A 72,089-nucleotide genomic window follows, 5' to 3' on the forward strand; every position below is an offset into this window, starting at 1 on the left:
CCCCTGCAACACAGCACCTAGTGCAGCCAAACCGGTCGCGCTACCCTAAAACCGCCTCTGCCCAGTGGGTCCTGCCACCCGAGGCAGCTGCCTCACCTTGTCTCATGATAGGGCCGGCCCTGCAGGCATGCAATACAGGTGCAGAGGCAGGGTGAGTGGGGAGCAGTGTGCCCCACAGAAAAATGTCATTTGGGGCTGCTGTGAATCGCAGTCCAAAACATTTGGAGGGCACCAGATGCGTGTGGAAATATATGTAGAAAAATGGCAAGGACAATGCAGGTGCCACAGACTGCAGCAGTATTTCAGAGACCAATGCTCCGCTGGCTGAATTCTGGCAAAGGAATCCTTTGTGATACCATCAGAGGACTCCCATTCAGTCTCTAAGTGAACGGGACTTTCTTTTGGAGATTGTGGGATGGTTCCGGTTGCAAGTGTGAAAGAACAGCATGTGCCGATCTTTGTCGGCGGGACATTAAAGAGCTTCTCACCTCAAAGGTCCATGGGGCTTGCTTGTTTTAACAGGAAGAATAGGGACAAAAAAACAGGGTGTTTTTTATTTTTATTTAATCATCCAGAATCCTGCCCTTGGCAATAGATGGAAAAGGAATGAATGGTTTTTGGAGAAAACCTAACCTTTAACCATTCAGGAGAGGCCCCAGCAGTTAAAGGGGCAGAAAGTTCGAGAAAGGATGGATTCACCAGCCTGGTTCAGTTTTTCTGAATTTTTCGTTACTCCAGTCTTGAGCTCAGCTTGCCACAATTCCAGAGTTTGCAACAACAACAACAACAACAACAACAACAACAACAACAACAACAACAACAACAAACTCCTGGGCAAATCTGCCAGCATTTCGGTGTGCTGTTCTCCTAACATACAATTTTTGCATGTGATTTGAATCCAAACCCTCCCTGGCAAGGCTTAACAGAGTGCTAGGACCACCCACTCAGTCCGGAAGCAGCAGCAGCACCACCACATGGAGGGTCTGGCTAGGGGGCGCAATACTTGCCTTAGGAGCACAATACTTTCCTTGCCCTGGGCGCTGCATTCCCACACTGTTGGTGATCACACAACGCCAGGGCTTCACATTGCACACTCAATGTTTTACCTCACTTCAGTGTTCAAATAAATGAGCAGCAATCTTTCACACAGAAGTTTATTGACATCTAAGCAGACAGCAGCTCTGCCAATATGCCAATTGTGGTCAGAGGCCACCATCTGATTGCAGCCCATCTTGTCCAGAACGGCAAGGAAAGTGGTCGATTCGACATCCTCATTATGGTCTGCCACGCTCTCTCAGTGGCATTCAGCTGGAATTTCTCAAAACTGATAGAGCAATCGTAGTCTGCAGAGTTAACTGCAGAGTTAAAACGGACCCTGGGAGTCATGTAAACAACTATATAACTTTTTGTAGACATCTGAAGGGAGCCCTGTTTTGGGAAGCTTTTAATGCTTGGGTTTTCCACCCCCCCCTTTCCCCCCTCTGTATTTTTGTTGGAAGGCGTCCAAAGTGGCTGGGGCATAAGATATTTTTGTTATCACATACCCTCCAGCAGTTCTCTGATGAAAATAGGGAAGGAAAAGTGAGACATTCCGGCATCAAATCAGAAACTGGGATGGCTTCTGTAAATCTGGGACTGTCCCTGGAAAATAGGGACACTTGGAGGTTCAGGTAATTATCTGGATGCACATCAAGAAGAGTTTGGATTTGATATCCCGCTTTATCACTACCTGACAGAGTCTCAAAGTGGCTAACATTCTCCTTTCCCTTCCTCCCCCACAACAAACACTCTGTGAGGTGAGTGGGGCTGAGAGACTTCAGAGAAGTGTGACTGGCCCAAGGTCACCCAGCAGCTGCATGTGGAGGAGCGGGGAAGCGAACCCGGTTCCCCAGATTACGAGTCCACCGCTCTTAACCACTACAACCACACTGGCTCTCAAGAAATCCTTGTCGGAAAGAAGAACTGGCCTCTCGTCCGATGCCAGTGAGTGCTCCTGTTCTAGAAAGCCTGAGGGATACATGTGGCCCTCGGCCTCATTTCATGTACCCTTAGTCTAATTTTAGGTAGGGGGGAGGATGGGAGAAAATGGAATGGCAGGGGAAGGGGAAGGGGATGGCAGAAAGAGTGGTCCCACCCACCACTGGCTGTGGCCCCTCCCATTGCTGGCTTGTGGTTGGGGAAGCTCAGCTCCAGGGGCCAAATGTGGCCCTCTCCATCTGGCCCTTTCCCTGCAGGCAGCACACCTTTCCGTGCCACACACTTCACACAGCCTGCTTTGCATTTTCCTGCAGTGTTTTCCCGGGCAGGAATGCAAACTTGTACTCTGATAACGCAGAGAGGGGTGTTTTGAGTGTGTAGCCTAGTAAATCTTTCGCTATCTCCAGTTTCGCCTCTGGCCCCCAGGAGATCACTCAGTATGGAATGTGGCCCTCGATGGAAAGAGGCATATCATTGCAGCCTGTACTTCTTACTTCAGATATTGCTGCACTATACAGTATTCCCATTACCAGGCATGATAAACCGAGATGAGTGTTTCAGGATGCAGCAAATTCGACCTCATATTTTCCTCTTGATCTTATGGATATTGCTCTGCAATTAATAGGTATCTTAGGTTTAGGGCAGCACCCCCCCACCTCTACTAATATATACCTTTGATTTTTGTCCCGTCAAGTTATTTCAGCTCATTACGGTGGGTGGAACTTTGTGGCTTATAAAAGGTGAAATCAGTGCTTCATCAAATTGTCTAGTTAAGAGAAACGACAAAGGGTATGTCTGATTTTTTTTTTTTTTTAAAAAAAAGCTCTTTGAAGTCCTGGCATTTTGTGATCTTTGAACGCTTTAGGGAAACAGTAGCTTTGTGCAGGAGAAGAGAAGGAACAAAAAAAGATCATTATTATCAGAAAGTTGAAAAATTCTCAGGAAAAAACAGCAATGAACTGTATCAAGCTACTTAACCAGGGATGTTGTTAAGGGGTGGCCCAGTGCAGAATTGTGTGTGTAAAACCCCAGATCATTTGCACCGGGGGAATCTCCAGCCCCTTCCCCCTTTTTTGTTTAACCCCTGTCACTTGCACAGCAGCTTAATCCTTTGAAAGCCAGCCTAAATTTGCCTCTGTATGTATAATTTAGCACACACAAACTGTATACAAATTCATGTCCTCAGTCTATGGCCTGAGATTTTTAAGGATCTAGCGGTATCCTAGCACTGAAGTCTATTTAAGCGAAGAAAGGTCAGGCACTGCATTGATTTAGCACGGAAACGGTGGCGGCACAAGATTTTTGCTGCCTGATGCGGAGGTCAAACATTGACATGCACACACCCAGTGCTTCTGATGCAAACACTTTGAAGAGTTTTGTTGACACCAGTTTCTGCCTTTTATCTATTTCCGTTCCTGATCCACAAGTTTAAAGACCAATGCTGGAGGAGACAATAGACCATGATTTCTTTTCTCACATTCCCGGCAGAGGATGTAGCCTCCCACACCCCACATTTCCTCTGAAACGTCTAAGCTAGCCTGCTGCCCCCAGGTAGAGGACACTCCTTGCCCTGTGACCAGCATTGAAGTAAGACTCCACTGCCACTCCCTTTGGTTTCTGCATGGGGAATGGGCAGGGATGCCCTTTTGTCCTTGGCCTCAGGCATCAGAAAATATTGGGTTGCCTCTTCCTCCTCCTCGCTGGCCTCCTCATGGGGCAGATGTTGGAGCCCTGTTTGCTCCAGTCAACTGAGTCTTAGGCAAGAGACTTGGTGGGTGAACAATGCACATTTTTGAATCATAATTGTTATAAACACTGATTTATAATCCCACGGCCATGTCATTTTGAAAAGCAGATTCAAGATGCAATTTAGCAGCGTTACCCATGTGCTGATGGAATTAAAGTTCACATTTATTCTTAAGATAACCTTTTCTAAGAAACCAGAACCTTTTCTTTTGGGAATAATAGGATTTGAGATACCCAAACAATATAAAAACTTATTGATTGATTGATTGATTGATTGAGAAGCAAAGCCTGATCTTTCTTTTTCAAATATATATTTTTATTGAAGATTTATTGGTTTACAAAGGTATCTGCAATGTCTCTTTTTTCAAGTTACGTTTTCTACAGGTCAGTTTCATTTGTTGAGACATTAGTGTTACATTAGGGACGTGGGTGGTGCTGTGGGTTAAACCACAGAGCCTAGGATTTGCCAATCAGAAGGCCGGCAGTTTGAATCCCTGCGACGGGGTGAGCGTCTGTTGCTCGGTCCCTGCTCCTGCCAACCTAGCAGTTCGAAAGCACGTCAAAGTGCAAGTAGGTAAATAGGTACCGCCCTGGCGGGAAGATAAACGGCGTTTCCGTGCGCTGCTCTAGTTCGCCAGAAGCGGCTTAGTCATGCTGGCTGTAGGCCGGCTCCCTCGGCCAATAAAGCGAGATGAGCACCGCAACCCCAGAGTCGGCCACGACTGGACCTAATGGTCAGGGGTCCCTTTACTTTTACCTTTAGTGCTACATTAGGAGGAAAAGGGGGGAAGAGGTGGAGGGGGGAATGGTGAGTGGGGTGGGGGTGGGGTGACAATGCTTCTTAGTGTATGTGTGGGGTTTTGTGTCAGCGTCACCTGTGTGGATTCTCTTTACTATTCACTTGTGTTCCTTTGGTGGTGAGAGACAAGAAATATTTTATGTATGCATCCATGGCAGTCCAAATTATTTTAGCCCAAAGATGGAAAAGATAACACCCCAGCCAAAGAAGAATGGCAGCAAAAACTGCTGGAATACGCAGAAATGGCAGAACTTACCAGAATAAGTGGGTGGCGCTGTGGGTTAAAGCCTCAGTGCCTAGGACTTGCCGATCGCATGGTTGGCGGTTCGAATCCCCGCGGCGGGGTGCACTCCCGTCGTTCGGTCCCAGCGCCTGCCAACCTAGCAGTTCAAAAGCACCTTCGGGTGCAAGTAGATAAATAGGGACCGCTTACCAGCGGGAAGGTAAACGGCGTTCCGTGCGCTGCGCTGGGTTGCCAGACGCAGCTTGTCGCGCTGGCCACGTGACCCGGAAGTGTCTGCAGACAGCGCTGGCTCCCGGCCTATAGAGTGAGATGAGCGCACAACCCTAGAGTCTGGCAAGACTGGCCCGTATGGGCAGGGGTACCTTTACCTTTACCTTTACCAGAATAATAAGAAATCAAGATGACAAGATTTTTTAATTTAGAGTGGAAATTGTTTATTGAATATTTTAAAAATGAATTTAAACAGATCAAATCATTAGCAGGATTAATGTAAAGACGTGCAGTGATATAAAACTAATTTTGTAATAGTGGATAAATAATAATTAGGTTTAACTTGGAGGTGCAGCAGATATCTTATAGAATCATGGAATCCTAGAGTTGGAAGAGACCACAAGGGCCATCGAGTCCAACCCCCTGCCAAGCAGGAAACACCATCAGAGCACTCCTGACATATGGTTGTCAAGCCTCTGCTTAAAGACCTCCAAAGAAGGAGACTCCACCACACTCCTTGGCAGCAAATTCCACTGTCGAACAGCTCTTACTGTCAGGAAGTTCTTCCTAATGTTTAGGTGGAATCTTCTTTCTTGTAGTTTGGAGCCATTGCTCCGTGTCCGCTTCTCTGGAGCAGCAGAAAACAACCTTTCTCCCTCCTCTATGTGACATCCTTTTATATATTTGAACATGGCTATCATATCACCCCTTAACCTCCTCTTCTCCAGGCTAAACATGCCCAGCTCCCTTAGCCGTTCCTCATAAGGCATCGTTTCCAGGCCTTTGACCATTTATAAACATAAGTAAATACAGAAAGGGAGGGAGGTTGAAATGGGGTATTGAAATTCAGTGCGAAATTATTTTGTTTGATGTGAAATGTAAAATGTAAAATGAAAAATAAATTATAACAAGAAACATAAAATAAGTTGGTATTTCTTTATCCAGTACCAGACATAGCCCAAAGTTTCTCCAGCCTCCAGTTTTTTTGCTTTGGGTTTTGTTTGTACTATTGCCTCATTTGCATCTCAGCGATATTATTTTCTAATTCAGACAGACTTCCTCACCCACCCAATTTCTTAACTGTGATCTTCTGTTGGTTCGATAAGGGGATGTGGAATGCTTTAAAAGAACGAAACAGGAAAACCCCACTTGGCTCTCTCATCCTTCCCTCTTTACCCTTATCTCTGCCAGTTTCCATCCCTCTGAGTTCTACCTCCTCTTACTCTGAGCACTTCAGCATTTAATAGCTCTTGATAAAGATGTCAGCCTTGAATGTATTTATATAACTGTTCAGACTCAATCACCTTAAATGGTCATTAGTATTCTATCAGCCTCCATTTCCTGTTGATGTGTCTCTTTGTCTTCAGTTAACAATTATTTCTTTTGCAGGATATAAGAGGATGTTTTCAGCATCAACCCAGATGCTATTAAAACACTTATAAAAGTCAAGTGGGGCTGCCTCCCCCCCCCCTTGCGAGGTTCCTTTGTTTTTTAATGCCTGCAAGGCAGACAAAATCCAGCAGTTTTCTTCTGACATGGAGAAAGGGAAATGCACTGCCTGCTGGATTTCTGCTTTTTCAGGAGAAAAGGGAAACATGTGTAAGGTAATAATAATAATAATAATAATAATAATAATAATAATAATAATAATTTATTTATACCCCACCCATCTGGCTGGGTTTCCCCAGCCACTCTGGGCAGCTTTCAACCAAACACTAAAATACAATAACTTATTAAACATTAAAAGCTTCCCTAAACAGGGCTGCCTTCAGATGTCTTCTAACACTTTGGTAGTTATTTTTCTCTTTGACATCTGGTGGGAGGGCGTTCCACAGGGCGGGTGCCACTACCGAGAAGGCCCTCTGCCTGGTTCCCTGTAACTTGGCTTCTCGTAGTGAGGGAACCGCCAGAAGGCCCTTGGAGCTGGACCTCAGTGTCCAGGTAGAACGATGGAGGTGGAGACGCTCCTTCGTAAGTAACTGCAGAAAGGGACGGAGGTTGAATCATGCAGGCAGAAGATAACCATGTTCTCCTTATACAGGCAAGTACAGGGGTCGGTCTTTCCCAGGCTTGTCTAGAGATGCCAAACATTGAACCTGGAACTTTTTGTGGGCAAAGCACCTGCCCTACCATTGAGCTACGTTCCCACCCTCGAAGCTTAACCATAGGTGCCTGCAGAAGACCTATTGTAGTAATTAATAATAATTTATTATTTATACCCCACCCATCTGGCTGGGTTTCCCCAGCCACTCTGGGCGGCTTCCAACAAAATATTAAAAATACATTAAGCTTTGCTTCAACAAAGCTTACGCAGAAGTCAAACTGTATCTGGTCTTTATTGAGCATTTGTTCCCTCCGCCAAGCAGTTAAATGGCAAAGGGGAATTCATCCTGGTGGGGTCTTTCCATTGGTGATTTGTTCACCCCACGCATTTTCCCACCACATTTCAGAAAGCAAAAACAGGCACGGGTTGTTGCTTTTTAAAAAATGGATTTGTTCATAGAATTGGAGAGGACCCTAGGGTCATCTAGTCCAACCCCCTGCAATGCAGGAATGTCAGCTAAAGCATCCATGAGAGATGGCCACCAAACCTCTGTTGTGCTAGGTTGCCAGAGAACTGCAATTCACTTCAGTTAAACAAACTTAAATCTTCCTTCCTGCAAAATAGTGGCAGTCTGGAAGTACCTTGGGTTAAGTACTTAATTCGTTCCGGAGGTCCGTTCTTAACCTGAAACTGTTCTTATTCTGAGGTACCACTTTAGCTAATGGGGCCTCCCGCTGCCACGCCGCCGGAGCACGATTTCTGTTCTCATCCTGAAGCAAAGTTCTTAACCTGAAGCACTATTTCTGGGTTAGCGGAGTCTGTAGCCTGAAGCGTATGTAACCTGAGGAACCACTGTATTAGAAATAAAGGCTCCATCTTCAGGTGTGCTATGCAAAATGGTCGAAGCTCATCCCCATATGAACTGACCTGGACCCTGCAGTCATCATCTGAGGCCCTTCTTCATGCGCCTCCTTCCACAGGAGGTCCCACAGGTGGCAACACGAGAACAGGCCTTCTCCGCGGTTGCTCAACATTTGTGGAATGCTTTTCTCAGAGAGGCTTGTCTGGTGCCCTCACTACGTAGCTTTGCACACCAGGCGAAAATGTTTCTCTTCCACCAGGTCTTGGGCGGGTTAACATTCTATGGCCTTTTAAATGTGTTGCTGAGAGGGTTTTTTTGTCTTGTCTTTGTCTTTGTGTTATTACACATTTGGTGTCTTCATTTTGTATTTTTATGTTGCGAACCGCCCTGCGATCTCTGGACGGAAGGCGGGATACAAATTTAAATGATACAAATTTATATTTTGACAACAATCTCCCAGCCCTAGGGGGATTGAACCTGCAACCTTTTGCATGATGAGCACATTCTCGTCCACTGAGTTATAGCCTTTCACAAGTTTCCTTGCATGAAAAAAAAACCTGTCTTCTTTCATAGTGTGGAATTTTGCAACCGCCGTTCAGGGGGTGTTGGGGTGGTTTTTTGGTTGTGTGCCAACAGTACTGCTTCCCTTGAAAGGGACTTGCACTTTGTTTATAATCACAGACTAAGGCTGTGTGCAGTGCCAGATTTACGTATAAGCTAAACAAGCTATAGCTTAGGGCCCCACTCTCTTGGGGGCCCCAAAAAAATTTAAAGGGGGAAAAACTGGATGTACATTTCCAAAATATAAGATAAAAAACAAATAAAATAAAAGCTACATACAGCAACAGTGTTTTGTTTTGTGTAGGCTCCTATGATGTAGGTAATGAGCCCCGCCTGCTAGCCTGCTCCCTAAAATATATTGCTCATTTCTATATCAATTACTTTGATAAAATACATATTTTGTTATGTGCAAATGGCTTTAGATACCTATTAGGCCTATAAATGACCACATAGCATATATTCAATACAAAAAACAGTGACAATTGGTTGTTGACAAAGGACAGCTGGACATATAAAGGGCCACATTCCTTTCAGTAGCTTAGGGCCTCATCAAACCTAAATCCGGCCCTGGCTGTGTGCACTCAACATTATATTCTACATGCAATGCAAATTGAGGTCTTGTTTCTCCTACCTAGTCCACACACAACCCAGACCCATGGCATCTTTTATGAAGAGCGTTTTCTCCAACCCATTTCCTTCCAAAAATAAAAGCTCAGTGCAGACTGATCCTGCGTTACCACACAGTGTGTCCATCTGAAAGTAAATGGAGGTGGAAAGTAAATGGAGCATTGTAATGTTGTGGGTGGGCATACACCAAGATCACAATCACCACTCCCTTATTCATGGGTGGTAAGCAAAAGGTGTTGTTGTTGTTGTTGTTGTTGTTGTTTAGTCGTTTAGTCGTGTCTGACTCTTCATGACCCCATGGACCAGAGCATGCCAGGCACTCCTGTCTTCCACTGCCTCCCGCAGTTCGGTCAAACTCATGCTGGTAGTTTCGAGAACACTGTCCAACCATCTCGTCCTCTGTTCTCCCCTTCTCCTTGTGCCCTCCATCTTTCCCAACATCAGGGTCTTTTCCAGGGAGTCTTCTCTTCCCATGAGGTGGCCAAAGTATTGGAGCCTCAGCTTCAGGATCTGTCCTTCCAGTGAGCACTCAGGGCTGATTTCCTTCAGAATGGAGAGGTTTGATCTTCTTGCAGTCCATGGGACTCTCAAGAGTCTCCTCCAGCACCATAATTCAAAAGCAGCCTTCTTTATGGTCCAAAGCGAAAGGTATGGGTAAGCAAATCAAGGGGTGGGTTTTCAAATATCTATCAGGTTATCATATCCATCTTGGCAGATGGCAGGATTTGGAATTAAACTAGCTTGAAAACAGCAGGTGAGGGATGAGCATGCACAGCCCTGAGAAAAAACTAATTATCTGCATTGTAAACTGATGCAGCCCAGAGGCTACAATTCTGTACTTACCTTGTTGTCCTTTAGTCGTGTCCGACTCTTCGTGACCCCATGGACCAGAGCACGCCAGGCACTTCTGTCTTCCACTGTACTTACCTACTTGAGAGCAATCCCCCCACTAAACTCCATGGGACTTACTTCTGAGTAGACATGCCTAGAGCCAGTGTGGTGTAGTGGTTAAGAGTCTCGTAATCTGGGGAACCGGGTTCGCGTCTCCGCTCCTCCACATGCAGCTGCTGGGTGACCTTGGGCCAGTCACACTTCTTTGAAGTCTCTCAGCCCCACTCACCCCACAGAGTGTTTGTTGTGGGGGAGGAAGGGAAAGGAGAATGTTAGCCGCTTTGAGACTCCTTAAAGGGAGTGAAAGGCGGGATATCAAATCCAAACTCTTCTTCTTCTTCATGCTGACAATATCTGGGCTGTGAGAAATTTTTTTGTTGGGGGTTAGTGGTGAAAAGGGACTTGCATATGTTGAGATCAGCCACGAAGGTCTTGGCTAGTGATTGATTTTCCTATAGAGAACCAGCTGATTCCTCCAGGAACCATTATCCTTTTGAGACGTTCCTGGGGCTCCCTCTGGCGGCCACTTCAACTTGACTTTTGTGCAGCCCAGGCGAACTGTCCCATGAAGGGCGCATCCACCTATTTAAAGAAATAAACACTGCATTTATTTAACGGGGAATACGTTGCTTCTCTGGCAGCTTCCCGTTGACATCTGGACCCAATTCAAAACGCTGGTTGTTGAGGACACGAGGAAATTCACAGAGCAAAGAGTGCAGGGAGGGGAGCACACCCACCAAATCCCAATTCCACTGTCCATATCCTTTAAGAACATAAGAAGAGACCTGCTGGATCAGGCCAATGGCATGATCCCTCTGACGGTGGAGGCAGAACGCGGCCCAGCAGGTGAGAGAACATTCTTGGTGAGACAGCTTTGCTTTCCAGGATCCCTCATAGAATCGAAGAATTGGAAGGGACCGTGAGGGCCATCTTGAGAGTCCCATGGACTGCAAGAAGATCAAACCTATCCATTCTTAAGGAAGTCAGCCCTGAGTGCTCACTGGAAGGACAGATCCTGAAGCTGAGGCTCCAATACTCTGGCCACCTCATGAGAAGAGAAGACTCCCTGGAAAAGACCCTGATGTTGGAAAAGATGGAGGGCACAAGGAGAAGGGGATGACAGAGGATGAGATGGTTGGACAGTGTTCTCGAAGCTACCAGCATGAGTTTGACCAAACTGCGGGAGGCAGTGGAAGACAGGAGTGCCTGGCGTGCTCTGGTCCATGGGGTCACGAAGAGTCGGACACGACTAAACGACTAAACAACAACAACAATGAGGGCCATCTAGTCCAACAATCCTGCAATTCAGGAATCTTTTGCCCAACGTGGGGCTCGAACCCACAACCCTGAGATGAAGAGTCTCATGCTACACCGGCTGATCCATCTCAGTTGGGACGGCCTCCCCATGGTCTGTCCTCCTGAGGGCTCCATGTGTTGGTAGAAGGGAAGCAAGGTGTTCCACAACACTGTTCACACAAACGTGCTTTAGCAGTTTCTAAAGCTCTGAAGACCCAGCATATTGCTTAGAGAGGGTTATCTCTTATTATTTATTAGTTCAGTGGTGTCTCATGATACAAGGGTGCAATTGTGTGCAAACGTATTCAAATGTGGACCCTGCTGAGTTCAGTGGCACTTACTCCTAGGTAATAATAATATAATAATAATTTATTATTTATACCTCGCAAATCTGGCTGAGTTTCCCCAGCCACTCTGGGCGGCTCCCAATCAAATGTTAAAAACAGTACAGCATTAAATATTAAAAACTTCCCTGTGTGTCGATTGAAATCTTAAGATTTGTTTTTATCTACAAATGCTTTTTAGTTCTTCACTTTTGCTGCTTTCATCAAGAGTATAGTATTATTTTCATTGTTTTGTTCCCAGAAAACTGGTTTCATCTAAGGGTTTGGTTCTGAATTTGCTTATATTCTATTGGACTATTTTAAATCACTCAGATATTTGGAGAAAACATCTAATGAACCCCACCAAAAAACATAGCACCCCCCCCCCCAATATGTGTTGACTGACCTGCCTTCCAAAATGTGATGAGCTGGGTAGCAAACAGATTCTGGGAATATTATTTATTAATTCGTTCACAACCTTTCATCAGTTTTGATCCCAGGGCAACTTATAACTCAAGCATTTAATTAAACGAAAATTAGGCCACTGGTTTGAAACAAGCTTAAATCAAAACCATATAACCAGAGCAGCAGAAAGCACCTAGCCATCTGCTTTTGTCAAATCAACATTCTTCTAATGGATGAAGAGATAAGATTTTCAACAGATGCTGAAAACCCACAATCACACAACTTGCACCTCGGGGCGGGGGGGGGGAGCAATAGGCTTACCTCCTGTTGAAAAAAATTAGCAGACGGACATTTTACATTTATTTATTTATTACATTTATATACAGTACCACCTTTTCCACCAAGGAGTCCAAGTGCAGGATTCTTCCCTCCCCATTTTATCTGCACAACAACCCTCCGAGGTAGGTTATGCAGAGAGACAGTGACCTTACGCATGCCTCCTCAAAGTCCAGTCGAACCCAATAATGGGTTGCAGCCTCAGAAATCCTGGAAAATCATAGAGTTGTAGAGTTTTAAGGTACTCCAAGGATCATCTAGTCCAACCCCTTCAATGCAGGAATCCTGCCCACAGTGATCCCTGGGTGGGCTTCTTGAACCACCAACCTTCTGGCTGACAGCCAGACACAATGACCCACTGCGCCACAGAAATAAGCACAATTGAATTTAGTGGGTTTTACTTCCGAGTTAGACATAATACAGTGGTACCTCGGGTTACAAACTTAATTCGTTCTGGAGGTCCGTTCTTAACCGGAAACCATTCTTAACCTGAGGCGCGCTTTCGGTAATGGGGCCTCCCGCTGCCACCACACCACAATTTCTGTTCTCATCCTGGGGCAAAGTTTGTAACCCGAGGTACTACTTCTGAGATAGCGGAGTTTGTAACCCGAAGCGTTTGTAACCCGAGGTGTTTGTAACCCGAGGTACCACTGTATAGGATTGCATTGTAAGCCAGCAAGGTTTTTACAGAATGTGTAGCAGTACTGATTTCCTGTTTGAAGGGAGTGAAGGCTCTGATAACAGAGAAATAGCAAAGGCCAATTGCACACAGGTATGCTTAAATAGACAGGACGTGGGTGGCGCTGTGGGTTAAACCACAGAGCCTAGGGCTTGCTGATCAGAAGGTCGGTGGTTCGAATCCCCACGACGGGGTGAGCTCCCATTGCTCGGTCCCTGCTCCTGCCAACCTAGCAGTTCGAAAGCACGTCAAAGTGCAAGTAGATAAATAGGTACCACTCCGGCGGGAAGGTAAACGGCGTTTCCATGTGCTGCTCTGGTTCGCCAGAAGCGGCTTAGTCATGCTGGCCACATGACTGTACGCCGGCTCCCTCAGCCAGTAAAGCGAGATGAGCGCCGCAACCCCAGAGTCGGCCACGACTGGACGTAATGGTCAGGGGTCCCTTTACCTTTTATGCTTAAGTAAGTGGCACTGACAGATGCAGATAAGAGTAGGAGAAAATACAGTAGGAGAAGATACAGAGCAACCTCTTTAGAGGCAAACTGACTCTTTTCAACACAGGAGTGGGCTGCCCGTCTTAGAAGCATCCAAAGTTCAAAAGAGCAAGTCCTTGATGGACCAACTTTTCCATCAGGCAAATTGGACCATGATGACTTTAGCATTAAAGACCTAGGAATGGCCCAGTGAGGTTGCTAGACTTTGGGGCACAGGCCCCTGACACAATTTGCCAATGCACAAATTTATATAGCTGCCTCTGGACAAATTAAGGTGGCAGGTTCCTGGGATCTTCACCAGCACTGCAATTTGTAGGTAAAGTAAAGACAGGAACAAAGTCGTTCTAAGAAGGGATGGAGACGTGCAGGAAATCAAGGGCTCAGCCCCAGAGACCTGATCCACCCCATAAGCACGTCGGACCCATTCTGCTCACAGCAGGTGTTGCAAAGGGAGACCCCCCTAGTGACAGGCAGTGGAGGGGTATTTCAAATCTTGTATGTGGGACAGGAAGAAGCAATGCCCAAATATTCCATCTCCTACCCATAAGAATGGAATTCGGCTTCCAGGGAGTGGAACCAGGCATTTGACTCAGAGTAGCCCTGCAGGCTGTGACTTGCTGGACTTTGGCCCGTCCACGTCAATCAGTTATCCAGTGGAGATAAACCATATGTAGATAACCAGATTTTAAGCAACAAAGTTTCACAAGTGTTTTCTGGTTGACCAAATTCCCTGGGTGGCTTATCTTCCCCTTTTAGACATCTTCCAACATTTATTTGCACCATCAGGAACAGGCTGGTCTTTTCGTTCTCATTCACCAGGTGGACATGAGTTCTTCTTGGCTGAGCCATCAACAACCGACTGAGAACCAAGACTTACACTTGCTCTTCCGATCTGCTGGGGTCCAGTCTCCTAACAGGCACCACCTGTGTGGATTTGCAGCACCCGGCGCAGATGTATTTCAAGAAACACAGGTAAGCACTTCCGGAGATGATGACTGTGACGATGATGATAACGGTGGCACTGAACGCGGGCGATACCGTGTCCTCCAGTACAGAGTGGAGCCCCGCAGTGGCAGAGAAGGTCGGCAGTTCTGTGTTCTCCCCTAAGAATGGAAGAGAAATGCGAGACAGGGTTCGGTCATTCTCTTTAGAGTACACTAGGAGTAGAAAACACGCTGGGAATATTGAATTCAAAGAAGTTGTATTCCCAACCCTTTGCGGACAACAGGACAGGCAGGTGAGGATCAGGATGGTGCTAAGTCCCATAGTTGTCAACAACTATATGAAACACATAAAGAAGACAGCAAGAAAGGATTTAGTTATACTAGATCTAGGTTTCAAACGGAAGTGATTGAAGGGAAAGTGAAACTACTGAAGGCCGCATACAGCATACTATTAGAATGGGAGATGAAAGATGAAGAGGTAAAATCAGTTATGATTAAATGAGCACAAGATGTAGGCCACAACATTATGATGGAAGATTGGGTTAAATTATGGAAAACTGACTTAAATTTTACAGATTGTTCCCTATTGAAGGAGAATTACATGAAGGTGATGTACAGATGGTACACAACACCACTGCAGTTAGGGAAAATGTACAAAACTAGTTCAAATATATGTTGGAAGTGCAAGGAAAAGGAGGGGACATTTTATCATATGTGGTGGGATTCTAAGGTAATTTTAAAAATTTGGGAAATGATATACAACGAATTGAAGAAAATGTTCCATTTAACATTTGTTAAAAAACCCGAGGCATTTTTGTTGGGGATTGTAGGGAAAGACCTGCCAAAAAAGTTGAAAAACATCTTCATGTATGCAACAATGACTGCGAGAGTTCTGGTAGCACAAGGATGGAAGACTGAAGAAACCCCAACTAAAGAATCATGGCTAGAAATATTGATGGACTATGCAGAACTGGCAAGACTGACATATAAGCTACGGGACAAGGATAACTGTGACTTTAAGGATGAATGGGAACCCTTTACAAAGTATCTGAAGATGCAACAAAGTGAACTGGACTCCTTGGCAAGTTTTGAATAAACATTCACAAACTTTTTATTGATAATAATCAGCTAAATCGTTTGAGGATCTATGTAACTTTGTAACATGCAGAAAATAGCATTCTTAGAGAAACCAAAGACTGGAACTGAGGGAAGTCGAGGGGTGGGGTTGGGTTGGTTTTGTGTGGGAGGGAGGAAAAATGGGGGGGGGGGACAACCAAGGATGATATGTTTTTGGATAATATGTCTTGTTATAATTTTGAATTAAAAAAAAAAAAGGACGGTGCCAAGACCTTAATGCAAGATTGGGGAACCTCCACATGTTTCTGGACTACAACTACCATCATCCCTGGTCACTGGCCATGCTGGCTGGGGTTGGTGATGCTGTAACTTCTGGCCACATGTTCCCCATTCCTTTGTTAAGGCTTAACAGGAGGATGAGGAACCAGAAGTTGTTTGACAACCAGCATGTGGATGATGGGAGTTGTAGTCCAACAACATCGGGGTGGGGGCACAGGTTTCAAGTCCTTTCCTTAACAGGGTTGCTTAATAAGCAGCCTGTGTTGGGAGGAAATTAAAGCAGAAGTCAGAACAGAATTCCTCTATTGAGATAGCAAAGCCAGCTGCTCCCAGCGTTGTAATAAAGTTCAGGAAGGTGTGGTATTGACACCTACTGCTCATTTCTAATATATTGGGTGAGACGAATTTAATACACTAGGCGAGAAGAATCATGGGCTGGCTGATATTTGCCAGCGATGGATGAGCTAGAGAGTCGGCAGCTTTCAGAGTGACCTTAAGAGGTTTATAATTATCGGTAAGCAAACAGAAAAACAGAAACAAAAGGCAGAGAACATAGGTACAGAAGCAGAGCAGGTGAAATTAATCAGTAAATTGTGACAAATGAGCTCTGTGTGGACAATGTTTCACTGTAGATAAAACATGCCATCCTCTAAACTCCTCTCTGAATACTATGGTGAACCTCTAAGGTGTTTGTTCTATGTTAGCCTGTTGCCTGAAAAGTAATTTTATTATTCATTCAATTTCCAACTCATCCTTCCTCTGAGACGAGCCCAGGGTGGCAGAGTAATAAAATATTGCAGTTAAGTCTCTCCAAGCCCTGCGCGGAGATCTCTGGGATTGAACCTGGGACCTTGTGCATGTATGCAAAGCAGACTCCCTAGCTACGGCGCTTCTCCTAAATGCACATAAAGGAAACGTACGTGTTCTGTAGCTCCACACCAGTGCACACTAATTTATGGCCTCAAAATGTCACCTTCAGAGGGGCACGCTCGGCCTGCTTTCCCTTGCAGATGAAGAATTAAATGCTAGTGGGTCTGCTCTCCCCTCCATCTCTCTCCTGACCTGTATTCACACGGCATTGCTCACGCACAACTTCACCTTGAAAGTTCTGTTCCTACTTTGTGTCACTGAAAATGAAAATGACAAGGTGATGAACGCGAACGCCAAGCAGAAGTGGGATGAGGAGAACCAGCAAAATGAAGAAGAGTCACCGCACAATGGAAATGAGCAAGCGTTATTTTTAGAGTGGAATCTGCTCTCAGCAAAACAAAGTGGAAATAACTAACTAACTAACTAACTAACTAACTAACTAACTAACTAACTAACTAACTATTATTTATATCCTGCCCATCTGGCTGGGTTTCCCCAGCCACTCTGGGCAGCTCCCAACAGAATTAAAAGCACGATAAAACATCAACCATTAAAAACCTCCCTAAACAGTGTTGCCTTCAGATGTCTTCTAAAAGTCAGGTAGTTGTTTATTTCCTTGGCATCTGATGGGAGGGCGTTCTACAGGGAGGGTGCCACTACCGAGAAGACCCTCTTTCTGGTTCCCTGTAACCTCACTTGTTGCAGTGAGGGAACCACCAGAAGGCCCTCGGAGCTGGACCTCAGTGTCCAGCCTGAATTATGGGGGTGGAGACTCTCCTTCAGGTATACAGGACTGAGGCCATTTAGGGCTTTAAAGGTCAGCACCAACACTTTGAATTGTGCTCAGAAACATACTGGGAGCCAATGTAGGTCTTTCAGGACCAGTGTTATGTGGTCTTGACGGCCGCTCCCAGTCACCAGTCTAGCTGCCGCTTTCTGGATTAGCTGTAGTTTCCAGAAATGGAGAATGCGGATCAGAGATGGGGACCTTTTGGGTTCAAAGGCCATATGTGCCCCCCCCCCAGCTTCTTTATCTGGCCCCTGGGACCCTCAGCACGCTAGAGCCATTACCAATTCTGCTTCATACCCACCTTGAACACTTCTGCCTTGCTGGAAGGTCCCTTTGAACTCTGATCATGTTGGGTGGAAGATAGAGAGAGGTGGTGTGTAGGCACAAAGAAACTAGCCTATGAAACAAAGGCATAGTTGCTTTGCCCATTTTTGCCTCTGGTTCCGCCTGCTTTTGCCTCTGTCCCTGCCTGCCACTGGCAGGTGGCCCCTGGAAGACTTCCCAGAATGGAATGTGGCCCTTGGGCTGAAGAATCGTGGAACTGGAAGGGACCAGTCATCTGGTCCAACCAGCTGCAATGCAGGAATCTTTGGACCAACGTGGGGCTCAAACCCACAACCCTGAGATGAAGAGTCTTACGCTCTACCAACGGAGCTGTGGTTCAATGCCCGCAGCAAAGAGGGCTGCTATGCAAGGTGTTGGGGGTCCTGACCTGGAGCAAAAAAATGCCAGGCAGCATGAGGATGCAAGGGGCTTAATGCGGCCATACACGGTTCTCCTCTTCCCTCATTTTATCCCCACAACAACCCTGTGAGGTAGGTTAGGTTGAGAGGCTGTGACTGGCCCAAGGTCACCCAGTAAGCAGGGATTTGAACTCTGGTCTCCTAGGTCCTAATCCAATGCTTTAACCGCACGGCCTCTCAAAGCCAACTCAGAGAAGGAAAACGAACGTGGGCACATTCTGCAACACACCATTGATGCAATAGTAGCGTGTTAGTGGCAGATTTGTAATGGACCTTCCCACACACCTCTTTCCGCTTTATGGGCTGTTCTGCATTGCTCCCCCCCTCCTGCCCGTTTCACTGCATTACTGCTACTTTGAGGGGCCTGTTCTTGCATTACGGTGCAACGAAAGCACAACCAAAAATAAGGCAGAATGTTTGTGGTACAGTGGTACCTCTGGATGCAAACGGGATCCGTTCCGGAGCCCCGTTCGCATCCAGAAGCGAACACAACCTGCGTCCGTGGATCGCAATTTGCCGCTTCTGCACATGACGTCATTTTGACCGTCTGCGCATGTGTGAGCGGTGAAACACGGAAGTAACGCACTGTGTTACTTCTTGGTCACCACAGAACGCAACCCGAAAATACTTATCCCAAAGCTACTTCAACCTGAGGTATGACGGTATATAAAAAGTTACAGGATTTCAGCAGGGAGTAGTGGGGCATCCACTGACTGAAGACAATGCAGTATGCGCTGCCCCCCCAAAATATTTGCTGGTTTGTGTAGAGTTGGAAGGGACCCCCCGATGGCCTTAGAGTCCAACCCTGAGAGCAAAAGTCTCATGCTCTGCCAACTGAGAACTACTGTTGCATTTTTTTAGTCCAAGTTCCTGTTGTATCTACCATAATTCTGTTCCACACTCCACTGACCCCAACTCCCAAGGCTGATAAGCAGTCAGTGCACGAGCACCCCTGAAAGACCAGCCTTTCAAACCATTTTTTCCCTCACCTCTGCAGTTCACTCACAGCTTGGCTGCTACCACAGTGGAGCTATGCTCCTTTTCCTTCTAAATTTTTCAATGCTGAAACTGCCACTGTTTGCTTAAATTGCTGTACTGGTGTCAGTCATCTGGATCCATCCCTGAGGACTATGTCATTACCCATGAGGAGGAAGTAGCAGAAAACCAAATGCCTCCAAACCAATGCTTACTGAATTTCTAGGAGCAATCCCTAGGGGTGCCAACTCAGGGTTGAAGCAACACACACACACACACACACACACACACACACACACTGTATTTTTCCGTCTATAAGACACCCCCATGTATAAGATGCCCCCTGTTTTTGGGGACTCCAGTTTAAGAAAATGCGGGGAGATACTATCCATGTATAAGACAAGCCCAGATTTTGAATATTATTTTAGAGTAAAAAAAAGCATAGTCTTATACATGGAAAAGTATGGTGTGTGTGTGTGTATAAATATATCTCCTGGTACCTATTAAACTTACAAAATTATTAGTCCATCTGCCAGCAATTCTTTAGCTGCAATTCCTGCACTGGAGGTGGTTGGATTGTATGATCCTTTGAGTTCCTTCCAACTCTACAATTCTGTTGACATCAGACAGGCACCTTAGCTATACTGCCTACTGAAAACTTTTCGAGACCCACGGTTTAGTTACACATCTTTTCAAATTTGTTTTAAAACGTTTTATGGGCTTTATGTCAATGTTTTTAACTGGCTGTTATGTTTTAGTCGTGCTTTATATATCATCGAGCCCGTACAATGCTTGGAGGTTGTTGTTGTTTAAGCGATTAATAATTTTATTTAAAAAAGTAAATCAATCTGCTTCATCACGCGTCCTCTCACCAGCTGACCAGAACTTATTCACCAGGGCAGGACTCGAACCAATGGCTTCAAGTTACGAGAAAGGGGATTCTGACTAAACATCAGGAAGTACTGTTAGATAGTGGAAAGGTTGCGGACCTCCTTGGAGGTTTTTAAGCAGAGGATGGGTGGCCACCTGTCAAGGATGTTTTACGAGGGTCGCTCATTAAAGATTTCCCCTGACCTACTTCCGGTTATCTTAGCAGGATGAAATTGCACATGTATAATGATACATCTCTCCATAGGTAACGTGGTAATTTGTAGCTCTGAACTCCTAACGATTTCTCTGTTACGGGTGCTAACATGGAGCAACATCTGATAATGGAACCAGTTAAATGCAGAGTTATTTCTGACGGAAAAGCTTTTTCCAGACAATGAAATGCTGATTTCTAAGGTCAAGTTGTTGCTTCTGATGCAACCTGCTGACTTCTACAGACGAGGTCTCCACAGCTGCATAAAACATTGGGAGAAGTGTTTGATTCTTGCTGGTAGCTATGTAGAGAATTGATGCTTTTGAATTATGGTGCTGGAGGAGACTCTTAAGAGTCCCATGGACTGCAAGAAGATCAAACCTCTCTATTCTGAAGAAAATCAGCCCTGAGTGCTCACTGGAAGGACAGATCCTGAAGCTGAGGCTCCAATACTCTGGCCACCTCATGAGAAGAGAAGACTCCCTGGAAAAGACCCTAACGTTGGGAAAGATGGAGGGAACGAGGAGAAGGGGACGACAGAGGACAAGATGGTTGGAAAGTGTTCTCGAAGCTACCAGCATGAGTTTGACCAAGCTGCAGGAGGCAGTGGAAGACAGGAGTGCCTGGCGTGCTCTGGTCCATGGGGTCACGACTAAACAACTAAACAACAATAACAACAACATGTAGAGAAAGAAGTAACTGTGCCCAGTTTCGTTTGTCCCAGTCCGCAGGAAGTATGTCAGAGGAAATCTTTAATGAATGCCCCTTGTAGCTGAGATTCCTGAATTGCACGGGGTTGGACTAGATGACCCTTGGTCCCCTTCCAACTCTACAATCCTATGATTCTCTGATTCTGACCACAGTTACACATCCAGAAGCTGAGCAGCTGGGCTTAGAGATGAGATGGGCATCGGGTCCCCCATTGCACAGATCTTGCCTTCCAGATGTGTCTCTGCCCGGGAGAAACTTCTTTCTTCCTTGTAGGACAAAGTGACAACCAGCAACTAGTAAAATAAATTATTGCCATCTTACTGATGAATAATGCAATGCTGATTTTTAAAGGCCCTTATTTTGACTGGAGGGGAAAGGGAAACTACTTCAAATACAGTTTTCTGAAGAGGACCCATCTGTGCCAGACTGACACCTCCTGAGTGGAATCAAAGAACGTTGTTTCGTGGCTTGCTCTTAAAATAAACGTTGTCTTTGGAACACATCTTTGTTTAAGAGTCAAGAGGGAAAAGAAAAAAAGGGAGGAACCTGTGCACATCAGCGGTTCACCTAGACACCTAGGTAAAATAATAATAATAATCCTCTGCTACAGGCAGTTTTCTATGTTCAGTATTAAAAGCAGAATAAAATTAAAATGTCAGGAGGGAAGGGAGGGGAAATGTAACCAGTGAAGCATTTTTGCCAGCCAGCAAGGTTTTGTTTTGTTTTTAAATTTCATTTTTTCTTTTTACAATTATTTTAATGAAAAGGAAAGGAAAAAAACCTTTATACAATGGCTCTACAATGCCAAATCCTCCTAAACGCCCCGACCCCACTTTCCGCGGTGACTTATTTTGTATTTTTTGCCACTGCATATCTGATGCAAACCTATTTACTAATTTCCCTTTCGTATCCCCGTTAAAGCCAGCAAGGGGTGTTTTTTGTCTCTGTGTTGTTGTTTTTAAATGGCATTCAGCCAGCCAGCAAGGTTTCGAATGCCATTTTTAAAAAGCCTTTTTAAAAACCCGTCAACTGTGAAAAACCTAACAAACCAAAGCGATTAGAAGCTTTCATTCCCGTTATGTGCTTCTACCCTAAAAGCTATCTAATGGCTTGCTTATTGAGGTGTGCTACGTGAATTTTATTTATTTAGTTAGTTTTTAATTTAATCAGGGTGTGCTACACGCATTTAATTGGGGGGGGTGTTTTTTTATATATATAAAAAAGATATATATTGTTCCTGTTTCTCCATTTGGAGCTTGCTTAAGCTACTCTCCCCATACATTGCAGCTCTCCGAAGCTTTTCAATTGTGTCATCTAGTTGCTGGGTGAAGATTCAGTATAAGCAGCATCTCATCATCAGGTGTAACCCCCCCCCAAAAAAATACTGCAATTGAGTTCTATCCCAGCTAATGCAAGAATGATAACACTGCAATTTCATACAACGTACGCTAATGCCTGCCCAAATCTGCCATGTTAAATTGCAGAATGGTGTCATTATCCCAGCCGTTATAAGCGGTTTTGGCAGAATATATTATTTATATATACACACAGCGGCCGCCACCAGTCTTTTTTAGGCCTGTGGGCACATGAGCCCAGCCTTGGCTGGGGAGGGTGGGGTATAAATAAAAGTTTATTATTATTGTTGTTGTTGTCTCTTCTCCACCCCGCACCCATGAGGGACAGAGTGTGTGCATGCATTTCACTTTTCTGAGGGATATGGGCAAAAGTGAGATCCAATAGAATGAATCTGAGCCTTGAAAACATCATAGAGCTGAAAGAGGAAGTGGGAAAGAGCGTCACTCTTCCAACTTCCTCCTTAAGCTCTTAAATCCATTTTAATGGAGAAAAAGAAAGCAAGCTCACCACTTCACAACCAACGGGAAGCAGGAGGTTGAGAGGGCTCAGGGTTTTTGAGGGAACCACAGATAGACTTAATGATAATAATAATTTTATTATTTATACCCCGTTCATCTGGCTGGGTTGCCCCAGTCATTCTGGGTGGCTAAAATGTTTTGTGGCCTCTTTTAATGAAAACCAGATTGCTGTATTTCAGAGTGTGTCAGGAACAAACGCAAACTAGTAACTGTTAGGATATTTCCGTTCCACCTTAAAAGGGGAGCAGGTTGTTGTGTCACAGCCTCCGTATTTCCTGTTCACAGGATGCTTCTCTTTTGTTATATAGCTGTTGTTCTCTCTCTGTGCCTGAGACATCGAAGCAGGCAGTCATGTTTTTTCTTTGTTCTGACCAACGCTGAATAAAGTTGTAAATATGCTGTCCTGAGTGCATCTTTCGTTGTGCAAACTCTGCTGATAGAGCGTGCACGAGCTCCGGAATGTGGCAAGCTATTTCTGAGGCTTGTGTCGCTAATTGACTGATACTGCGTTTCTACGAGAGATCGATGGATCGTCCGGAGACGGCGTGGGAGCATGATGGCCTCTGTCTCCCTCGCAGTATCCCAACAATAACAACCAGAACTAATGCTGCAATGCAAACCTGCCCATAAAGACAAACCATTTGGGTTTTGACATATATCCAGAATGGACCAATGGTGGGAGTTGGGAGCAGCCTCACCAATGGAAATATGGGTAAAGAGGGTTTTAGACGCACTGAACTGAAGGAACATGAATACCTCAGTGGCAGAGAATCTGATTTGCACACAGAAAGTCCCAGGTTCAACCCCTGGGGTGGGGTATTATTATTATTATTATTATTATTATTATTATTATTATTATTATTATCATCATCATCATCATTATCATTATTGCTGCTGCTGCTACTCAGTATAAGGAAGCCCTATGTTCTTATGAATTGAGACGTACTTCTGAGTAAATTAATACCATATTGCATGCCTGTCTGTGTGGCTTCTCTGAAAGGTGTTATCCTAGTCCCACTACCATAAATACCCTGACCACAGGTGGGCTTAAAAAAACAACTCCAGAAAACATGAGACCAGGCCTTGGGCAACCTAGTCAGATGGGCAGGGTACAAATAATAACATTATTACTATTATTATTGCATTCAAGATTTTATATTATTGCACATCTTGGAGCAGTGCAAGATTCCAAGGGTTCCAAGTGCTTATTCCGGGTTCATGTTTCCTTTGCAATGAGGCAGCAAATACTGTGGTGTATTTATGATATATGGGATGCGGGTGGCGCTGTGGGTTAAACCAGAGAGCCTAGGATTTGCCGATCAGAAGGTCGGCGGTTCAAATCCCCGCAACGGGGTGAGCTCCCATTGTTCAATCCCAGCTCCTGCCCACCTAGCAGTTCGAAAGCACGTCAAAGTGCAAGTAGATAAATAGGTACCACTCCAGCAGGAAGGTAAACGGTGTTTCCATGTGCTGCTCTGGTTCGCCAGAAGCGGCTTAGTCATGCTAGCCACATGACCCGGAAGCTGTACGCTGGCTCGCTTGGCCAATAAAGCGAGATGAGCGCCGCAACGACTGCACCTAATGGTCATGGGTCCCTTTACCCTTTACCTTATTTATGATATCATAGAATCATAGAATCATAGAATCATAGAGTTGGAAGAGACCACAAGGGCCATCGAGTCCAACCCCCTGCCAAGCAGGAAACACCATCAAAGCACTCCTGACATATGGTTGCCAAGCCTCTGCTTAAGGACCTCCAAAGAAGGAGACTCCACCACACTCCTTGGCAGCAAATTCCACTGTTGAACAGCTCTTACTGTCAGGAAGTTCTTCCTAATGTTTAGGTGGAATCTTCTTTCTTGTAGTTTGGAACCATTGCTCCGTGTCCGCTTCTCTGGAGCAGCAGAAAACAACCTTTCTCCCTCCTCTATGTGACATCCTTTTATATATTTGAACATGGCTATCATATCACCCCTTAACCTCCTCTTCTCCAGGCTAAACATGCCCAGCTCCCTTAGCCGTTCCTCATAAGGCATCATTTCCAGGCCTTTGACCATTTTGGTTGCCCTCCTCTGGACAAGTTCCAGTTTGTCAGTGTCCTTCTTGAACTGTGGTGCCCAGAACTGGACACAGTACTCCAGGTGAGGTCTGACCAAAGCAGAATACAGTGGCACTATTACTTCCCTTGATCTAGATGCTATACTCCTATTGATGCAGCCCAGAATTGCATTGGCTTTTTTAGCTGCCGCGTCACACTGTTGGCTCATGTCAAGTTTGTGGTCAACCAAGACTCCTAGATCCTTTTCACATGTACTGCTCTCAAGCCAGGTGTTACCCATCTCGTATTTGTGCCTCTCATTTTTTTTGCCCAAGTTCAATACTTTACATTTCTCCCTGTTAAAATTCATCTTGTTTGTTTGGGCCCAGTTCTCTAATCTATCAAGGTCGTTTTGAAGTGTGATCCTGTCCTCTGGGGTGTTAGCCACCCCTCCCAGTTTGGTGTCATCTGCAAATTTGATCAGGATGCCCTTGAGTCCATCATCCAAGTTGTTGATAAAGATGTTGAATAAGACCGGGCCCAAGACAGAACCCTGTGGCACCCCACTAGTCACTCTTCTCCAGGATGAAGAGGAATCATTGATGAGCACCCTTTGGGTTCGGTCAGTCAGCCAGTTACAAATCCACTGAGTGGTAGCATAGTCAAGTCCGCATTTTACCAGCTTCTTTACAAGAATATCATGGGGCACCTTGTCAAATGCCTTGCTGAAATCAAGGTAGGCTACATCCACTGCGTTCCCTTCATCTACCAGGCTTGTAATTCTGTCAAAAAACGAGATCAGATTAGTCTGGCATGACTTATTTTTCAGAAATCCATGCTGACTATTGGTGATCACAGCATTCCTTTCTAGGTGCTCACAGACTGTTTGCTTAATGATCTGCTCCAGAATCTTCCCTGGTATTGATGTCAGACTGACTGGGCGGTAATTATTTGGGTCCTCTCTTTTCCCCTTTTTGAAAATAGGGACAACATTTGCGCTCCTCCAGTCTGCCGGGACTTCGCCTGTTCTCCAGGAATTCTCAAAGATGACTGCCAGTGGTTCTGAGATCACATCTGCCAGTTCTTTTAATACTCTTGGATGCAGTTCATCTGGCCCTGGAGACTTGAATACATCTAAACTAGCCAAGTATTCTTGTACTATCTCCTTAGTTATTCTGGGCTGTGTTTCCTCTGCTGAATCATTTGCTCCAAATTCTTCAGGTCGGGCATAGTTTTCTTTATCGGAGAAGACTGAGGCAAAGAAGGCATTGAGGAGTTCAGCCCTTTCTGTGTCCCCTGTTTGCATGTCACCATCTTCTCCTCTGAGTGACCCCACTGTTTCTTTGTTCTTCCTTTTGCTACGAACATACCCATAAAAGCCTTTTTTGTTGCTTTTAACCTCCCTAGCAAGCCTGAGTTTATTCTGTGCTTTAGCTTTTCTGACTTTGTGTCTACACGTGCTGGCTATTTGTTTGAATTCCTCTTTGGTGGTTTCCCCCCTTTTCCATTTTTTGTACACATCCTTTTTTAATCTTAACTCAGTTAAAAGTTCTTTAGATAGCCACCCTGGCTTCTTTAGGCACCTTCCATGTTTCCGTCTCATTGGTATTGCCTGAAGTTGTGCTTTTACTATCTCCCTCTTAAGAAACTCCCAGCCATCATGAACTCCCTTTCCTTTTAGTATTACTGTCCATGGGATCTCACCCAGCACTTCCCTAAGTTTTATGAAGTTGGCTTTCTTAAAGTCAAGAAATTGAGTCCTAGTATGCTTGGCTGCTCCTTTTCGCTGTATAGTAAACTTCAGAAGAGCATGATCACTCGCGCCTAATGATCCTTCCACTTCTACCCCACTAACCAGGTCATCAACATTGGTTAGGACCAGATCTAAAATGGCTGTTCCTCTTGTTGCTTCTCCCACTTTCTGGACAATGAAGTTGTCTGCAAGGCCAGTGAGGAATCTGTTTGACCTTATGCTCTTGGCTGAGTTTGACATCCAGCAAATATCCAGGTGAAGTCCCCCATTACTACTATCTCCCTTCCTTTTGCATGCTTGGTCATCTGTTCCAGGAAGGCATCATCTATGTCCTCCATTTGGCTTGGGGATCTATAGTAAACTCCCACAATGAGGTCACTGTTATTCTTCTCTCCCTTAATTTTGACCCAAATGCTCTCACTTTGGCTTTGAGGTTCTAAATCTTGGATCTCTTCACAGGTATACACATCCCTGACATATAACACCACTCCTCCTCCTTTCTTGTCTGGTCTGTTTCTCTGAAATAGATTGTATCCCTCCATTATTACATTCCAGTCGTGGGACTTATCCCACCAGGTTTCAGTGATGCCTATTATGTCATATTTAGTTTGCTGTACCAAGAGCTCAAGCTCATCTTGTTTATTTCCCATGCTTTGCGCATTAGTGTACAGACATTGAAGTCCATTAATCCTTCCCCCTTGTCTCTTATTTAAGGATTTTTTCCTCCCACCACTAGGTCTGCGTGCTGTTTGCTCCATTTGGTCTATGACATTTGGATGATCATCTTCATCAATTGATAGACTCCTACCTTCAGGAGCACTGAATATACAGCTTATTTACACATATATACAACCCGAGCCTATGTAGGGCTTCACAGGTTAACACCCCAAAGAGGATCTTGCTTCTTCCATAGCCATAGTCTTGGATTCCACCAGAAATCAGGCATGGCTCTGTCTCTCTGGCTTCCCAGCTTGCCGCTCTGCCTCCAACTTCTACTTCTAGCTCACCTTGTTTTCCTAAATACGAGTGAGTCACTGTCTGGCACAGAGCCACTTCCTTAGTTACCTTCACGGTCCATAACTTAAAGAGCCATTAATATGGAAAAAGAGTCCTCAAATGATTCTTGCATAAGGTGTCGGAGAATAAGATGTGAAGTGATGGAGAGGGAGAGGCGAATGCATCTCAGAGGATGATTACATGATTGTAATAAGTGCGAAGGAGGGAGGGGAGGCCACGCAATAGAAAATGACCAGGGCAACAGGGTCAGGCAGCCTTTTCTTCCGCCAATTACATAGGAGAGCACTGTATTTTAAAACCACCTACACAGAAGGGAGCCAGGGAAACAAGCCACCAGCCTGCAAATAAAGTGTCTGAAGGTCTGAAAAGTATATGTATGAATGCATCGGGAAGGAAGGAGAGAAAAAAGAAAGAAAAATAGCAGCTATTTCAAACTTATTCCTGCTTTAAAAACGAGGTGTATAAAGCAAAACTGAAGTTGAAAGTGGACCGGAAAAGTAATCGTATATCATTCTGACTCAAAGCCAAAAGAAGAATGCATTAAGCACAGTAGGAGAACGGACTCGCTGAATCCAGCAAAATGGTCTAATTCTGCACAGCTGCTCACCAGCAGCCAGCTAAAGCAGTCACTGCTGGAGACTCAGATGTCTGGAGGCAGAAATCCAGAATTTATGTGCCCACCAATACCAGGCATCGCCGTCATTTAAAAAAACAAATTACAGTGGTACCTCGGGTTACATACGCTTCAGGTTACAGCCTCTGCTAACACAGAAATAGTGCTTCAGGTTAAGAACTCTGCTTCAGGATGAGAACAGAAATCATGCTCCGGCGGCACAGGAGGCCCCATTAGCTAAAGTGGTGCTTCAGGTTAACAACAGTTTCAGGTTAAGTACAGACCTCTGGAATGAATTAAGTACTTAACCCGATGTACCTCTGTAATGAGGTTGTTCCCAACCTAAAAAAATATATAACAAAACCTAATGCTGTTTGTTACAGTCTCACAGATTAACAAAATACTATCTCTGGTGCAAATTCAGAGCGACAAATGAGGGAAAGAATGAAGAGCTAGCAAATCAAAGCTTTTCCGTAGATTATCAAATAACAGCTGACACATTATAAGTTTATGCAGAATTTTTGAATTCAAAAATGTTATAAAAATGACCCCTGACTCCATATATTAGTTCTCTGGCTGACTAGATTTCATTAAGGGCACGGCACCCATGATCAGCAAATGACCAGTTTGGCAACAAACAATCCATTATTAGTGGAACATTCTTTTTCCAGGTGTAAGTTGTAGAAGTTCTCACGGCAGTGAGGAGGTGCATTTTTTTAAAAAAAATCCTTTCCTAATCTGCTAACAGAACTATTGCGACTCAGATGGTGCAGTCAACATGGTGCTAACACACAGGTGTAGTCAAACCAGCACTACTACTGCTAGTACTGGCAGGCTTGTGCCTTGGAGATTTCCCTGTTGCCTGAACTTTGCCCTTCCTGGTATGCAGCAATGACTCAGCTTTCAGGGGGTCAGGTGAGCCCACCACCCAATATGCTTTTGGAAGCCACTCATTATCTAGTTCATGTTGTTGTTGTTGTTTAGTCGTGTCCGACTCTTCGTGACCCCATGGACCAGAGCACGCCAGGCACTTCTGTCTTCCACTGCCTCCCGCAGTTTGGTCAAACTCATGCTGGTAGCTTCGAGAACACTGTCCAAACATCTCATCTTCTGTCGTCCCCTTCTCCTTGTACCCTCCATCTTTCCCAACATCAGGGTTTTTTCCAGGGAGTCTTCTCTTCTCATGAGGTGGCCTCAGCTTCACGATCTGTCCTTCCAGTGAGCACTCAGGGCTGATTTCCTTAAGAATGGAGAGGTTTGGTCTTCTTGCAGTCCTTATTACTCTCAAGGGTATTATCTAGTTCAGTGCTGGCCAAACTCAGCCCTCCAGCTGTTTTGGGACTACATTTCCCATAATCTCTGACCACTGATCCTGTTAGCTAGGGATGATGGGAGTTGTAGTCCCAAAACAGCTGGAGGACTGAGTTTAGCCACCACTGACCTAGTTGATGGCTAGTCTATTGATGGCTACCAGCCATGATGGCTATTCTTTGACTCCACAGTTGGAGCTAGCAAGGCTTCTGAGACCACAGGAGGGGAGTGTGTTATTGTGCTTGGGGTCCAGGAGTGCTGGACTACAGATGGGTCATTGGCCTGATCCAACAGGCTCTTCTTATGTTCTTAGCCTAGGAACACAAAGGTTTAAGAGGCAGGCACGCAAAGACAAGAGATTTTCGACGGAAAGGGGTATGCAGAGCAGGCCGTGCCAGAGGATTGAGTCAGGCAGGGCAGGTTGAGAAGACCTGGTTGTAGAGTCAGGAAAAAGGGGTTCGGCTACCGTTCTACCAGGCTGCAGCAGAGAGAAAGGTCCCACTTCACCAGCTTATGGGATCTGGCAGCCACCATTTGGAACCTCCCCTCCCAGAACCACCTGCAGCTGGTCACAATGAATGCATTTTACCTCTTCACTCCTTGTTCCTTTTCCTTCTCCAATCCATCTACTAGCTCACAAGCAATTCATGAAAAATGCAAGTTGTCTCGAGTGCTTTTGCAGAGCAATGTGAACAATCAGAGTAGGAGATATTGATTGGTACTGGAGTGATCGGGCGGATGAGTGTTTGCAAGTACTGTTAGAAGAATTGGGTGAGTGACATTGAAATAACAAGTGTTGTGTGATCTGTGCAGAACTGGGTAAGGCAGAACTGGGAGTGTGATGTGTATGTCTTAGTGGGGTGATTGTTGTATTTAGTGAATCAGGATGTGCCTTCGCAGGAGAGAAACTGAAGACGGAGGGTTCTCTGGCTCTAAAGATATTTCACAAATATGCTGCTGTGCTTTTGTTGTGGTAGTTTTATTGCATTGCATTGTGTCATGCTGTAGTTTCTCAGTTCCATTGTTTGTTATATATACCAAGAATCATAGAATTGTAGAGTTGGAAGGGATCTCGAGGGTCATCTAGTCCAACCCCCTCAATGCACGAATCTTAACTAAAGCATCCATGACAGATGGCATTCCAACCTCTGCTTAAAAACTTCCAAGGAAGGAGAGCCCACAACCTCCCAAGGGAGTCCATTCCACGGTTGAACAGCTGTTACTGTCAGAAAGTTTTTCCCAGTGTTTAGTCAGAATCTACTTTCTTGTAACTTGAAGCCATTGGTTTGACTCCTACCCTCCGGGGCAGGAGAAAACAAGCTTGTTCTATCTTCCATGTGACAGTCCTTGATATATTGGAAGGTGGCTATCATAGCTCTTCTCAGTCTAACATACATACAATTTGTGTTCATTATCCTTCAAACCGCTTAAAGGTAAAGGGACCCCTGACCATTAGGTCCAGTCGTGGCCGACTCTGGGGTTGTGGCGCTCATCTCGCTTTATGTGGCCGAGGGAGCCAGCATACAGCTTCCGGGTCATGTGGCCAGCATAACTAAGCTGCTTCTGGCGAACCAGAGCAACACACGGAAACGCCGTTTACCTTCCTGCTGGAACGGTACCTATTTATCTACTTGCACTTTGATGTGCTTTCGAACTGCTAGGTTGGCAGGAGCAGGGACTGAGCAACAGGAGCTCACCCCGTCGCAGGGATTTGAACCGTCGACCTTCTGATCGGCAAGTCCTAGGCTCTGTGGTTTAACCCACAGCGCCACCTGCGTCCCATTTCAAACCGCTTAGAGACTGTATATAAATATATGAAATAAAAATATCAATCTCTGAAAGTGGTAAGTAAATAAGTATTGCAAGCTTCCTTCTTTGACTTCCAGACAGGTTGACAGTGAAGTGAGGACAGGCTACATGCACTGTTTTCAGCTTGGCTGCAACAAGACTAGGCGTGGTCTAAACCACTGAGCCTCTTGGGCTTGCCGATCAGAAGGTTGGCGGTTCGAATTCCCGCGACGGGGTGAGCTCCCGTTGCTCGGTCCCAGCTCCTGCCTACCTAGCAGTTCGAAAGCACGCCAAAAAGTGCAGGTAGATAAATAGGTACCGCTCTGGCGGGAAGGTAAACGGTGTTTCCATGTGCTGCTCTGGTTTCACCAGAAGTGGCTCAGTCATGCTGGCCACATGACTCGGAAAAACTGTCTGCGGACAAACACTGGCTCCCTCGGCCTGTAAAACGAGATGAGCGCTACAACCCTAGAGTCGTCTGCGACTGGACTTAACTGTCAGGGGTCCTTTACCTTTACCTTTAAAGACTCAACACCTGAAGGCTGTGGGTCTAAACTAAGCTCTCAACCTGTGGGCCATGGACCCCAGGGGCAGTTTTTCCAAGGGGTCTGTGATTAATGCCCCTCCAGCTGGAGGTTTGAGTGATTTCCTCCACCACCCTCGTCATTTCCGCAGTGACATTGCTGAGCAGCTTGCGACAGCAGGAAAGCAAGGGAATGTGGATCAGTGCCGGTGGCCTATGCCTCCCCCATTTTCCTTCATCAATGTGAATTGGGTTTTGAAGAGCCCCATCGCAAAGCGTGATAATGCAGAGGGTTTCAGGTTTCCTGATTTGTTTTTTTTTTCTGCAGAAGCAGGTTATGCCCAGGGTTTTCTGATCTTTCATGTTGCGCTACAAATAGGGCTTATTGGTGGGAGGTGGAATACCCAGGGCGGTGGTTTGAATCTGACATTAGTGGATTTTGCACTGTGAACCTCTGGCAGGCTTTCCGCCTTCTAATTACTGATTGCGTTTGGGCTTCTTAAATCTGGTCAGTATTGAGGATTCCTTCTGCTGCTTTATCAGGATGATTTCTGTGGGTGGGGGGCTGCCTAATTCTTCAGCGGTGGGGTGTTTTTTTGGCTTTCATTTATCTTAGGTCTTTGGGGGGGGGCAGACCTTTGGGGTTGTCTGTTGTTCCAAGCAGCATTTGCTACTCATGCCTGCTGGCTTAGAAAAATGATAAACAAATAATAAATAGAAATAGAACCGAATCCAATCAATTGTTTACATGAATAGCTTAATTTCCAGGCATTGGGGATTTCATTGACGTATACAACTGAAAGCCCTCATTTCATACATAAGAATGTATTACATTGGTGGCAATTAAAGTTTTCCTTTTCGTTCTTTCGGGGATTGCCTCAGTTGAGTTCACTTGGAAATAATTAAATTTGTATTTCGTCCAATTTGATGGATCAGTTGGGTTGTTGATCATTGGGTATATTGGGGAAATAAATGAATGAATTCATAACTATAAAATTTCTTTCATAACTTTTGAATTATCTAATTGGGTTGGGGAAATAAATGAATTTATATTTAACACCTTTTGGAATTAATTACTTGGCTTGTCAATTATTTATACATAAGTAAATTAAATTTTGCTGCCTTCTTTGATTTTGGCACATTTGCAAATTCATTTAAACACTTCTTTTTTTTTGTTTAGCAGAGCCTAAAATTACAGCCATTAGCATGTAATTTTTTTACTATTTTTAAAAAAATGAAGTTTAAAAGGGGCCCATCGCACTTGTAAAGGTTTGGAACCACTGATTAAGACTATTTATTATTATTTCTTACCTGCCCCTTTACCGTAATGTCCCAGGGTGGGTTACAACAAGTATAAGCATACAACTGAAAGCAATTCAAACATCTCCAAACAAAAGCAGCACAGTATAGGTTAAACCATGGGTAGGCAAACTAAGGCCCAGGGGCTGGATGTGGCCCAATCGCCTTCTCAATCCAGCCCGTGGACAGTCCAGGAATCAGCGTGTTTTTACATGAGTACTTTTATTTAAAATGCATCTCTGGGTTATTTGTGGGGCCTGCCTGGTGTTTTTACATGAGTAGAACGTGTGCTTTTATTTAAAATGCATCTCTGGGTTATTGGTGGGGCATAGGAATTCGTTCATTCCCCCCCCCCAAAAAAAGTCTGACCCACCACATGGTCTGAGGGACAGTGGACCGGCCCATGGCTGAAAAAGGTTGCTGTCCCCTGGGTTAAACAATGGAGAAGAGGAGGGTCCCACACACAAAATAATCAGCCAGCATCTTTTTTTAATTTTGGCACTTTTGGTCCCAGTACTAATGAATCTTTTTTGTTTCTCAGAATGCATGTCCTCCTTCCAACTTTGTAAGCTCAGTGCTCCTTAGCTTTTCAGAATTTTACAAACAGCAGCCCTTTTGCTTGCCAATGAATTTGACTCAGAATGTTGAACTACGAGAAGGAAATGTGGCTACATTAAGCCTCAAGAATCAGCATGGATTCCTGGCCAAAGGATTTATTCAGCAGAACAAATTAGCAAGATGCATGGGGTGAATGGGCGCACAGGTACAATAGAACAAAATAAGCATCAAAAATAATGAGTGGTGATAGATTGCAGAGGTGGGGGCACAACGTCTGTGAAAGGCAACATGTTGACTTTCATCTGGGTTGGCTGCTGGAAGCTTTGCAGTGCGTCTCTTCAGCGACGTCACAAGCTTTTGTTCAACCCACACCCAAAGAGGGAGGACACTGAGAGGCAAAACGCATGCCCACCTTCAACCCCCACCCTGCACTCTGCTCTTACAAGTGGCTGCTAGACTAGGATTACCAGATGTCCCCGTTTCCCAGGGACAGTCCCCAGATTTGTGAATAAGTCCCCGGACAAATTCCATCCCCAGAATGTCCCTGGATTTCATCTAATGTCCCTGGGAAACGCAGCAGCCAGCCTGGAGCACTTGGCTCTGGCTGGCTTCAGGAGCTGCTCGGAAGTCCCCATATGATGGTGGTGGAGGGGCTCTCAGATGCAGCTTCCAGGCTGCCTCCACCTTCCCTGACCCCAGCAACTAAGCTGTGAAGAGAGGCTTCATGCTGCCTATCGGAGGAGCAGCCTCCCAACTCCTACTTGCGTGCAAACAGAGGGGGGGATCTCTCAGTTAGGCAATGGGAAGCCTCCCTTCCCAGCTGAGGGATCCCCGCCCCCTCCTCCTTGCACGCAGGTTGGAATGGGATTGGGGCTGTTCCGATGAGAAGGGAGGCATTGCGCTGCCCGAACCTCGCTGCTGCTCTTGGCCCTCCTTCTCTGTCTTTCATGCCTGACCACACACCGCTTCCCCACCACCACCACCACCGAAGAACCAACAATTCAGGGGCTGCCCAGGCTCATGGAGAAAGGAGATAGAAGCCTCGGAGGAAGGGGAAATGTGCCGGTTGAGGTCAAGGCAGCAGCCGCCCCTCTGCCACCGCCATCGCTGCAGCACCAACATCCCGAACGTACCTTTATTTATTTATTTATAGTGTCCCCGGATTCACTGAAAAAAAATCTGGTAACCTTATGCTAGACGCTGTCAGCGCATGACAGTGCCCACACCCCAGGAAAGGCTTAGACTGGCTGCCTAAACCAGGTAAGGGTAGTCGATGGGTCTCAAACCCTCAGTGAGTTAGGGACTTCACCTGCGTGCGAAGACAGGCTCTGGCAGACTGAGTGGACAGGATGAAGAATGGATCCAAAGGTCAAGAAAGCGATTTCTTCACGTGTTGTGGAGGGAAGTGAGAGGCAGATGCGGCTTGTCGATCTAGGAAGGTAGCTCATCTAGGAGAAGGAAAACTCTGGTCCACCTTCTTCAAGAGAAGAAGGAGGCTAAAGAGTAAGAGTAAACCCTACACAAATGTGGAGTGGATTCCCAAGACGGTTGGATGGTACTTTGTATGCCTCCTTCTGGCAACTCCTGGACCTAAGCTGATGCCAAACATAGTGCTTTGCTTTGCTTTGCTTTGCTTTGAACCACATCAGCAAGGCCAAGAATAACAAATGGTACCAAATAGTATGGGAAACAGCCTTACTCAAAAAATTAACCAATAAACTAAAACTGACAAGGGGACAAATAGAAGACGACGCCCCAGTATGGCTCCCCTTTATCACATACACAGTCCAACAAGACAATGACAAGAATCCATCAACAGCATACGAATCAATATGGCTAACCAAGGGGGCACAGTACATTTTATACTACACAACCCCTCCATTCTCTAACCCCTTCCCATAAGAGGAACGCACAGCTCACTAAAAAGAAATTTGTATCTACCACACTCATGGAAATCCTGCAGTTTCAACAACGTCTTAAGAAATTGTGGCTGTTTAAATATAGCTTCTCCATTCCCAGTCTCCGGGCCCCTATTTTATTTATAGCATCGATAAGAATTTCTTGTTTTAAGGCATATACTTTCGCCCACCTTAGGAGCGTTCCTTGTGATGGATAGGTTTACTGAGGTTATCTACAACGTTCAGATAAGCAATCTTTGAAGCTCATCTTTGGAACACAAACTTCTGAAAAGATATGCTTTAAGAAGGACAAGAAAGAAAAAAGAGAGAACTGCCAGTGGACTTTCTAGAGGGGAAAACTTCAGCCAATGTAGCCCCTCATTCCTGCTGTAGCAGCTTCTAGAAAAGGGCCAGCAACAACGCTTGAGTTTGCATAGGCACCGATAACAGATTCCCTCTAAACTCATGAAAACTTAGTTCTCAAAGGGCTTTGAGTCTCATCAGAAATCCCACCGCCTTGGTTGAGAATGTCAGGTTTGTTCCTTGGGTCACCACAAATGTCAAGCTCCTGGCAGAGTTCAATGGAATTATGGCTATGATGCTGCCCACAAAAATCACATTAATAAAGGAAAAGTCGGTGGGGGGACACTATGCTTACTCCTCAGCACAATTAGATAGCTCAGGGCTATGGCCAGCCAGAAAGCCTGTAATTGCCCATTAATACATAATTATCCCTCCCCCCCCCCTTTTGGGTCCTTCTTTTTAATATTGGAGGAATGTTTTTTTTATAATAATGTGTTAGGCATAGCAAAGGCTTCTCTGACAGTTAGCTTTATTTTCTGACAGCACATTTCATATTTAAGAAGGCATGTGGCAGGCTTAAGTTTTAAAATTTTAATCTCACTGCAGATGGCAAGAAAATGAATGGTGGAATTTCAGTCATGCTTTGGACGAAAAGGGGGGGGGGGAGAAACCCCACCTCCAAGATGCTCCAGATTTTGTTGGTCTTTTATTTCACACCCTGTATCTCCCTTTCTAATTATAAGGATCTAGCAGTACACAGTTTGTTTTTTGGTAGTGTTGTGTTATCATTTATTATGGTCATCGTACCCGCCTTTAATTGCTCAGGAATGGCTTACAACAACATAAAAATGCAAAATCAATTACAGCAATTTACAGTTAGAAGAAAAGGTTGGATCTATAAAAGGGACAATGTGGTTTCTCCAAGTTTTGTTTGTGTGACATTTGAGAAGAATACTCCAAAAATATAAACAGCAAGTTCAGCGGTGCAAGAGGAATGGGAGAGAAAGAAACATGATCTAGGTTTCTGGACAGCTTATCCCACTGTGCTGATAGATATCTGCAACAGTACTGATTTTCTATATATGGTTTTGCATGATTTTAAACTCTCTTGTAAGCTTATGAATTAGCTGAATGAATTATGAGGAGCTTGTAGCTTGGGACAAATAGGGACAGCCCAGGACCTCCAAACACACAGGCCAGGCTTGTGCCTCAGTGCTGCAAATGCAGCAAACTTTGGGCTCACAGGTTCATCTGGCATTGGCACTGACGCAGGGCAGGGCCTTCTCGGTGGAGGCTCCCTTTTTGTGGAATGTTCTCCCTGGTGAGGCACAACTGTTGATTACACCCCACCTGGGGGGGGGGGGGAGCTTGTCTATGGCTTTCTTTGTCAAAATTTTTTTTAAGATAAATATGGATGGTCATTTCTGATACAAGAAAAAGCAGAGGAGCCTTGAAAAGTTTGATTAATAAGGATGGAATAAATTATATTACTTAGCTATTGATTTTGCCTACATCTCCAATACATACCCCCCCCCAAAAAAAGCTTTCTGGTGGTGAGGAAACATATTGGATTTTGTTCCTCACAGGAGCAGAAGATTTAGTCTATTCCTGGCTCCTACAGTACAAACAGAAGTTTGCTGTATTGTTTGAGCTTCTGGGAACACAGGGAGCATAAATATGAATAGGAGTTACCTTGGCATTTCTGTAAGGCAGAATATAAACACAATGTAGTCTATATATTGCCTCATCAGATCACTGTTTGCCAGTTCTTATTGCTCATTTCTGAGCAAGAATTTGAACACAAGGGCTTCTCCCTCCATGACATCAAAGCCATGACAGACTGGGTGTCTGTCTCATCCAGCAGCAAGCACAATGCAACACATGCATAAATGACAACAAATCCTCAGCAACCCAGAATTGTAGACCCTGACGGTCATCTAGCCCAACAACTTGCAATGCAGGAATCTCAGCTAAAGCATCCATGACAGATGGCCACCCAACCTCTGTTTAAAAACCTCCAAGGAAGGAGAGTCCACCACCTTCGAAGGGAGTCTGTTTCACTTTTAAGCTGGAAAGGGAAGCACTCTGCTGAACTCACAAACGTGATTATGGAAGGATAATTAACACTGTGCCTCTGAAGAATACAGTAGTACCTCAGGTTACAGACGCTTCAGGTTACAGACACTTCAGGTTACAGACTCCACTAACCCAGAAATAGTACCTCGGGTTAAGAACTTTGCTTCAGGATGAGAACAGAAATCGCGCAGCAGGAGGCCCCATTAGCTAAAGTGGTACCTCAGGTTAAGAACAGTTTCAGACCCCCAGAATGAATTCAGTTCTTAACCCGAGGTACCACTGTACACGTAGACATCCAAACTGCCAGAGAACAAGCACATCTCCAGGCCAAAAAACGGAACGCCCCAACAAATTTCTTCACGGTGAACAAAGCAAAGCCCTTTGCACCTCATGTAGAAGGTAGAACAATTGTTTATCAATAGAAGCAGAGGCATCTCAGAATACACAAGATGAAAAATATGGGCAAAGAGTTATCTTTGCATACATTTTCTTCCAATACAGAAAGGCAATTTCCTCTAACAAAACACATCCATTCAGCGTGAGTGAAGTTGCTAAAAATCCAAACAAAGAGGAGGGCAGGCCCTGGCATTTATGTTCACAAGATTTTTATTTAGCTCTACGCATTTCTGAGTACAATGCTCCTTCAGGGCCACGAAGAGCCAGCAAGTTGTTTGGTTTCAGAAAAAGAAAAAAAAAAACACAACACAGCAGAGAGGAGAAAATTTTGCTACATCAAGCATAGATTTCAGCGCCCGTGGAGCAGAACAGGGCTTGCATTGACAGGAGCATGAACTTCCTAGGCTTTTGAACAGATCTTGGATGTTCCCACCAATTATTTCCTTCTGCCACAGAGAAGCGCAAGCACCTTGCAATTGAGGAAGATGGTTGCTAATATATTTTAACACATTCAACTGTTATTTCTTACAGAGAAAGGCACATGAAAAGAAATCATCCAGCACCCTCCCTCCCCGAAGTGCAAAACCAGCCATAAAAGAAAGAGAATAGGAAATGGCAGTATTTGAAAGTTGCTTGTCCCATTTGCCTCCCATGCTTGGGAAGCACAATTCAAAGTGCTGGTGCTGACCTTTAAAGCCCTAAACGGCCTCGGTCCAGTATACCTGAAGGAGCCTCTCCACCCCCATCATTCTGCCCGGACGCTGAGGTCCAGCGCCAAGGGCCTTCTGGTGGTTCCCTCATTGCGAGAAGCAAAGCTACAGGGAACCAGGCAGAGGGCCTTCTCGGTAGTGGCGCCCGCCCTGTGGAACGCCCTCCCAGCAGATGTCAAAGCGATAAACAACTACCTGACATTCAGAAGACATCTTAAGGCAGCCCTGTTCAGGGAAGTTTTTAACGTGTGATATTACTGTATTTTTGGTTTCTATGGAAGCTGCCCAGAGTGGCTGGGGAGGCCCAGCCAGATGGGCAGGGTATTAATAATAATAATAATAATAATAATAATAATAATAAGGGTCTGAAACAAGGCTTGGATGCAGCAGGGGCCTTGAATCAGCAATGTACTGGGGTGGGGGTGTCTAGGGAGAAGGCAGTGTGGTGCTGTGGTTAGAGTGCCGGACTAGGACCCGGAAGACCAGAGTTCAAATCCCCACTAAGCCATGCTGCACACTGGGTGAACATGGGTCAGTCAGCTCACAAATGGCTGTTTTATTAGAATAATATTAAAAGGGGGGTGTTCTTTAAGAAAAATTACTTTATTTGCTGCTATACTGGATAATGATTTCTGCTCCCATTTTAATATATTCAGGGTCCTGTATTAGACTGAAAGTGACATTTTCTAACGTTAGCATCTATGGATTAATTTGGCTGTTAAATGAGCTCCCGAGGAAGAACAGGGGGAATAAATGTTAAAACAAACAAATTGAATGATTCTGCTCACCAGGCAGCAGTGGGGTACAGTGGTACCTCGGGTTACAGACACTTCAGGTTACAGATTCCGCTAACCCAGAAATAGTACCTTGGGTTAACTTTGCTTCAGGAAATTGTGCTGTAGCAGCAGGAGGCCCCATTAGCTAAAGTGGTGCTTCAGGTTAAAAACAGTTTCAGGTTAAGAACGGACCTCCAGAACGAATTAAGTTCTTAACCCGAGGTACCACAGTAATTGCAAATGTGTGGAGCCCTGCTTCCCAGAATCCTTTGCAGCGCACAAGACGGAACCAATTCTCAGGAACAGTAAACTAACCAAAGCCCCTCTTCATCCCTCCCCAAAGCAGTCTCTAACATTTACTCTGCAAGATATAGAACAGTTTATTATCCTGCGCCTTCCCAAGTTGTGCTCCTGCGTACGTTTTCTGTTCCACCCGGCAGATACACCTCTTTCAGGAGTGCATGGTTAATGATAGGCATTAAACTGTACTCCATATGGGGAGAAAAGAAAAGCAAAGTTATGGTTTTGATACACAAAAAGAAAACACTCGCCTGCAGTTTTTGCGTTTAAAATAAATACCCTGCAATTTGACGCAGGATCTGCATCAACCGGAAATGTTGAAGGAGTAATGAGCAAAGGCTTAAGAAAAAAACAGCCAAGTGCAGCTGGAAGTTTATTATGGTTCCCATAATAGCCGCAGCATCTAAACTGTCCTGGAGGTTGGGTCTTTAAGCAACAGAAAGGCTGGCATCATCATAGATGCAAGCTAGCCGATCATATGCTGTGAGAAACCCAACTGGAGTGTATAGAACAGAAGTCAATGGGCACATAGAGACGAAGAAATATTATTTGGAGAGGCGTGCGTATGTGAATGTGCATGCAATTTATCTATTTTTATCTCTCTGCTTTGTTGCAAATCGCCCTATGGCTTGCACAAAGGGTGGTACGTAAATAATCTAAAGAGCTAAGAGCAATCAGTATCACATTAAAGGTACTCAATTCCAAATCCAAATCCCAGGGCTTGATGGAGAGGTGTAGCCATCACCACCTCCACAGCTGGCACTGGCTAAGGTGCAAGAGAGAGGAAAGGACCCCTTGGCTGCACCAGCTAGCATGCCGGTGCTTCAAAGAGACCCAAATTTGTGCCCATTGCTGTTGCATGAAGGCAGAAGGGTTGGCAGTATCCAGTGCTCCAACCCCTGCCCTTAAAAACCCTGTGTAAGGGGTTGTTGGGATTCAGGCTCGGTCAGAGGTATGTGCCTATCTGCAGGCACCGGCTGAATTCCTTTGACCTCCCTCCGGCGACTCCCGGCAGGAAAAACACACGAGGTCCATTCCGGCGATTTTCCTCAGGCTGTGAGAAAAACACACCAACTGCTTCTCCTCCTTCTCCTCCTCCCTGCATATCCCCAGGGAGGGGAATCAGACACAGACAGAAATGTATCTACATGCTTTATTCCTGTCTTTAGCAGTCATACAGTAAAGATGTCTGCTCTCTTCAACAAACATAGAGAAAACTCCAAACTCCACCCATGTACATCCTGTACAGGTCATATGACACACACTGAGCTCATATCCTGTGCTCAATAAGGATGGACTGCCCCTTTGTTTCCATGGCAGCAGTCACACACATCCTGTCTGGCTTTGCAGCCACAGGCAGCTGTCTGAGCTGTTAGAGCCTTTGCTTGCTGCAGCATTGCTGCTTTATAATAACAGGGGTATCGGGTGGTTGCTCGAGAGAAATCAGGCAAGATGCCTCACTAGTCTGTGCTAAAGCTTTCTTTTTGGTGCTAAAAAAAACCCCTTGCAAAACAGAGCACCTCTATTCCATGTCTTGCTCATTCATTGGCAGAATCTGAGAGTGGCCGGTGCTTAAATCTCCCCCAGCAGAGTAGTTTCTTGACCCCCAGTCTGCGCCTCCCCTCTCTGTGCGGAAGCCTACTGCGCAGGGACGGCTTGGGTAAAGGAGGACCTCCCTCCTCCCCGATTTGCTCAGGCAAGGTGTCCTGGCACCGCCTTGCTTCCTCCGAGCCCTGCATCTCCTCTCCACTAGAGGCGTGACTTACTTCCTCCGCTGAGGAAGTGCTGCTTCCCACGATTTTGGGGGGCTCTCTGTAATCCTTCCGGCTTTTCCCCTCTCGCCCCTGTGTCAATGGGCAGTTCCCTGACACCCTGCTTTTGGGGTTACTGCTGTCGATAGTCCCCACCCACCTGGTGGATTCACTGGGGTGTTTCTTGCAGGCAGTGTTTGTGAGGAGAATCAGAACTTACAGGGTTAAACAGTTCTGAGTGATGTCTCACATTCTGAGGCGTGGTTATGTTCACATACGGGAACCTTTCTCTGTGTGTGTGTGAGCTCTTTCGTTTTTGACGGAGAAGCGAAAGGATGCCAGCCAATTCGCTGGGCTGATTTATGATGTTGTGCTACTCATTAAAGACTGTTGGAGATTAGAAAGAAAGCCTGCATTCAGTCTGATTTATTACCCACATAAGGCAACAGTTTTCTGCCGCTGCGAGGACTCTGCTAAGGACTTAAGTAAGAGAGCCAAGGGAGCTCGTGTTTTCTATCGGCACGGACGTACAGTGGCGCAGCAGGAAACGTGCCGGACGCCATCTTATCTCACAGTGTTCAAAATTATTTTGCACCTGGCTCCCTACCACTTGTGACCGAGTGAAGGTGCCTGGGTGCCAGGATGGCGCTTGACATCTCCACCACCTGGGGATCATTGGATCGGGGCTATTTTCACACACTAATGCCCAATGCTGTAGAAATCTATCGGTTATATTTTATCTGCACAGTCGGAATGAATTTCTGGAACCAAAATGCTTTTTCTGTGCAGCCTGAGCAGGAGAAGTCACCAATAGGAAAAAGAGGTCAGAATAGGCCAGTCTATAGGTGGACCATCTCTGGATCAAGTGGCTTTTCTTCTTCAAGTTCTCAAAGTTCTTTTTTTAAAAATAATTTTTATTAAACACTTTCAACATACCAATTTATCATTCCAAGTAATCAATTGCATTACTCCCCCCCTTCCCCCCACCAAGGACTTCCCTCAGCTCCCCTCTCTGATTTCTTTGCACATGTTGTTCTCTGCGTGTTATAAAATTGCACATATCCTTGCCTTATCTGTCATATGTTAAACTAATAAATTTGTGGGTGTTTATTAAAAACATGCCAAGGAGTCCAAGTCATTTTGTTGTCTTTTTAGACAGTTTGTAAAAAGTTCCCATCCTTCCTTGAAGTCACGGTTGTCCTCGTCAATTTAGCCAGTTCCACATAGCTCATCAGTTTTTCTTGCCACTGTTCTTTCGAAGTTCTCAAAGTTCTTAACCTAGCTCTAGGTTATCATCTGAACCAGCCAAATGTTTCACCGAGAATCAATCACATAATTTGAGAAAACCAAGACTTTTGAGCCGTCTTGCCCCAAAATGGAAGCTAGACATTCCGTTTCGGCGACTGAAATTTTGGTTTAAGGAGCCATTTGGTGCACAGCTTATACATCTGAATTTCTAATGGCACTCACAGTTGGGGCTTCCCCACCAATGGCAGAGGCTGACAGAGTTGAGAGGCATTGGGCACAGGGACTCATCTGACTCCATCCAAAGATCATCTGACAGCACAGTGTATCAGTAGCTAGAAGTGCCTTTTACCAACTGCAAATGGTTTGACAGCTATGGCCATTCCTGGGCCTGGATTGTGTGGCCACAGCAGTTCGTGCACTGGTTACCTTCAAGACTGGATTACTGCTATGTGTTCTGTGTGGGGCTTCCCTCATGCATGATCAGGAAGCTGCAGTTAGTGCAGAATGCTGCAGCACCATTGGTGACACCACATGTGAAAGAACATTGGAACTCCCTGTCTATTGATATGAGGCAAGCGCCTTCACTGCGTTTTTTGGGGGGGTGCCTGCTGAAGACATTCTTATTTAGACAAGCTTGCCCAAGATGTTTAGAAAGTTTGTATGCATTTTGGTCTACAGTGGTACCCCTGGTTAAGTACTTAATTCGTTCCGGAGGTCCGTTCTTAACCTGAAACTGTTCTTAACCTGAAGCACCACTTTAGCTAATGGGGCCTCCCGCTGCCACCGCACCGCCGGAGCACGATTTCTATTCTCATCCTGAAGCAATGTTCTTAACCCGAGGTACTATTTCTGGGTTAGCGGAGTGTGTAACCTGAAGCGTATGTAACCTGAAACATATGTAACCCGAGGTACCACTGTACTCTATTGTGGCTTTCGCTTACTGTGTGTGTTCAGACACGGTTGTAAATTTGTTAGCGGTCATTTTTATTGTTTTGTCTCTTCTGTAAACCGCTTTTCCCTACAATCAAGCTGTATGAAATTTTTATGAAATAAAATATTTAACAATATTCAAGCAAAAAACCCAAAACAAACCCCTGTCTGGGTGGTTTACACAAAACAATACAACATATTCGAAAGAAAGCTGCTCTGTAAGCCAGGAGATTCTCAGCTGAGAAAGAGAGGGATTGATTGTTTGCAGATGGCGTGTAAGATATGGCATCGGAAATTGGCTCTTAAGGGAGAGAGGGAGAGAGAGTCTGTCCTTTAGCAGACTTGAGCAACATCTAAAAATCAGAACAGCACCCAACAGCAACTGGCCTTGCATCCAGTCTAGAATATTCAGGCTCTGCCATCTGGCATAGGAAGGAGGCAAAACAACCCCCAAACCTCACCCCCCTCAAAAAAAGCTGCACAATATTCAGAAAGAGAAAATATCCCCAACGGGCAAATCATGACCCACATTTGGTCACACAAGAACCACCACTATTTGACAAACTATTGTGTGTAAGATGGCAAAATAAAGTGAAGACAAAACACATACAGGTGGGAGATTAGACACAAACCAAGGCAGAATTCTGATTTTTAAAAATTTTAAAGAGACATCTGAATTTTGCACCTAGATCCGACTCAGGCTGTTACTGGGTCACCCAGAGGCAAGTGTCCCAGAATAGTACAGCCTCTGGCTAACTTGGAAAAATCGTGAACACCTGGGAAGGGATTAAAATATGCATTGAACTAGCAGGTAAAGAGCCATATTTTAGTGATACACTCAGAATCATGGATACCACAGGGCAATTAAAGAATGTTACAGTGGATCTCTGTTGACTGTACACATGACCCTGTAAACATAATCTTATCTATCCATCCATCCATTTGGTGGTGTTTGCATACTGCTTAACTGTAAATTGATTATTTTTAAACAGTAAGCCCCTAGGGGTAGAGAGCTGTCCCCTCATTCTTCGCAGAGCGCCTCATATATATTTTCTTCATTCAAATATTTATAACCTGCACTTTTATGAAGTATTTGGAGGCAGCTCAAGGCTTGTAAAATATAATAAAACCAGTTCATAAATACCCACAAAACGTGATCGAAAAAACATCCACAAAGCATCAGATACTGGTCTGTTAAGGAGAGCAATTCGTTCTGTGAAAAGTTGCCTAAACAAGTGCAGTTTTCAAGTGACGTCCGAAAGGAAGGGACAGTCCCTGACAAACCTCTAGCAGCAGGGAGTTCCAGAGAGCAGAGCCTACCACACTAAAGTCCAACCAAACCCCAGTGAATGCCAGTTCTTGGCCAATCTTTCTGCCTCTCTGTGTATCACTGCAAGTAAAGGTAAAGGGACCCCTGACCATTAGGGTCCAGTCGTGACCAACTCTGGGGTTGCGGTGCTCATCTCGCTTTATTGGCCGAGGGAGCCGACGTACAGCTTCCGAGTCATGTGACCAGCATGACTAAGCTGCTTCTGGCAAACCAGAGCAGCGCACGGAAATGCTGTTTACCTTCCCGCCGGAGCGGTACCTATTTATCTACTTGCACTTTGACATGCTTTGGAACTGCTAGGTTGGCAGGAGCAGGGACCGAGCAACGGGAGCTCACCCTGATTCGAACTGCCGACCTTCTGATCGGCAAGCCCTAGGCTCTGTGGTTTACCTCACTTTTGCTATGTATTCCTGTTGATATGACAGGACCCAACTATCTGCACTTTCCAGAAACAGCTGGAAGACATTTTGTTCCAGCAGGCTTTCCCAAACGTATCTTTGCCACGAGCGTCTGGTTGTTAGGCTTTCAGTCTTGTTTTAAATGTGTTTGCTGGTTTTTAATCGTTTTTAATTCTCTTACGTGTAAATCGCCCTCGTAATTATATGACAAAAACTTATTCGGGCAAATACAATGGAGATTTGTGATTGGACAGGATCAGGCAGAGGAGGATAAGAGGAAGCTCCTGCCAGCCACACAACAAAATCCTTTGGTGTCTAGGAGAATGTCTGGATCAAACATGTGCATGGGCTCGAGATCAATGCCTGAATGTGGAGAACCCTGTCTCTATGCACTTTCTAAATAGAATATTTCCCCTTCCGTTTAACACGTGAGGAAAGGCAATCTCCCACGATGAAGCAGCTAACAGAACCACGGACAGCTTAATTGAAAAGCCGGAGAAGCTCCTTCCTCTTTAGTTTTCATTAATCAATTTTTCTCTAGGTAGTTACTGTAGTTTGATTGAATGCTACATACCGCATGCTGATGACTTCACACTTAGCAAAAGACCTGTGCCTGCAGGTCAGGCGGAATAACTCTGCTATAGCAGTTTTATTTTTCCTTCTGTCCTGGCTGAGACCAACCTCTTTCCTAATAGTTTTATACCACTTAGTCAGCCTTGACTTCACCCAACACCATTTTCTCAATTGCCCCCCCCCCCCCGCGACACTGCTGTTGGAGGGCTAACAACAGCTTTTTGGGGGATGGGAATAATTTAGGTCAGGGGATGCCACTCAGGAGCAGAGATTTAAATAACAATAACAATAACAATAATATTAACAATGCTTCCCTAGAACCACTTCCTCAACCACTCCGGGGGGCCTTACAGCTGGTCTTCAGATGAAATCAAAATGTCAGGAAAGCCAATACAATTATACATTCCATCTTATTTTAGACACCAGCTTACAAAAGCCTTTATTAACCTGCCCGTCTATCCACAGGTTAATTATAAGCCTCCACAGCTGAAAAAAACCCCAGCTCATCCTTTAACAAATTTCCCTCCATATGACTAAGAGTCGTTATTTTAGCTTTCACATCTGTACAGGTAAGTGATTATTGAAAGACCTGGTTGAACTATGCCTGTGTGCTCAGAGAGAGAGAGAGGAGGGAGCTACAGGTGTAGATTCCTGTTTGCACTGAAAATTCTCATAGAACCATCAAATGGTGGAGTTGGAAGGGACCCCAAGTGTCATCTAGTCCAACGCCTCGCAATGTGGGAATCACACCTAAAGAATCCCCGGCAGATAGCTTTCCAACCTGTTTAAAAACCTCCAGTGAAGGAGTGGGGAAGTAGGGAGAGAGTGTGTGGGAGAAAGAGAGGAAAGATGGAGGAGCGTGTGTAATTGGGGAGGGCGGAGTTAGGGGAGGTGGGGGGGGTTAGCAAAGAGCCAAAGGGAGGGTTCTGATTCCTGCCCACCCCTTTTATTCTCAAAGACAGTGTCAATCATGTTTTAACAATAGTTTTCAATTAGTTACTTATATTTATATATTGTCCCCTCACTCAAAGCAAAACAAAGCAATCACTGAAGTAACTGGCTGCTCTAGAGGCATTTTAAACTACCAAACAGGGCTGTATTGTTACATTAATGTTGCCCTTTTCTCCTAAGAGTTCTGAGAAGTGTACCTGGTTCCCCAGTCCTTTTCTTTGTCTTCACAACAACCCCGTGAGGTAGTAGCTCAAGCTGAGAGTGCGTGCGATTAGCTCAGGGTGACTTGGTGTGCTTTTTGGCTGCGCACAGATTTGAACCCAAGTTTTCCTGCTCTGGTCTTGCACTGCGCTGACTTCGGCATTTTCTACCCCACCTTTCCTTCAGGTTAGAGCACAGGGCAGCTTAAATCACAGGATATAATATACACAGGAGAATGAAATATAACAAAATAAGAGCGTACATCCTTTACAAATGCAGCAACACGAACCCTGAACTCCACGCAGCATCGACACCACCAGCTTCCAAAGGTCCTGGGCAAATTAGTATGTTTTCACCTGTCACCTAAATGTAGCTCGCGTGGACAATTGACACGTGTCACTCGGGAGGTAAAGGTAAAGGGACCCCTGACCATTAGGTCCAGTCGTGGCCGACTCTGGGGTTGCGGCGCTCATCTCGCTTTATTGGCCGAGGGAGCTGGCGAACCAGAACAGTGCACGGAAACGTCGTTTACCTTCCCGCCAGAGCGGTACCTATTTATCTACTTGCACTTTGACGTGCTTTCGAACTGCTAGGTTGGCAGGAGCTGGGACAGAGCAACGGGAGCTCATCCCGTCATGGGGATTCGAACCGCCGACGTTCTGATTGGCAAGTCCTAGGCTCTGTGGTTTAACCCACAGCGCCACCCGCATCCCACATCACTCGGGAGAGAGTTCCATAAACAGGCATGGGGCAGCCAAATAAATGAATAAATAAATGTTGCTATCAAGACCAGTTTGGCAATAAACAATGAACTCGTTAAACAGCCTCCGGCAACTGACACTCTCTCAGCTTTGCTCTTCTCTCCCCATCACTGCGAGATGAAGAGAATAAGGGCTGACTTTACTCAGGGCACCCTTCGCAAGCCACAGTTCCTATTCTCCACAACCATTAATAACATAAGGGCAGCTCTGCCGAATTTGGCCAAAGGGCTATCATGTCCAGCATCCTTTTCTCAAAGTGGCCAACTATAGGATGCCTGTAGGAAACTCATGGTCAGGGCTTGAGCGCAACGGCACTCTCTCTTGGAGTAAATTCAGGGAGAAAAGCCAGGGCTTAGGGTTAGCTGCTTGCACCTACAAGGTCAGGAGCTCGTGGGGGTAAGAGGCAGAGGCTGATGCCAGTGATTCAGCACAAAGTAGGGTATAAGTAGCCCTGTATTTGTAGCGTGGGTGTTTTGGGATGGTGGAATCCAGATATGTCTATTTCTGCTGGGAGAACTTTTGCTGAGAACACCTTCTGCGAACTACCTGCCAGTAAATATACTGAGCTGCCTGGTGTCTGTCTTCTCCGACTGGCGATTGGCCTGGGTCCAATTTAATGCTTCCGCTGGCACGCTGAATGCACTCTGCACATGCCCCAACACTCTCCCCCACATGTGACTCCTAGTGGCTGATACTAAGAAGCACTGCCTCCAACAGTGTGGGAGAGCACACAGCCATCATCGCCAGTAGTCTTAACCCTTCAGGAATTGTAGATCTGTCTTAGCTACACCAGCTCTCAAGAAACAAATATTGGTATTTTATATTCCTCAGCACCACCACCACCCCAAATAAAAGTGTGTGTGGGGGGGGGGGGAATTGTTATGGCTTGCAGAAACTCCAAGTCAAAATATAACAAAATTAAAACATGGCAGATAGCATAGTTTAAGGTGGTTCCCAAGCAGTTGCCAAAAACCCCCTGAAAGCCTGTAGTGTAGATTGTGCCTTAAAAAACCAAACCTGGTTTTTCTTTTTATCTACTTCCTACGTTTATCATTATTAAGGAGCAGCTTGGGTTGAACTGCGATCCTCTTTCAACAGGTGTGACAATCTCATTTGTGCGGGAAGAAGAATCGCTTGTTTCCAGTAGCAGCAGCAGCGTGATTTGAAAACCCCAGCAATGCAAGCACTTGCCAGACATGGGACAACATCACTGCTTCCTTGGTGTTGTTAGAGACAGTGTTAAACAGTTAAGGCTCTTCCTCCACATTCAGTTGCCGGCTAGTAATGCTGCATCACACATGAATAATATTATCAAAGGAGAGTATATGCCTAAGCTTGCCTGCAGTGGCAGCTTAAAACATATTCCTGGCTGCAACTGCACGTCTGTTTATCTTTTCATTATAAAGAGTAAAGCTGCTCCATATAGATTCATCTCCTTCGGGTTTAAAATGAAAAAAAATCTCTTGCCAACTTGCAAAAGTTAAGAAAGAAAATTGCGCATGTCCATTCCACATTAGTGAAAATTAGTGAAAATTGCGCATGTCCATTCCACATTAGTGAGCAGCACACCCAGCTCTTTCTGAAGTCCCGTTCATGTGGCCAAACAGGACAGAGTGAACGCACATGGGAGGCACTTCTGCAATCCCCATGTCTCCCCACTTCTACTTATTCACTGCTAGTTTTTTATAAATGCCATCTCCAACTCCTCGAAAGATTCCATCAATGGTGTGTCCGGAATTTTTTACACATCACTTGGGAAGACAGGCGAGCTAATACCAGTGTACTGGAAGAAGCGAAGATCACCAGTGTCAAAGCAATGATTCTTCAACATCAACTTCGTTGGACTGGTCATGTTGTGCGGATGCCTGGTTATCGTCTTCCAAAGCAACTACAGTGGTACCTCGGATTACATACGCTTCAGGTTACAGACTCCACTAACCCAGAAATAGTACCTCAGGTTAATAACTTTGCTTCAGGATGAAAACAGAAATCGCCCAGCGGTGGCAGCGGGAGGCCCCTTGAGCTAAAGTGGTGCTTCAAGTTAAGAACAGTTTCAGGTTAAGAACGGACCTCCAGAACGAATTAAGTTCTTAACCCGAGGTACCACTGTACTCTATTCTGAACTTAAAAATGGAAAGCGTAATGCTGGTGGTCAACAAAAGAGGTTTAAAGACTGTCTCAAGGCAAATTTTTAAAAATGTATTATAACCACCAACAATTGGGAAACACTTGCCTGCGAGCACTCCAATTGGAGAACAGCCTTTAGGAAAAGGTGACATGGGCTTTGAAGACACTCGAACTCAGGACACAAGGGAGAAACGTGCTAAGAAGAAGGCACGCTTGCAAATCCACACCGTGATCACCTCCCACCCGGAAACCTATGTCCCCACTGTGAAAGGATGCGTAGATCCAGAATTGGCCTCCATAGTCACTTACAGACTCATTGTTAAAACCCTGTTTATGAGAGACAATCTTACTTGGCTACAAGTGATCACCAAAGAAGAAGAAGAAGAAGTAGTTTGAGGGAACAGAGAGGTTCAGAAGACAGGTGAACAGGACGCAAAACGTCTTGGAATTTTTCACCTTCCGAGATGAAATCCCTTCTTTCTCCTTTATTACCCAATGCATGGTGATGGCAAAACGTTGCTGCTCACTACAGAGACAAAGCCACTCTGCACATGCCCAGGGGGCCACAGCCTATTTTAGTTCTTATATATTTCCCTCCCAATTTTTTATTATTCTAATTTATACACTCACTAAATTTATCCCCTGCTTTTGCCCCAAGACACGTCAGAAAAGCTGACATGGTTCTCTCAACAACCTTCATTTTATCTTCACAAGGTGGGCTGGGCTGAGAGATGGTGGCTGGCCCAAGGTTAAGCAGTCAGCTTTAAGGCTGAGTGTGGATTTTAACTTGGGTCTCCCTGCCCTCCATCCAGTGCTGCACAATTTTCACTTGCATTTCATGGAAGTTCGAAGGCAGCCTTGGCATGAATTAAGCACCTTCAGGTCGGCCTCATAAAGGCTTTCAGATTTCCTTTTGACGCTCTTCCAAATACACAGCAAACACAGATGGGAGATGCTGCTGGGACTTCCGTGGCCTTGGCAGTCATCACCACAGAAGGAAACTAGCCAGTTTGGGGCTCCTTGCTATGGGCTCTGCAATATTGGTTCGCCAACGCAAAGTGCAACAGGGTGAAGCAGGACTGTAAAGGCTGGTCAGGATTTTGTGCCTTCCTTACTTTAGTCAAGGGAGAAACGGCAGCTTCTCTCATCCTCGCCTGAAAGCTTCACCTGCCTGCTGTGACCCTCTTCCACTAAGCTATGAAAATTCGCCGCTTGTTACACCTTTAAGGAAAATTATGGTATTTGACACCATGCAAGTGGGCTAAGATGTATAGAACAGTCTCAGATAAGTGTTGGGAGTGTATGTAGGTGGAAGGTACCTTTTTCCATACCTGGTGGATGTGTGTAACAGAGAAGTATTGTGAGGTGATGTATGACGAACTAGAAAAGGTGTTCAAAATAGATATACCCAAAAAGCCAGGAGTATTTCTTCTGGGAATACGTGGAGGAGGTAAAGGTAAAGGAACCCCTGACCGTCAGGTCCAGTCGCGGACGACTCTAGGGTTGCGGCGCTCATCTTGCTTTATTGGCCAAGGGAGCTGGCGTACAGCTTCCGGGTCATGTGGCCAGCATGACTAAGCCGCTTCTGGCAAACCAGAGCAGCACACGGAAACGCCATTTACCTTCCCACTGGAGTGGTACCTATTTATCTACTTGCACTTTGACATGGTTTCAAACTGCTAGGTTGGCAGGAGAAGGGACCGAGCAATGGGAGCTCACCTTGTCGTGGGGATTCGAACCGCCGACCTTCTGATTGGCAAGCCCTAGGCTCTGTGGTTTAACCCACAGCACCACCCACGTCCCTACGTGGAGGAGAGATCCCCCCAAAAGTTGGTAAGCCAGAGTACTCTACACAAAAAAATGGAAAGCATCAGAAATCCCAATGAAATAGGAATGGGTACTCAAGCTACGAGAGTACTTAGAAATGGCAGGACCCACAGCTAAAATAAGGAATTAGAAAGACAAAATACAGTCATACCTTGGGTTAAAGACACTTCGGATTGTGCGATTTTGGGTTGCGCACCGGAACAGGTTACTTCTGGGTTTTGGCGCTTGTACATGTGCAGAAATGTTAAATCACACTTTACGCAGGTGCAGAAGCCCCGAATCACGAACCACGCATGCACTGCGGGTTGCGGACACTGCGGGTTGCAAACGTGCTTCCCGCACGGATCACGTTCGCAACCTGAGCATCCACTGCATACAGTATGTGGAAGAACCAAGAACCTTTTCAGTTTATATAAGAATGCAATACAGTCAAATGAAATTTCAAACCTATGAGCAATGGCAATAAAAGATTGTAATATAGGATTTAGATAAACAGATAAGGTTGGACAGGCAGCAGGGAGGAGAGAGAATTAGACCATCACAGATGTAAGGATGGGAAGTCGCCAGGATAAATAAATAGATTTTGATGCAAATGGTATATTATATGAGCTTATCAGTGTAAAATAATAAACTTTTTTTTAAAAAAAAAAAAAGAAAAGGCACAGGAGTCCTGTGTTATTCTGCATTCAGACACCCTGGGTGTCAAAGGCTCAGCAAAACCTCCCTTGGAAAGAAGCTGGTTTTACTAATGCAGATTCCTCCCACGACTTGCCAACCCAAAGCTCAGCATTTGCTACACCCCTACAGCATTCCAAAAATCAAAGTTAAAAGTCTTGTAGGGCTGGCAGCTTCTGAAGCAGCTCCTGTAGCTGTGTCTTTAATGGATGTCTGATCTGCATCTGTCAGCAGGCGGAATATATTTACGCACACACACACATACATACACACACACAGCTTTCCCTGTTCATTTCTGCAGCTGTTAAAGGCGCAATAGCAGGTCAGGTCATTTTTGCCGAACAGCTGGCAACCTTACAGCCCTTCTTTTGCCTATGCCTGCATCTCCTCTCCTCAAGATAACCAGATTAAAAAGGGAGGCTGGGCTACTGAACCCTTGACAGTTGTGCAGAAGGTGAATTTTGGCAGTACATCTTGTCACATTGCAGCGGTGCAGAGATGAGAAAATTTGCAGTGGCTGAAATTTTCTTTGGCACACAAACTATGAAATCGACAAGGAGGATGGATGTGTAGAGACAGGAATTTTGCAGGTTGGGAGTGCTCTTTTGTAGAGCTACATGAGCTTGCTCTGCCTTTGCTTCTAAAGCTGCAAACCTCTCCTCAATTACTTGCAAGCGAGTCCACTGATGGAAGAAAACACGCAGTCACCAAAACACTAAATTCACCATGGCAGGTAAGAAAAGTACATTTCCCCCAGGTGCGTGTGTTTAAAGCTATTAAGCTGAATTAATAACTGTGGAAAGCTATCATCCTGTGAACAGTTTGATCCTGGGATTGTCTCCAGCCACAATTTACTTCCGAAGCTTAACAACAGAGTCCCATCAGTGGGACAGAAAAAGGAAAGTAAAAATCTCTTGGGCTGTCAGCCTAATGTACACTTAATACTAGGGAGTAAGGCTGCAAACCTAATCTTACGTGCTTGGGAGCATGCCCCGCTGAATTAAACAGGACCTACTTCTGAGTAGGCATGGCTATGATCACACTGTAAGGCTCACTTAGACAAAAGGAAACTTACTCCTAAGTAAACACTGCAGTGATGATTACAGTGAGAATTTCTCATCCCTATTTTATTTTTACGTTGTGCAACGCTACCCTAGGAGAAGGATTTCTTTTCTCTTTTTTTTACTATATACGGAAATAAAATAAGATTTAATAACATATGGGTTTGTTTCCATGACTAATGCCCTAAGCAGAGGTACTCTGAACATGGCTAAGGTTCACATTACTGCCTTTGTGAGCAGTGAAGTTTGTTCTTTCCTTGCATTCTAGAGTCTTTCCCTCCCACCCCCAGCTGCGTATTTAAGAGGAGTGCAACTGGTTTGGTCGCCCTGGGCACAGAGCCTTGGAGGCGCACAACCATGGTTTTGAATGGAAGGTGAGAGGCAGGGGGCACCCAATTTTGGTGTCACAGGGTTCCACTGAACGTGAGACCCCAAGGCCAGCCACTGCCGGCTACTTACATCTGTAGGGCTTCATTAGTGTCATTCTGTTTGTTTCCACACCAGTAGGTGTTATGGGGGGGAGGGGGCAAAGGTACCTTTTCTTTATGCAAAGATGTTCACACCTCGGCTAGCAACAAATTAGGGAATTAGGAACAGCTTAAAGACTTCCAATTGGTGGGAATAAGCTGGTTAGAGAAACAGCCCATCCAAACCACAGTAGTTTGACATTGTCTATCCATTTTTTTCTCTACAGGTGTTCAGATGCCTCTTGAGATCCTTGGCATGTGGTTTTCCAAAGGTGGTCTTCATCAGTGTTTGAATTCTAGCTACCATTTTGAATCAAGATAGCAGACCGAAACAACACTTTGCCGTGATTTTGCTCGTTTTCCAGAATAGGTTCGGCCACCTCTTGAGATATCGTCACAAAACATGGCATAAGGGTTGGGTGCCATTTTGGATCAAGACACCACACTTAAACCTAGACCGTGGTGTGACGTCGTTTTTTGTACATAGGTTTGACCACCGCTCGTGATATCGCTGCCAAATGTGGTACCAAAGTTCCTGAGGTGGAGGTGGGACCAAAATGTGACTTTGAAGTGACTTCACCTGATTTTTAGTGTGTTGGTCCAAAAATTATACTATCCCAGTCTGTGCTGGGCAGTCCCCACTAGTGTGCTACAACAAAGTACAGGATACACATGCATTCTGGATAATGTCACCGAAAACTGGTACTTACTTCGGAATAGGCTACACTTGCACCGCAAGTATGGAAGTGAGAGCTGGACCATAAATAAGGCTGCTTGCCGAATAATTTGTGCTTTTGAATTATGGTGCTGGAGGAGATTCTTGAGAGTCCCATGGACTGCAAGAAGATCAAACCTCTCCATTCTGAAGGAAATCAGCCCTGAGTGCTCACTGGAAGGACAGATCCTGGAGATGAGGCTCCAATACTTTAGCCACCTCCTGAGAAGAGAAGACTCCCTGGAAAAGACCCTGATGTTGGGAAAGATGGAGGGCACAAGGAGAAGGGGACGACAGAGGACGAGATGGTTGGACAGTGTTCTCGAAGCTACAAACATGAGCAGGAGGCAGTGGAAGACAGGAGTGCCTAGTGTGCTCTGGTCCATGGGGTCACGAAGAGTCGGACACGACTAAACAACTAAACAACAACAACACTTGCACCGCACACCCAGATCAAACCCAACAAATATTCTTTGCTGCAGGCTGTGCAGAAACAAACCTAGATTGGCCCCCTTGCCCCACCACTCCAGCCACAACAAGTGACCTCAGACAAATAACGCCTTTGGCAAGGAAAAGGCACCTCCCAGCAAAGGAAGTGCCCTAGCCCAGTGGTTAGCGCATCCCTTTGGCATGCAGAAGGGCCCGGGTTCAATCCCTGGCGGCTCCAGGTAAGGCTATAAAGTGTGTACACACACACACACACACACACACCTGAAACCCTGGAGAGCCGCTGCCAGTCAGTGCAGGCAGTACTGAGCCAAATGGGCCAGGGGCGAGGTAGGGGGGGGAGGTGTGGCGGCTTCCCCGCTCCCCAGATGCTCCCGAAACGGGCTGGCCACTCACCGTGCACGGCGGAGGAGGGAAAGAGGAGCAGCAGCCACGGCAGCCACAGCCCCGGAGGCGTCTTTTCCTTGCCCGCCTCCCTCAGCATGGTCCTCCGGGCTCCGAGAGGCGGCTGCTGCGGCGAGGAACGGCGGCGGTAGCGGCGACCAGAAGCGGGGCTGGCGAGAGAAGCCTCAGCCGACCCCGGGCGATGGTTGCATCTCCGGGAGAAAGGCAGAGAAAATCCCCTCGCCGCCGCTGGAGACGACGCGGGTCTCTAGCGCGCGCCTTCCTTCGGGCGCAAAGCGCGGGCTCCGCGGCGAGCGGCGGGACTGAGGCGCTTCCTCAAGAACTCCATACCTGAGGGGGGGGGCGAGAGAGACGGAGGGAGGGGTCCTTCCGCCCCCCGCCCACTTTCCAAGGGAGGGGGGAAGGGGAGAAGCCTCTTGGCGCCCTCAAGGGTCAGCGCGCGCGCCGCCGTGGCTCCGAAGTTGCAGCCCCTTTTTCTCCAGTGGTTCCGCCCGAGGAGTGGGATTCGGGATTCGGGTCAGGGGGTTGGCCCAAACCATTTTGCTGCAGCGGGGGGGGGGGGGTTGGAGGGGGGAGGCGGGCGACTCGTAAATTTCTCCTCCTCTCCCCGCCTCAACCACGTCAAGTTGCGTTGGGATTCAGAAACCTGGCCAAGTTCGGCTCGTTCCTTCCAATGGGTCTACTCGGAGTAGGGCCAGCACCGCAAGCAGCCCAATGTATGTCCAAGGCGATATAACCAAGTTATTTTGGTGACGACCTGAGGTGGGGGGGGGTGTTGAATTTTTTAAGTCACACAAGCGCTTTCCTTCCTGAAGGGCGTCGAAGTGCACAGAAGACAACAATGACCAATTAAGCAACCAAAAATTTGCTGGCCTTTTTTGTGACACTGCGAATCAGCTCTCTTCGCCTGGGTGGTAGGACAGGCTCTAATTCTTGTTAAATCCATTCTCTTGCGTTTAAATTCTAGCCCACCTTTTCCTCCAAGGAGCTCAAGGTGCCTGGTTCTCCCCCCTCGTTATTTGAACTCCCAACAACAACCCTGAGAGGCTCAGCGTTTCTCAAACTCGGGTCTCCAGCTCTTTTTTTGGACTACAATTCCCATCATCCATGACCACTGGTCCTGCTAGCTAGGGATGATGGGAGTTGTAGTCCAAAAAACAGCTGGCGACCTGAGTTTGGGAAACCCTGGTTTAGATGGTGCTGTCGCTGAAGACGACAAGCTTCATTGTGGCTTAGTGGGGATTTGAACCCTAGTTTGACATTCTGAGTGCTACACCACACTAGTGAACTGGTGCAAATGGTAAGGTAAAGGGACCCCTGACCATTAGGTCCAGTTGTGGCCGACTCTGGGGTTGCAGCGCTCATCTCGCTTTATTGGCCAAGGGAGCTGGCGTACAGCTTCCGGGTCATGTGGCCAGCATGACTAAGCCACTTCTGGCGAACCAGAGCAGCGCACGGAAACACCGTTTACCTTCCCGCCAGAGCGGAACCTATTTATCTACTTGCACTGATGTGCTTTTGAACTGCTAGGTGGGCAGGAGCAGGGACCGAGCAACAGGAGTTCACCCCGTTGCAGGGATTCGAACCGCCTTCTAATCGGTGAGTCCCAGGCTCTGTGGTTTAACCCACAGTGCCACCTGCATCCCTGGTGCAAATGGAGAGAAGAGCAATAATAATAATAATGTCGTGGTTAGTTGCCATTGAATTTGAAGAACATCAGGTGCAGCATCTGTGAATGGCAGGTGCAGTCCGTGAAATATTCACATTATTTTTTTAACTTCATCGTTATTGCTTCTTTTTGGTGCTTCTGTTTTATTATTGTGGCACTGTATGGAATTTAAACTGCAATATAATAAAAGGCAACATGAAAAATAAGCGAAGCAATATCAGTGTGATTAAGAGTCATATAGCAACTAGGGCGGCATGCTGCAATTGCTGAAAGAAGCAGAAGCTGTCCTCTAAGACTCTCTGCATTTTTAAAGTGGTCCGTGAGGCAGGGGAAATGTTTGGGACAATCCTGAGCTGGATGGATGAACGGGCTGGCTCAGACTAAGGCAGCTTCCTATGCCCCTGTGAGGTGGAGCAGCAAACGGCACAACGGCAAGCACACAAACACATCTCCACAACAATTTCAATATCTGACACTTTGCAGCCCTTTTGTGACACCTCTTTAAAAGCCAATAACTAAAGAGGGGTGTTTTTCTGAGAGCAACACATTTAATATCTGGACTTAATATAACAAAGCATGATTTACTGACTTTGAATTTGTCCGTACTTCTGCTAGTCCCTGTGCTTTCTGGGCAGTTTTGCCTTTGCTCTGCCACTTTCCCCCAGAAAATCCACTCTTTAGTGACAAATTGGAACAAATAGCACTCTGGGAAGGAACCCAATTGCCATTTATTCCAATTCAGGGCTAAATATCAAGTTTCCGATAGAGGCAAACAGAGTTGTGGATAAGCTCTATATCTGATGCCACTTAGGAATATTATGTGGTGTCAGAGTTGGTCTTGCTCTCCATTGACAGCCCAGCACAGTGACTATGGGACAAACAGAGTCCCTGGGGCAGCTGGTGCTTCAGAGCAATGTGACCAAGAACTGGACAAGGTGGGAGCAGGTCTTTGGACAGATTCCAATCTCCCCTTTTGCTGAATGTGTCTGGAGAAGAGGCCAGGGAGGTTTTCGGTATCTTTCAGTTCACTGATGAAGCTGAAAAGCAAAAGATATCTGTTGTTCCCAGCAAATCTGAGGCTTGCTCTGCTCCAAAAGAAAGAAAAGAAAGAAAATAGTGTGACTTATGAGAGACACAAGAGGTTAGTTGGAAATGGGTGGGGAAGCATTGGTCTCTGTGACAGAGATTTAAAGGCGATTACACAAACTTGTGGTTTTGGAGACTGATGTGGATCCTGTTGTCTGTGGAGTAAACTCAGAAACTCACTGAGGGCTAGGTTGCTAAGAGACCCTCACTTGACCCTTACTTGTGCTGTCAACATTTGCCGAGCTCAAGAAGCAGTGAGCGCTTAGAGCTGCAGAGAGACAAAATGTATGCAAGATTTCAGGATAAACAGAAGCACACCCACCCACCCACCCCTGAAGTGCAAAAAGCCATGAAGTCCCCTGCTATGTCTGCTGCGCAAGGGAAGTGCTGCACAAACTGGGTTGGGGCTTCACCCACAGTCCCAGGAGCTGTCCAAGTGTTCAGGAGCTTTTGCTTCGGCTGCTCCACAAAACATTGCTTTGCAAAGCCATGGAGGACAAAACAAGCTAACCCATTAAGGAGGAGAACCTTACCCCTTGGTACATGGGCACTGCGTTGGCAAGACAGAGAGCAGGGCAAAAAGCACACAGGACTTCCTGGTGTTCCATGGGGATTGTTATTGGCAAGTATATTTCTTTCGAAGTGGACAGGTGCATTTGAGGCAGCTCTCACCGGGTTTTTTTTATCACTGCTAAAGGAGATCCGGGATTATTAGGCTCTGCAGCATGTGAGGCTATGGATCTGGTCCAGGATGTGTGTGAAGTCACATGCCAATTGCCCGCTGCTAAAGATAATCTCCTTAGAGCGTATTCTGGTGCTTTTGCTGGCCTGGGATGCTTTTATATTTACGTGGACCTGGCTGTGGGCCCCTGTTGTCCATAAATGCAAGAAGATTTTCCACACCATCATAGAATCATACAATTATAAGGGACCATGAAGGTCATCCAGTCCAACCCCCTGCAATGTGGGAATCTTTTGCCCAATGTGTGGCCTGAACCCATGACCCTGAGATTAAGAGACTTGCGCTCTACCAACTGAGCTCATAGAGCAACTGAAGCCTCTCAAGTCTGTGGAGGTCACTTCTATAACGACTAACCTTCCAGCATGCGTGAGTAGTTCAGTTATTATTACACAGAAGAATAATGAGTCACTCGTGGTGTGTCTTGATCCCAAGGACCTTGGTAAGACTTTCAAGGGACAACACTTCTCTGTCCCCACAGTCAATGGCTCTCAGAGGATCCTGGCTGGGAAGAAAGTCTTCACCATCCTTGATTAAAAAGATGGCAGAGAAAGGGAGGTCCCAAAGGAGATTGATCACAACCATTTGATGACCTATGACTCAGTGGGTGAGATTTATTGGGGGGGTGTATTTCAGCCCTCTGCCAGATCGGTTCTGTGCAAGCCAGCATCAGAGCTGGTCCCTTTTACCCACTGTTAAATAAAGCACTTGTTCTTCTGGTATCTTGGAGTGTGCTGTGGTGCACGGTTAATGGGGGGAAAAAAACAAATTCCTTCCAGTAGCACCTTAAAGACCAACTAAGTCAGTTCTTGGTATGAGCTTTCGTGTGCATGCACACTTCTTCAGATACCAGTGTGCATGCACACGAAAGCTCATACCAAGAACTGACTTAGTTGGTCTTTAAGGTGCTACTGGAAGGAATTTGTTTTGTTTTGACTATGGCAGACCAACACGGCTACCTATCTGTAACTGGGTTAATGGGAAGGCATGCAACTCACTTAGAAATAGTATGACAGATATTCTCTCCCTCCCAAATGTCTCTCACCAGGCAAATCATCATTTCTGGGAAATAAATTGGCCATAGATTTCTAATATGATGTTGCTGAGCTCTATATTACGCCTTTGCACTCTTGTTGTTTGCTGTTCTTAAAGCACTCGGAATTGTCTGATGTCGAAGGCAGGCCAATGCGATGAAACCATAGGTGTTGGTGAAGGCCAATGTATGAGCAATCTGGCTCTTGAATAACAGAATGCATTTGTGGTCTTTATTATGAGGAATGAGAACATATTTGCAAAATCTCCAGCAGCAAAAAATGGCAGGGTTAACACACACACACCAACTCTGCCCCCAGTCTTTGAAAGGAAGCCATCAATCCCCGATCTGGCGGCTTTTACAGGTTTCCGTAGTAAAGTTCTCTTGTGGTTCTGAATTGTTTTAACCAGCACTATATTTTGATCATAGTTTGTAATATGTGGGGTTTGAATGCATTTGTTAGTCACTGTTGTTTTTTATTATTTTTACACTGTGAAATCTGCTCAGTGATCTTCATGGTAAAGGTAAAGGTACCCCTAACCATTAGGTCCAGTCATGGACGACTCTGGGGTTGAGCGCTCATCTTGCTCTATAAGCCAAGGGAGCTGGCATTTGTCTGCAGACAGCTTCCGGGTCATGTGGCCAGCATGACTAAGCTGCTTCTGGCAAACCAGAGCAGCGCACGGAAACGCCGTTTACCTTCTACTTGCACTTTGACGTGCTTTCAAACTGCTAGGATGGCAGGAGCAGGGACCGAACAATGGGAGCTCACCCTGTCGTGGGGATTCGAACCTTCTGATCGGCAAGCCCTAGGGTCAGTGGTTTAGACCATAGCACCACCCACATCCTGATCTTCATGAAAGAAACAAGCAAATCCCAGCAATAAGGCACTGGCCGGCCACTGCTGTCAACGCAGAGACCAACATTAAGCAGTGCAAATAGCTCCTTTCCAGTGTCCCAACTGGGAAGCTCTGTTCAGTTCCAGTACAGTCCTTTCCATTTCCACACCCCTTCCACACACTGAAAATTCTGGGGCAACTGAGCATACCCAGCCCTCACTGGGTTCCTCATTCTTGTTTCTCATTGGCTCCTTTTTGGCTACAATTCTATTGGCACTAACTTACTGAGTTCCAGATTAGGAGGAGGGGTGTTCTGCTTAGTTGTGCTTTCCTTCTGGCTTGGCTTGGAGGGAGGGCACAATTCTTTGATTCGCAGTAGGGTCTTGATTCCACTTGGTATTTTAATGGTCCAACTTTGCTATATTCAAACACTGTCGAATTAGCTCTCTACCCTTGAGCCAGGAGTGTCTAACCTGGTCCAATTCTTTGAGGGCTGCATACGAATGATGGGTGTGGCCACCCCTCCGCTCTCTCTTACATAAAGGCACACAGCCACCTAAAAAGATTCCACCTAAACATTAGGAAGAACTTCCTGACAGTGAGAGCTGTTCGACAGTGCAATTTGCTGCCAAGGAGTGTGGTGGAGTCTCCTTCTTTGGAGGTCTTGACAACCATATGTCAGGAGTGCTCTGATGGTGTTTCCTGCTTGGCAGGGGGTTGGACTCAATGGCCCTTGTGGTCTCTTCCAACTCTATGATTCTATTATTCTATGATTCTAGCCCCCTGCCCCATGTGATCTGTGCGGACCAATTGATGAAGAGGATTATCACCTCCTCATTGATCATCAAATGATCAATCCAAAGTCCAGGAAGGGGGGTGATTTGCAAAATAAATAAATAAATAAAAAGAGCAAGCAAACAAACCCTCCGCAGAGTGTTTGACTGTGTGGAAAGATTTAAACTTCTCTCCTCAGCCAAATGTGTATCTACAGGCAGCAACTGCTTTGTGTGGGGGTTACGTTTTGAGGGACCACAGGCTTGCATGAAATCATGTATAATTGGAACACCCATTGAAAAAGCCTGCAAATGGCCTGTAACACCTCTGTGATATTTTTTATTTATTTGGTCATTTTTCAGTTTGGCACAATGCACATGTGTGCAGTCGTGCATGTATCAGACACTCCTAAAACAGTCATTGCCTGTAATTACTTTATTTGCCGCTGCCAAAACCAGTTAGCCTTGGGGTGGGGCAGGGAAAAAAATGCTCGGAGGCTGTGGATTAGATACACCGGTTTAAGCAGTGATGTGGGCTGGATGTTTTCTGCTGAGATAGTTTCCGGGGGTGCGGGGGAGGGAATCCATTTCTCAAAATTCATTGTCCATTAAATTTATTTGGGAGCATAATGAATGGATGCAGCACCAGTGAAACATAATGAAGGCATCCAGCGCCATGGCTGTTTGGGTATGCTTAAATGAGTATGTTGCTGTTTTCAGTGCCTTCATTCCGCCTGCCCCCTACCCCCCCCAAAAAAGTATGCTGTTCAATTTTCATGTCTTAAAATAACTACATGTATTTCAGTGCAGTCCAAGTATAGCTGTGAATTCAGTTGATTATAGCCTTTCAACTTCATTAAGCACACTTTAGTATTGGTTCTCCCATCAACTATTTTAATCCCAACACTTAGTTTTGCATAAAGCCCAACTTACGAAAAGGGGAAATTAGCAAGACTCTTATATGGCAGTGGGGGGTGGGGTGGGCGGAGAGGCAAAGTTAACAGCGCCACGTTTATATGCTACAGGTCAGAAAATAAAAAGGAATGTTCCCCACCCTGGTTGGCCAAAGAGAGGCGGGGCTAGGAAATGCGGACCACTGTGACATCACAGCAAGCGCCACATTCTCCTAAGGCATTGTGGGTTGGAAGGGGTGGAGCTAGTAGTGGGTCTAAATTCTAAGTCACAGATTTTGCATCCGTCCTCAAAACAGATTCTAACAGGTCAGAAAATCCAAAGAGTTCTGGTAGAGCCGGTGTGTAAGTGCCTGGGTGCTAAATGCCCAGTCTAGGTGTTCGGAGTGATGAGGAGGAAAGAGAAAGAGGAGGTGTGGGGCTTTGCCATCAGACACATGCTGCTCCAGGTGGGTGCAGAGTTCTTGTCCAAATGATGCTGTTTTCTGCTCAGACGTATGCTCCACCCCCATGCTCTCATCTCAGAGCATCAGTCCCTGCAACCTCCTTCTTTCACATGGTTTGTTCTCTCCATTGATCAGCTCAGTGCTGGTCTTGGGTTGTTCTTCCATATTTAGGTCACTCAAGGACGTGGCTGAGCACTGCTCTTTGAATTTCAAAGGAGACGGGCATCTCAGACTTTGGCTGGTTTTGTTTTGCAGTATTGACTTGAAGTTAATGTTTCCTGTTGGACAGGTGGTGAAAGTAACGATGACTGTTGCTCCTTTCTTGCAGCAGAGTGTTCATTTCTAAGCTAAGCACCCGTTCCTCACACACATTGTTTACAAGTGAGCCACAGTACGTTGACGTCACGGAAGGTGCTGGGGGAACTTAAGTTGCAATATGGCAGAAATGTAAAGCTTCTCCAGGTGAGAGCTGGGAAGATTCACTTCTTTGCATGTGATTGAACACAATAATGCTCCTTATCTTTCTGTTTTTCTCTCTTCTCTTTGTTATTTGTTTTTGTTCTTTTCTCCTCTTTCCTTTTTGTTTTCCCAATTCTATGTGTTCTAGATTTTATTTCTGGTTGGGGCTTTTGTTTAGGGGCTTTTGTTGGGGAATGTATTTTTTTATTAGTTTGTAATAACTAGAGTGAGAGCTGGACCATAAAGAAGGCTGATCGCCAAAGAATTGATGCTTTTGAATTATGGTGCTGGGGGAGATTCTTGAGAAGCCCATGGACTGCAGGAGGATCAAACCTATCCATTCTGAAGGAAATCAGCCCTGAGTGCTCACTGGAAGGACAGATCCTGAAGCTGAGGCTCCAATACTTTGGCCACCTCATGAGAAGAGAAGACTCCCTGGAAAAGACCCTGATGTTGAGAAAGATGGAGGGCACAAGGAGAAGGGGACGACAGAGGACGAGATGGTTGGACAGTGTTCTCGAAGCTACTAACATGAGGTTGACCAAACTGCGGGAGGCAGTGGAAGACAGGAGTGCCTGGCGTGCTCTGGTCCATGTGGTCACGAAGAGTCGGACATGACTAAACAACTAACAACAAATAACTAGTATTGTTAAATGTTTGAATTATTCTTTTTATGCATTCTGTGTTTTTTGCATTGTAACTTGATGTTGTTGTGAACTGCCCTGAGACCTCATTGTATAGGACAGTAAACACAATTAATTTAATAACAATAATATTAATAATAATACCCGTTCTCAAAGCAAAAAATCCTGACTCAGTATCGGAGAGGGAGAAAACCTTATGAGAAGGAGAAAACCTCTCTATTTACTTACACCACACCGTCCATACATTTGTTATGTCCCCTCGTTCATTCTTTTTGAAAATGACCTCCTGCAAATTTATAATTGCTTTTCATAGGAGAGCTAATCTAGTTCCTTGATGATTTGGGTTCCCTTTTTCCCTGTCTTTTGCGGCTGAACAATAGACTTTTTGAGGTGTGGTGACCACAACTGTACACATTATTTGCAACATGGCAGTGCTATAAATTCACATCAATGCCTTTTTCACAGCTACCATACACTGGGTCAATATATATATTTTAAAATCAAACAATCCCCAACATTAATTTGATCAATCTACTGCAATGCAAATCTCGCGCCCATAACCAGTAATGGTCCAAAAACTCCTGAAGCAATCAAAATGGCTTCCCTTTTTCCAGCAGTTCTGATCCTTAGCTATGGCCTGGCCAGCATGCAGAATTAATAAACTGAGGTGACAGGAGATGCTCAGCTGTCTTGTACAACAGCAGCAAAATGACTTCACCTCAAGAAAGTTCTCATGCACCAAGGAAAGGAACTCACGTCTTAGCTGCTACTGTCAGTTTTCGTTAAAAGCTCACTTTGTTTGAGGTTGGCCAAAGCCCAGCCATGTTGCTTCAGGGAGACATCCTGCGACAAAGGAAAGTGGAACTTCGCCAGCACACCAGCATGCAAGCGGAAAGTTTATTATTCATCTAAGGCAGGTAGGTAAAATGGGAAATGCAAGACTGTCAGAATATGTGGTTAATAAAACAGAACACCCTGCCAGGGAAGGGAAGATATCTCACAAGGCAACACCTGCTCATCTGAAACTTAAAAGTAGCAAGGCATGGCTCAAATCAAACCAAGTGTGTGACCGTTCAGTTGCTTCTGCTTCTAAAACAAACAAAAATAGAATAACTTTTCCTGAGGGTGAACACATTGCATATACTTTGATGGTCTCTGGTTACTAAGGCCAGTGCTTTTTCTGGTACCAGTCCCTGATAAATAATTGACCCATAATATTTTGCAGTGGGGACGGGAGAGTGCCAGATATTGTTGTTGTTGTTGTTGTTGTTGTTGTTGTTGTTGTTGTTATTGGCGGTGCAGGTGGTTCTTCTGCACAGGGCCAAGGAGGTGCAAAATTGAGAAGATCCCTAATTGAGAAGATTAATTTGGGGTGCCAAATGTTCTTCACAACTTCCACAAATTCCATGACTATGCCAGGTTTTGGTTGGGCTCGTATTATGACTAAAGCAAGGGGAGAAATTTGATTCAATTCACGTCTTTAGGCAAACATAACCAGTTTGCACTTTCAGAGAAAAAGACACAAGGATGGCAAAAACATAATTTAGAAATTCTCACTCTCCAAATTTTACCACGTAGTTCCTGAGCCAAATAATTCTATTTATTTTATTTACTTCGCAAAGTTAATATGCCACCAAGCTTGAAGCACTTTATATAATGAGCAAAACAATAAAAGCAGTAAAAAGCAGTTAAAAGCAAATATTTAAAACATTCAAAATATAATTAAAACCAACGATAAGCTAAAAACTAGATTAAAACATGTATCAACATGTCAGGTGTCAGAAAAAGCAAAGCGAAGGTGTCTGCCTGATGTCAATAGGCAAGGATGCGCACACAAATACAGCATCCAAAATTCATTATATAACGGGAAACAGCTTTGCAAAAATGTGTATATTAAGCAAATTTTCCCCTTAAAATACTGAGGAATTTCCATGAGGAATTTTAAAAATAAATAAATCATGAGTTGGAATGGAAATGGAGAGAACCAAACTCAAGAGTGGAAAATGAGAGAAAGGGAAACCGACAGCTTCTCCCATCCCAAATTAAGTTGCAACCCTAACTACATGGTCTGTGGGCTGGTGGGTTTTACTTCCCAAATGGGCCACTTGACGCAACCTCTCTCCTTGAAAATGAAATTGCTGCTTCGATTCCCAGCAGCGAAAGTAATTGGCAAAGTGCTCCTGACATCTGAAAAACATAATTCTTTCTGCATGAGCTCTCATCAGCATATATGCAGCCTTGTGTGAGGTGCTGCTCACCATGGCATGTTGAGGGTCATTCTGCAAGGGTTGCTATGAGCAGCAATACCTATTTTTAAAAAGGATGCAGTTACAGCTTGTACCAGAATTCCCCGCCCATGCCCCGTTAGCAAATTTTGCACCGTTGCTGTTTCGCTTTTTTCTCCTCGTTCCATCCAGGTTTCACTGACTGCTCCCCACTTTCAATTTTCAGCTTAAAGCCTATAATTTTATTGGAGTGGAAAGCGCGGTGGTGGTGAACCTCCAGCCTGCAAGCTTAATTAGACTCACCAGGCTTCCCCATGTGGCTGCAATGTGATTTGGCCCAAACCACACTCACCTGTCCATCATCTGATTGACACAGAGATTCTCCCTTTTGAACTCAAGCCAGGACTGCAGAGAAGGAAAGAAAAGTGCACGGGGATGGACAGACTATCATTTCTTCCTTGAAGTTTAAGCATGACATTGGGTGATTGACAAGTGGCGTGTCAAAATGGCCCACAGAGGGATCCACTGCCTCACCCCTGGGTTTCAGGGTTAAATTAAGAGACCAGGGGTAAAATCTGCACTTGGATATGAAACTTACCGGGTGCCCTTGAGCCAGTCTGAGGCTGTGTACACCATGTACCTGAAAAGCACATTCAAAGCACATTTCCCCCCTAAAAGAATGCTGGGCGCTGTAGTTTACCTCTCACAGAGCTACAAGTCCCAGCAGCCCTTAACAAACTACACTACCCAGAATTCTTTGAGGGAAGGGGTGTGCTTTGAATGTACTTTAAAGGTCTAGTTTTGACACAGCCTCAGCCTAACTTGCCTCACAGAGATGTGAAGAGAAAATGGAGAGGTGTTCACTACACCACCTTGACCTGCTTGGAGGAAAGATGGTAAGCAAACGTCTACTTTGTAGAAAACACCTTTTAAAAATAATAATTCCATTTGATGCAGTGGTTTCTCACAATGGCCGTTTCTCTCTCTCTCTCTCTCGGGTGAGTCTACTCAGTGTAGGAGCGATCACACAGTGAAGGGGTTAAGCCGCAATACTCTATAACCGATCCGTTTTGCCTAAGTGATAAGGTCTCTAATGGCCACTAACGACAGTGACAATAAGTGAGGGCCATTTAAACAGAAGTAAATGAACATGTCTGTGTGTGTGTGCGTGTGTGTGTGTGTTTCAGTAAAAGAAATAAGCATTTTCCAGCACTGCTAAAAACGTTTGCTAAAAATGTTTGCTAAAAGCAGCAAATAATCTCAGCTCATTTCTGCTTCCATTAGATTTTTGTGACATTTTATCTTCCTCTATGTTGTGGTAAGCTGAGTAAAAAAAAAAAAGAAAGCAGAATATGCATTTGGGAGGGGTAGGAGGAGATACGGGTGCATCTAAAAGCAAAATGTACCTTTCACCAGAACGTCCGCCCACACAACCAACAAATATGCTTGTGGCAAGAAATAGAACAATTGTTACACAAAGAGCAGTTCAGCAGAGACCCTCCTGTCAAATTAACACTTAATACAGTTGCCTAAAATCCTAGATATGTGATGACAGATGCATACATGCATATGCTTGAATGCATGCCAGTTTTTATTATAATTAAAGTTGCTTGACCTCTGCACATATGTGGATAGGCACCAACTCCTGGCTTCCTCATGGTCAGGTCTTGGCCAGGTCTACAACTCACTGATGACAATCGCTCACAACAGCAGCAGAGAACCTCAGGCTGGAGTGACCTCCAGACTTCGTTTTTCTGGTCACTGGGACTCTCCCTGGCCACGCCCCCAGGCCACACCCTCTTTCCCCAGGCCACACCCCACACTGGCCTTGCTTCACCTAGGGCCTGGTTTGTCCTGATTGGCTTACACAACCAGCTGACGTCATTCAAGCTCAGAGCCCAGCTGACGTGCTTTGAGCCTGGTCCCTTGAGGATTAGAGTGTTGGAGAAAACGCCATGGGCTTTGTGAACATATCATGCACCCCACCCCCATTTCTGCATATTATGCACAAATGGTAAATAGCGCTTGTGCAAAAATTAAGCGATAAAATAAATTTGGCACAAGACTCGAAGCGCAAGGACTCTTCTGCAGTTGAATGGCACTTATTGTGTACGTGGCTAAAATGGAAAACGGAGGACTCTCCTCACGTTATAAAACTTTGGAGTAGTCTGTTATATAGGGCCCAGCATAACTTACGTTATGTTGTTATTTTGCATGCCTTGCCTAAACATCAGCTTCTGGGTGGGATATTTCAGTAGTTATCTGTATGATGTTATACAGTGGTACCTCGGGTTACATACACTTCAGGTTACATACGCTTCAGGTTACAGACTCCGCTAACCCAGAAATAGTACCTCGGGTTAAGAACTTTGCTTCAGGATGAGAACAGAAATTTTGCGGCGGTGGCGCGGTGGCAGCGGGAGGCCCCATTAGCTAAAGTGGTGCTTCAGGTTAAGAGCAGTTTCAGGTTAAGAACGGACCTCTGGAACAAATTAAGTACTTAACCCGAGGTACCACTGTATGCTGAAAGGATTTAATAACAGACAACTGGGTTTGTGGCAGCTTTTAGCTTTGGCTATCCGTCTCCCTCCCCGCCAACAAAAATCCTGGCTACGCCCATGAGATGGATGAGGAGGGCAGAAGCTATCAGATGAGGCAGAAGACCCGGAGATTGTGGATGGGGATAGCTCCAGCAGTGATATTGAAGCAGGTCCTGGATATGTGAGTTTGGGGGGGGGTGGTATTTCCCACCAAGTATTTTTGGCTATTACAAATATGGATGTTTTGATCTGTCTCAGAAGACCTACAAGGAAGTGGGAGCTGGGGGAGGAAGGAGAAGTTTGCCTCCACTAGGGATGTACAGGAATTCCCAGGAAAATGGGAGCAGGAATTTCAAATGTTTGCTTAATTTATACCGTGTCTGGAATGGAACTTAATCCAGTGGATATCATACCTGTATCCTGTTAGATTTCTGTTATGCCACTGTGCAGTTTTTAGAGTCACAAGACTCTGTTTACATTCCAGACTGTTGAAAGTCTCATGGGAGACGGGAGATGGATGTTGATGTTACTGGTTTCCTATTTATTTGTTCCAGTTGTTCACTGACTCTTACAGAGAGCAGATGCTTATTCTTTTCTGTCCTGAGTAGTTAGAAATAAACTTAGCGATGTAGCACATATTTTGGCTCCTTTTACTGCTGTTTGGATACTCTGCGTAATGGGAGCATGCCTGAAGCCTCATCAAAGGCTTAGGTCGTAAATCACCACCAGAGCAGAGCTCAATGGATTCCAAAGATACGACATGGAGGAGAGCCATTTCAGCTCGGTCGTACACAAGCTCCGCCATATCCCACTCTTCCTCTGACAGGAGCTCAAGATGGCTAGCAAATTCATGGAAGGCTATCAATGGCTACTAGCTGCAATGGCTCGGCTCAGCCTCCGTGGTTCAGGTGTCCATATTTCTGAATGCCAGTCGCTGAAAACCACAGGAGGGAGAAATGCTTTTGTGCTTGTGGGTTTCTCACAGGCGTCTGGGTGAATCCTGTGAATCATAGAACCACAGAATTGTAGAGTTGGAAGGGACCCCGAGGGTCATCTAGTCCAACCCCCTGAAATACAGCAAAACAGGATGCTGCACATGGTGGGACACTGGCCTGATCCAGCAGGCTCCTTTTGTTATTGGTATTCACTGTTGTTGCTGCTCTCAGTCTGCAAACGATGCGGAACTGATTATGTTCCCCTCCTCTCATTTGGCTTGTGTTTTCTTTGCACTGAAATGATTGGGGTGGAATAATGTAATGGCAACATAATTACCTAATTACCACAATTAATTGCATCAATTATTGGAGTTACATAATTTTGCCACAACAAACAATGAGATGAATAATGCACTTTTTGGCAGAAGATGAACTGCAACAGAGTAGAAACAATGCGACAAGTACATGGTGGGATGCAATATGGAATACGGTACATGCTGACATCGTGAAGATTTCAGCTAATACCTGCCAAGAGAGAATACATAGAAACAAGCAAACAAACACTTTCTTCTGTGTGGGTTTCTAAGGCAGATTGCAGTCGTTATGGCTATGTTTTTTTTATTTTAAGAAAGGGAAATTTAAAAGACAAAATGCACAAGATTAAGCACCGTGTATAGATTGTTTTTTTTAAAAAATGATATTTATTAGAAGTTTCAAAAATTACAGAGAAAGAAAAAAGAAGAAAGCAACAACAACAAAAGAAAATTTTCAAAGCATATATAACAATACTTAAAAGAGGGAGAAAATGAATTCTAACATATAGGATGCATAGGTTCCATTGGCACGATGTGTATGAGAAGATAAAGGAAAGGAAATAAAAAAGAACTTTTAATAAGGTAGCTGTGTCTTTTCCATTAAGAACGTAGGCAGTACAAAATAATGTTTCTTCTCAGTGATGCTCCCTAGAGTGAGCATCAGCGAGTCCATTATCCATCCTATTTGGCAAGAATGGGACAGAAATTTAAGCCTTGCACGGCTAAGCTCCCATCCAATTTAAGTTATCTTGGAGTACTGAGTGAACAGTACATCCTACCCAACATGCCATTTGCGGCACACATGGTTCCTGCATTCCACAAATTACGATGGTGGTTCTTGTATCCCAGCCTTAAAACACTCATCAAAACCAAGATAATCCCATTAAGAGCAATACAGAAGGTGGCAATCATTTGACTAATTATATTTTACTCCCCAAAGGCCCAAACAAATATGTTTGAAGTTGGCACCTGAATGATAGCTTGGGGTGGGGCGAGGATGCAACTGGAATTGCTTCAGGAGGGCATTCATAACTGGGACACTGTTGTCGAGAAGACCTTGTGCATTTAATACATGCCCAGAAGAGGGAATTTCAACAGGTGTGGCTTGCAAGGCCTCCTGAAATCCTCATTCTCAGAAGTATGAAAGGAGCAGGAGCCCAATCACCCAGTGGTGTAGCGTGGGTTGCCAGTGCCCAGGCTATGGAGAGTGGGTGGTGGGTGGGAGGGAAAGGGACAGAGTATGCATGCTCATTCAACTTCCTAACAGCATCTGCATCACCCAGGAGATTGCATGCCACAGAGAAAAGGAGAGCTGTTCCATTGCTTGGAGAGGTCACTTCCTGGTTTGCATGGAGAAGCAGTTTTCAGTGCAGCCCAGCGACGGAAGCACGCAACCGGGTGTTGAAAAATTG

At 45.4% G+C, this 72,089-nt stretch overlaps 1 protein-coding gene across 1 annotated transcript; it reads right to left on the bottom strand.

Moving 5' to 3' along the window:
* Positions 1 to 12,736: 12,736 nt before the first annotated feature.
* On the bottom strand, positions 12,737 to 56,345 carry LOC309341287 (uncharacterized protein). The gene is made up of 2 exons (XM_081860881.1): positions 56,056 to 56,345; positions 12,737 to 14,597 (listed from the first exon to the last, which is right to left on the bottom strand). The coding sequence occupies exons 1-2, from the start codon at positions 56,141 to 56,143 to the stop codon at positions 14,368 to 14,370; spliced, it is 318 nt and encodes a 105-aa protein (XP_081717007.1). The 5' UTR covers positions 56,144 to 56,345; the 3' UTR covers positions 12,737 to 14,367.
* Positions 56,346 to 72,089: the final 15,744 nt, after the last annotated feature.

The sequence above is a fragment of the Podarcis erhardii genome (assembly GCF_964252035.2).
Source record: "Podarcis erhardii genome assembly, chromosome: 4".
NCBI lineage: Eukaryota > Metazoa > Chordata > Lepidosauria > Squamata > Lacertidae > Podarcis > Podarcis erhardii.

Coding starts and splice junctions, on each gene's coding strand:
- LOC309341287 (XM_081860881.1), bottom strand. CDS start 56,143: ATGCTGAGGGAGGCGGGCAAGGAAAAGACGCCTCCGGGGCTGTGGCTG. Junction 14,598..56,055: donor TCCCTCCTCCGCCGTGCACG/GTGAGTGGCCAG, acceptor TTCCATTCTTAG/GGGAGAACACAGAACTGCCG.